The 69,956-nt window shown below is 39.3% G+C and overlaps 2 protein-coding genes across 3 annotated transcripts; one reads left to right on the top strand and one right to left on the bottom strand.

Annotated features, from left to right (window-relative positions):
* Positions 1-6,882: 6,882 nt before the first annotated feature.
* mrps16 (mitochondrial ribosomal protein S16) lies at positions 6,883-9,621 on the bottom strand. The gene is made up of 4 exons (XM_041981730.1): positions 9,464-9,621; positions 9,218-9,248; positions 8,279-8,545; positions 6,883-7,346 (listed from the first exon to the last, which is right to left on the bottom strand). Exons 2-4 carry the CDS (start codon positions 9,228-9,230, stop codon positions 7,216-7,218), a joined length of 411 nt encoding a protein of 136 aa, XP_041837664.1. The 5' UTR covers positions 9,231-9,248; positions 9,464-9,621; the 3' UTR covers positions 6,883-7,215.
* Positions 9,622-25,936: 16,315 nt separating this feature from the next.
* Positions 25,937-69,618, top strand: pax7a (paired box 7a). Of its 2 annotated transcripts, none has more exons than XM_041981429.1 (9): positions 25,937-26,481; positions 27,633-27,868; positions 28,632-28,761; positions 29,170-29,298; positions 46,856-47,055; positions 53,901-54,066; positions 54,536-54,732; positions 65,498-65,747; positions 66,834-69,618. In XM_041981429.1, exons 1-9 carry the CDS (start codon positions 26,397-26,399, stop codon positions 66,947-66,949), a joined length of 1,509 nt encoding a protein of 502 aa, XP_041837363.1. In that variant the 5' UTR covers positions 25,937-26,396; the 3' UTR covers positions 66,950-69,618. The 2 variants fall into 2 exon arrangements, with proteins under 2 accessions (XP_041837363.1, XP_041837362.1); XM_041981428.1 differs by having other exon boundaries at positions 28,632-28,776.
* Positions 69,619-69,956: the final 338 nt, after the last annotated feature.

Here is a 69,956-nt window from a genome sequence, read left to right as displayed (position 1 = left end):
AGTGGTCTTTGGTTTAAGTCCTTTTGTTGTCAGTGATATATTTGATTCTGTAGATTCTGTTGGTCCTGTCAAGGTCTCTGATCTATGAGATGTAGATTGTGGCTGTGTGGCTGAGGACATTGTTGCAATTGATTGATCCTTAGTTGCGGAAGTACCAGTTGGTGTTGTTTTAGCTTTGTGTGCTGACAATGTTTGTAAAGATAGATTTGTTGTAGTAGGAAATCTTGAGGAAACATCTATATGTGGGGTGAAAATGTTTGTTGTGGAAACACTGATGCTAGCTGTAGGATTAAGTTTTTTTCTGATCATAGGTGAGACTGGTTCTGTTGACAGTGGTTTTCCTGTGTGTGTCACCACCATACCAGGTGAAGATCGTAGCTCTGAAGTATCTGTCATAGCTTCCTGGTTGGCTGATGAAAGCAGAGTTGTGCTTGTACTTGTTACACTTTTGTCTGTACTTTGTCTTTGAGATGTCTTCACTATGTGAATGGTTGTTGATGACATGGCTGTTTTAGAAGGACTTATATTGGTTGATGTTTTCAGAGTGACATTGGCCAATGTTGAAGTTGAATCTGTAGATTTTGTTGTTCTTGTCAACGTTTCTGTCTCATGAGCTGTAGGCTGTGTTTCTGTGGATGAAGTTACTGAAGATGTTTCCTTGTTGCTTTGCTGAGTTACTTTAAAAGTCACTGGAGGGAACATAGAAGGTGAGCTTGAGTTAATCCTTGTATTCGAGGTTAAAATGGTTGCACTAGAATTACTGGTGCTTGTTTTTGAAGCAAGTCCTTTTGTGGTCAGTGATGAAGTTGCCTCTGTTGATTTTGATGTTTCTTGGGTGGTTGAGTTCATCATTGTTATAGATGTTTCAGAATTGTGCATAGTAGATGGTAGAGTAAACTGGGGAGTTATTGGATGGAGTGGTGAGGATGACTGGGTGAAAACATCTGTATTTGTGCGGGTACCATATGTTGTTGATTGTTCCATGGCTGTAGTTGTCATTTCTCTATTTGTTGTGAGTGTTGAGGTCGACTCTGCAGTTTGTGGTCCTCCTTTAGATGCTGCCATTGTAACGAATGTAGATTGTTGAAACATAGAAGAGGTCGTTGCTGCAGATGTTTCCTTACTACTTGTTGGATTATGGGTTTTATTGGTACTTGTCTTGTTAATATTCTTTTGAGAAATTTGAGAAAGCTGAGTGGGTGTAGGAAAAAATATTGAAGTGAAAGGAGCATCTGTGTTTGAGGTGAGAATGGTTGTTTTGGTAAGACCAGTCCTTGGGTTATGGCCTTTTGTGCTCAAGGACAAAATTGGCTCTGCCACGAGTGCTGTTCCTCTGTGTGCCTCCGTCATAACAGGTGAAGACAAGGGTTTTGAAGTTGCTCTTGTAGTTTTTAGGCCAGGTGAGGAAAGTAGAGTTATGCTTGCACTTATCCCTGTGTTGTGTGTAGGCGATATCTTCACTAAGTGTTTGGTTATTGAGGACGTTATTGTTTTAGAAGGATTCGTACTAGTTGGTGTTTTCAAATCAGTACGGCTTGTCAATGAAATTCTTGCTTTTGATCTGAGCATTGATGTTGACTCTTCTGATTGTGTAGCTCCTGTGGGTGTTACAATCAAAGCAGCTGTAAGCTGTGTCTCTGTAGATAAGGGCATTGTTGTAAAAGAGGCTGCTTCACTCGCTGGTGTGTCACGGGTTGAGCTTCTATCTTGTACTAATGTGCCAACATGGTTTGCAGAAGATGTTTGGGTGACAGCTGGAGGGAATTTTGATGGTGAACTGGAGGAAAGTTCTGCATTTGTGGGGAAAAGGGTTGCTGTGTGGGCCATTGTAGTTTGTCCATTTGTGCTGAGTTCTGAGGTTGATGGTAATTTTTCTGCCTGAAGAGATACAGTTTGCCATTCATTTTGTTGATATGTGCTGTTGATTATTTCTTTATTTTTCAATCTCTCTAATAGGTCATGTCTGGTTGTGTTTATATTTGACATAATTTCCCCTTGCTGACTGTTTATTATCTGTGGTTTCTGCCTTGTTTCTTCCAGTTGATATTGTTTTGCATTTTGGGTTCCTGTTAAACAAGAAAAAAAATCTGTTAAAATTCAGGTTTAACCTCAAAATATAAAACTTAATCTTAACACCTTTTTTTCACATTTTGCCCAATATTTCTTCAAACTGTCTAAAAGATGTTGTCAGTGGCAAAATGTTAAGTTCAAACTGGAAACTCTCAATTGTGAGCTGTGCTCATTTACCTTGGTTCAACTTGAATATGCACTTTCAGGAACACCTATGTGTGTCTCTCTGAATAATCTGTATTTTAAGTGATTAATATTGATTATCTTATTTTCACAAGACCTGCTGGCAATGTTCTGCTGCAAAACATCCTTTAGATGCCTGTGTCCATGCCCACATGGGTCAGAGCTTCTTAGACAGCCTGTTAGAGACCTAAACAATGCCATGCTGTTGTAATTAATGATTGTATTTGAATGTTTTATAGAATTTTGTAAAATTTCCAACTCCAAAATGATTGGAAAAGTCTTCAAAAGTTGTTTGAAACTGACCAAGATAGAATCTACGAATATGTTTGAACAGAAATTCATACATTTTAACATGTGGTTAAATATGAACTTATTTAAAGCATCTGTCGATACCAACCACACCTTGTGGAAAAAAGTGACCTCAGAAGACTTCATAGACTAAGGCTGGTCAGCCCCTAGACAAACTTCCTGCAAGCTAAAACAATTTGGAATGAAGACAACAAGCTACGCTGACTACCAAAGCATTAGATGCAGTTTTCAGTGAAGTATAAAAGAATGACAAAGCAAAAAAAAAAAAAAAAAAAAAAAGCCAAAGAGCATTAAGTCACTAAAAATATCTTTTGGGGACTGGTGAAATTTTGGTTGAAAAAAAAGAAAAAGAAATAGCAATAACATGACAATCCTGTTTTGGGATGTTTTGCCTATTTTAACATTTATATATTGAGGGATAAGTATTTCCCCAAATTAACAAAATTGTCTTAACAATGATACACCAGTGCAAACTCAGCAGAAGCTGTGTAATGCAGCAGGACAGACACCCTAAAAGTAAATCTACTACAGAGTGAATGAAAACAGTAAAAATCTGCTGTGTGCAGCAGTTAATATCAAGACCGAAACTTAGTTCATTCTGTTCACACTGCACAATCACAGGAAATGACAGTGAAAAAAACATTTATTTCTTTAGAGAATAATATTTCCAAAGCCTCTTTGATGTTATGATCCACCAGAAGCATTTGTTTGGGTTTTATGCTGCCAAAGAGGTTCAATCCTGTTAAATTCTGTTACTTTTCCAGCATCACTCTAACATTACGATGTTGTTCACACATTTTCACTTTTTTATGTTTTAATGAAAATCAGACTTTGCAAGAGCTACAGAGATTTTTCTTTTCACAACAACAAACACAGAAAATGGAAATCCCTTCCTCTTACTTATCTCTGGGACTTGCCTAGTGCCTGTGGAATATTTGTATTCATTCACGTCTATAAATTATTAACAGATTATTCCAATCATTTAAAACTCTTTATTGGTTATTTCTGCCCTTTTTAAATGTATTAAATATGAAGTTTATGGTTTAGAAATTAAATTAAATAAAATTTTAAAAATATAGTGCAGATATTTTTTAAAAAAGGACAGAGCTCAAATTATTATTATTATTATTATTATTATTATTATTCATTCATTCATTCATTCATTCTCTGTACCGCTTGGTCCATTACGGGTCGTGGGTAAGCTGGAGCCTATCCCAGCATTAACAGGTGAGAGGCAGGATACACACTGGACAGGTCACCAGTCCATCGCAGGACCAACACATAGGGGGACAAACAACCATTCACACTCACACTTACTCCTAGGGAGAATTTAGTCATCAATTAACCTAACAAGCATGTCTTTGGATGGTGGGAGGAAGCCGGAGTACCCGGAGAGAACCCACGTATACACGGGGAGAACATGCAAACTCCACACAGAAAGGCCACCACCCTCAAGGTTCGAACCTCCCCCCAGCTGAGATTCAAACCAGCAACCTTCTTGCCGTGAGGCTGCGGTGCTAACCACCACACCAGCCCCTATTATTATTATTATTATTATTATTATTATTATTATTAATATATTAATTTATTTTTAGCAATAACTTTAATTGTTTGGATTTTTACACAGACCTTTACCAAAATGCATTCATGTTTAGTTTAAACTTCTTCTTCAAATATATCACATACATTTAGAAAAAAATTGATCGCAAGAAGAAAAGCAGAACGAATTGTTAACAGCTAAGTTAACAATTAAGTTTTTAATTGTTTTAAGTTTTAAGTTTTTGAGTATTAATTGCAGCTGTTGGATGGTCAAATATAAAAGGCAAATAAGCCACTGCGTAATCATCCAAGTGTTGCAGAGTAATTCTTTTTAGTCAAGCACCTGATGGGCAACAGAGAGACAAAAAAAAATCATCAACTTACCTCTTTTTTGTGTAAGGAACAAGGACAATGTGATAAGCAGGATAACAACTAAAGTTAGGATGAAAACTAGGAAAGGCCTTTTCCAACTAGAGGCTTCCAGGTAAGTCCACTTTTCCCTTTTCTTCTCCATTCAGATAATGATCCAGAAGAAACAAAGCTGAATCAGATGAAACTGTCTGTAACGTCTTCTACTCTAAGAATATGCTCTACATTAAACTGAAGGTAAACAAATGTTCTGTAATTTTCAGTGTATCTGAAACCTCTAGCTAAGTGTCTGTGTCATCAATGACCAGCTGGTAAACTGAAGTTAATACTGATGTAGCACCCACCCTAAGCAAACTTTTCTTTACCCTGTTTTTGGAGTGATTGTATTGAAAGAATGCTCACTTTTTACTCGCACTTGACCTTTTATGAAGTTCCAAATGACAGTGACGCTGCAGTGGAAGGATTAGGGTGTGAATAAGGTGGGGTGAGGGTGGGTGGGATTAAAACAATGAAAGTGCTGTTACTCACAGTCTGTTTTTGTCTCAAAGAATGCACAAAAATATGTAAACAATGTAAAATCATTGATACAAAAACAGATTACTGACTTTACTGAGGGAGTAAATATACAAACGGATGCTGTTTATCCCATCAGTGCTTATTTTTAATGTAAATTAAAACAAGGACTGTTCCAATTAAGAATGTATTGGCAATTTAATTTCTTTAATAGAGATCCCATACACTGAGTGCTGATTACACAGCATGGTAATATAATAAGATTAATAAGTTTTCTAAATATAAATATTTATTTTGATGTTCACACAAGGATTGAGTCAAGTCCTCCACACCTCTGTTTGCTTTGTAGAAAATCATTAGTGAAATGCCGCTCACCCAAAAGTGGAATATTTCCTGTTAACTTCATCATTCTTGTTTGTCAAAGTTTCAGAACAATGCTGAAAAAATTGGCAACCACACTGATTTAAACTGCAGATAAATTTTCACCAGCACTGAAAAATTCTCAAGAATCAGATCGATATTTCTCAGTTAAGTAAAATACTTTTTGGCATTTGTTGTCTGTGGGGGGGCTATTGCTTGGGGCTCACTGTCCTCTGGTCTGCTTGGGGTGTCCCCCACGGGGCATGATGGGTGGGTTATGTAAGATGTGACTGTGTGATAGTGAGTGCTTGTGGGTAAGGCACAGGGGACGGTGTGAGTGTGGGGTTATATTGGGTGCAGATTGGAGTAGGTGGAGGGTGGGGAGGGGGGTCGATGGCGCCCTGGTTCCCGGGGTGTGCGGCTGGAACATCGGGGTGTGTGCTGGCCTACACCATGTGGTTGTCTGGGGGGGCCTGGTCCTCCTAGGCATGGTGCGGGCCCTCTGCCTTTGGGGGGTGGGGCAGCCGCCTCTGGGCTCCTGGGCCCTTTGCTTGGGTTGCCCTGGGTGGCCGGCAGCTGCCAATCTTGGCCCACTGGGAACTGTGCCCCAAGACTGTGGGGGGCTCTTGCTGGGGCTCTCCTCTGCCGCCCTTCGGGTGGGGCTGGAGTTGTCTTCGTGGTGGGGTTAGTTTGGGGGCTGCCCTGGTCTGCCTCTGACCTCCGTAGAGGCGTGATCGCATTTGCATGATCTCACTCACCACTCTTCATCACTGATCGCTCTTTATTCCTCGTGCTCTGCATGCTGACACAGTCACTGAGTTGTCCAGTGGGTTTTTATACTAAGAGATCCTTTATTTTCCCTGTGAGTTAGTATCTGATCGCTGTTATGCTACTTTCATGATAAGTCTTTTTGATTTGGTTATTATTTAAAAACTCTTAATGACTAGCAGCTTTGTTTTTTGTTTTTGGTTTGTTTTTGTTTTTTGTAAAAGTTGTAGGAAATTTTCTGGTGTGTTCATGTACAGGTTTAACAGTTTGTTGTCTTGTGATGGTGTGGATTGAAGGGTCGTTACCTTCTGTCTGTGATGTTTTTGTCTCCTTTCTTCTTTTTGCTATTTTCCATCTTTTCTGTCCCCTCTGGTCAAGTCCAGCAAGATTACATAGATTCAAAGTAAATAAATAAATGGATCTGATTATCAAGAGAGCCTTACCCACAGGCCTCCCCTTGGCAGAACAAATTTGTTCAGCGCGATACAGCAACCAGATTATCATTTTGCTTGCTATGATGCTGGACAGGACAGGTTAAAAAAAAAAGGCTGTTACTATGAACATTACATTTCCAGTTTACAAAGGTTGCCATAGCTCCCACTGCTGTGTAAAGGTGGGGAATTTTCTATTAAATCTATTATCTATTATAAAGCTTGCTGGCAATCCTATTAACAGACCCAAACACTTCTGATTTCTTTATTGTCTTGTTTGGCATTGCTGAAGTTTGCTGCTGTCTCTAACACGAAGGCCCAAATAATAAGACTGACAAAAGAAGGTGGGGTTATTTTATAGGTCATGAGCCAGTTTCAAAGGAAACAAAACATAGTTTATTTCATTTAATAAAAATAAAAAAAGTACTGTTGGTGCTGGTCTTCCATAAAGATCTTAGAAGGTATTAAACAACTTACAATTTAAACCCAAACAAATGCAATAACATGGTGCTGTGTATAAGCATCAGAATGCTAATAGGCATTCTTCAAAAAACTAAAACTTAAGATGGTATGAGAAGTCTACCCACAAAGTAAATAGACATGGATCAATCAGATCATTCTCCAAGTAACTATTTAACTGTCCAGTTCAAGGAAGTGTCACAGTCCTCAGCTTTTAACTCTCTTCAGGCTGCTTCTCCCCTTCCTGGGAATCATCTGCCCCGGTTTCTGCCTGCTCCATCTGGGCTCGTCGACGCTCTGCTTCGGTTATCATCATGGGATGCAGAGGGAAAAATCCTGCCAACCCTGTTGACAGTGTGAAAGGAGAACATTTTTTGGACCTTAGGCTGCATACAACATAATCCCAAGACAATTTCTTTCTAAGATGATAATAATTAGTTTATGTAGTTGTCATGGAAACATCTAATGAAAGCAACATTTGTCTGAAGCAGCAATACATTAGATGCTTGTAATCATTTTAAAAGAAAATCTTAATCTGTAACACCAATACACATCCTGTATATACAAGAAGTGTATTGGTGTTACAGATTCAATAATGCAACTGACGCAACAACTGTCTTCAGCCAGAGGCTTCTTCAGAAAAGTCATTCCTGCACTTTTTTTCTATATTTGTATAAACAGCTGAATTAACATCCTCCATGAGGTGAGCCCATATTTTTGGCCTTGAATTGATCTGTAAATGGATGACAGTTGAAACATGACAGCAAAAAACTAACATAAAGACAACTTCGTTTAAAACCCAACAAAATATATATTTTTGACAACGTTATATTTTTGCTACACCAAAGGCTCCTGGCCTACATCTGGTAGGTAGGCAGACTGAGCTGAGCTGTAAATGTCACTTTCAGTTTCCATTTATAGACAGTAAGAAAAACAAGTTTATGATTCATCAACATTCATTGGGATTTTTTAAATATTTAATTTTATGAAAACTATAAACTATAGGGCATGGACAAAGTGTTAATGAATGCAATGTGAAAGCACAATAGAACAAGACAATACTCATTTATGATCAATTATATGACAAGCACATCAAAGAAAAAGAGGTGTCAGTTTAAAAGTATATTTATAAAGGCATAGGCCCTAATAAAAGTTAAAGACTGACCTCCTTGATTAAACAAATCTTTATGAGTGACAAATTTCTCTGAACAGGCTGTCAATAAAATTATATCATGTTAGTCTATGTAACAGTACATGCTTACAAAATTAATACAAACCTAGAAGTTTGGCCACTGGTTTTGTAGTGTGTGCACCACAACCGATCCAGTACTTGATCCGGTCAAAGTTGAAACTGACAAGTTTCTCATTGTAGGCATTAGGAAGCGGGTCGTAGGTACCCAGCTGCTCTATGTATTTACTATCTCTTGCTCTTTTATTGTAAGCTGCCACAATGCGATAAAAGGGTCTGTTAGCTTGTTTGTGGCCCGCGAGTGCCAGTCGGATGACAACAAAACCCCCATGGTACGTCTTCAAGAGGAGTGATGCTGCAGAAGGAAATCAAAACAATAAGCATTATTAGAGGTAACATCAGTTTCTTATTACTGTTACAATATTTACTGCATCAGTGAGATCTTGTGCTTGCACCACAAATTCAGGATTATTTTAATGAGATAACTCCAGGTTTAACTCTGGGTTTACTTTCTTACTACCACACTGCCCTGAAGATAAGTTTGAGAAAAAACATTTCTGCATGTAATAGCAATGCCTCCACCAATATTAAATGTACTGGATTACAACAAATATCCTTGATGTTTATTTGAGTTTTCCATTTTCTTATACAGTGTAATACCTGTCCAACTGCATCGAATTCATGAAAATATGCTTAAACACGTTTTTAAAATTATTTAAAAGCTAATTCAAACTTAAAAGTTAGATACAGTACACATTTTTCTTGGCTTATTTGGAAACTTGGTCCACAGTTTACATTTACATTGAAGCACTGTGGAACTTTGGGATTAGGTCTTATCTCATCGGTACAAGATGAAAAACGTTACATTGGGAGGTAAAGTGGCTTAAATAACCTTTTCGTGTAATTGATGGTAAAGGGGAAAATAAATGCATTATGTGTATGACTCAATAAATAAAGTATTTTTATTTTGTCTTTCTCAAGCCGCAGTACCAGTTCAAGTCACAAGACTGCTGAGATTAATACTCACATAAATGCACCATGCTGTCCGCTGATGTGTCCTGCAACAAACAAGTAACATTTTAGCCAGTGTGTGTGTGTGAGTGTGTTTGTAACTGTTTATAAATAGCACGAAAAGCGAATCTAATGCTCAAAGCAACTCACTTCAAATAATCTTTCAAATGTCATTACATGTTAAGAATACAGCATATGCTAACTGCTAATTTCGGCATTACTGTGAATCAAGAGTAGAAATCAGCAAAACGAGGTGAAATACCTCAGAGAAAGTGCACCGAAGTAACTTAAAATGTCACTGATGTCCGCTGTTATTGATTCTCAGCACAGCGACGGTGTATTGAGCCTGTATTTTCAGCAGAAGAGAGAATAATGTGACATTTCTCAGGGCGCAGCCATTTTTAAACAGGAAATGACGTAGGGCGGCGGGGTTTCCTCTTTTTGACGCCAGATGGCGCTATTGACACGCTGTCCTTTTCGGTTCTCACAGTTTGTAGAGGTTGAATGTTTTGTAATGTGGTAGGTCAGTGTTTATGTTTCATTTTGAAGCATGAGCATGAACAAAACAGATTTAAGGACCAGCTATTCTAGTAATTAGACACAAATATTTCAACAAGCCTATCATATCATCTTTCTTTCTTTCTTTCTTTCTTTCTTTCTTTCTTTCTTTCTTTCTTTCTTTCTTTCTTTCTTTCTTTCTTTCTTTTAAATTCAGAAGATTATTCTCTATGTTATATTCTTGTATGTGTCTTTTTTTCTTTTTTTTTCTTTTTTTTCTGACAAAAAATACCACCATGCTAACAATAATTTCGTGTTCATCGATGACAAAATCTAGTTGCTTGTCTTTCTAAACTGTCTTGGAGAAATAGTTGAAAATACTCTTGAATTGAATACTTGAATTTCTGAGTTTCTCAAATGTTGCTTTTGCTCTTTTATTATCTTAAAGTTTAAATAAAACACATTTTGCGCATGAGCATTTACAGGTTATTGACTCACGTTACTAATACAAAAATATCACAGCCACAAAGTACAGGTGTACTGTGTGTACTCTATAACATGTCACGTGTTTGCTTTTGTCTGTTTGTTTTTTGCCTTTTGTTTTTTTGTGATTTAAAAATAAATGTAATCTGCTACTATCCAACCCTTAGTCTTTTTAAATATAATAAAATAAAAACAAAAAGTGCAATAAAGTTAAACTCCACCTAAGTGGAAAACTAGCATGCTCCTATTCACATGTGGGAAATAAAAAGAAAGAGTTTCAGTGTGGCAGTACTCACACAGTGGATGGGCAAATGAACTTTAAAGATTCTCAAGTTAAAATAATATTTCACATTTCTTGTTTTATTTCAAATAACAGACCTGATACGAGTACTGCATATTGAACATTAAACAAAATGACAAAATCATGTTTTATTTGCAGTGATGCATTTGAAAATATGTTATCTATCCCTAGCAGTAAGGTTAAAACAGTATTATCAGTCATGCTCTCCTTGTCTTTGTCCTGTCTATAATCACACTCTACATGTGTTGTGTGTCTTGGACAAAAACAAGGATTGTCTTATATCAACAAAGCATTGAGTTTCAATCAGATTCCACCACTGACCCCAGCAGAGATAAAACACTGATTTCCTCAGACTGATCATGAATTCAGGGGTCATTACTTTGCCTGTTGTTGTCCAAGCTCACAGATATTTCAGCCCACTGGGAGACCGAGCTCCCAGCCACCACTTCCAGTCTTGGAACATGGTGATTTCACACTCCTGTTGTGTAAAGCTTGTTTTTCTGTGTGTGTGTGACCAACACATGGTTTTCTGTGAGGAGAGGTCACTGAAGACACAAAAGAGACAGACCCCTGTTTGTAATTCTGAAAATGCCCCAACATCCTTGTTTTATCCCTTAAATACAAAACCAGTAATTATTTATTATCCATTACAAACAGATTAGAGATTTTGCATTGCATGCCTCTAGAACGCTTAGTTTGTAACACCTTACAATACAGGATATAGTTATTGAGAAATCTTTTGATTTTGCCATGGAACCAGCTATGAATGCATGACAACCTCATTTATTAGCAAATGATTAGTTTAATGATCAGTTCATTTATAAATAAGAATCAACTCAGGAATGCCTTATGAAAAGCTTCTCTAATGATAAATCACTAGAGGACAGAGTGGAAGATCATGTGTTAATGAATTACATTACATTATTGATTGAATTTCTACATTCAATCAATAATACCACAACATTTTACTAAAATATTTTAGTAACTTCCTGGTTGGGTTCACTTAATAACATTACAGTTAGAATAAGCAATCAAAACTACTACTACTGTATAGGGACAAAATGAATTATCTTTACAATCAATCATCACCTGGAATGGATGCCATCTGTTTAGGTGTTACATGTTACAAAATTGCATTACAATACAATGCAGTATCTTTCATTTCTCATCCTGAACAGACTTTATGATGATGATCAAAGAGCAACCTCTAGAAACGGCACATGAGGTGTCAGATTGGTGCAGGTAATGCCACATGGTGACTGTGGAAGTGCAGGGGATTCATTTTAGTATTACCTGCAAAAATCTGACACCTCACGTGCAGTTTCTAGAGGTTGCGCTTTGATCATCAGTATAAAGTTAATTGCTATTGCCTACATTTGTAAATTTTCTGTGGGGTTGTTTTTGGAAGGGCAGTCGCAAAATATCTAAATGTACAGTTTAGAGTGGCACAGTGGTGTGATGCTGAAAGGAATGTTTCTGGTTCATGTACTGGTCTGTCTCACTGACTTTCTTCTCTAACACATTTGGTCAATTGGTGTTTCTAAACTTTTCATGCGTAACTATGAGGGTGCATGGTTGTTTGTCTTGTTTGTCTCTGTGACAGCCTCTAGTCCTACTGGGACCTTAAATAGTTGAGATGCACTTATTTGTTGGCCTAACATCAGCAATGGATCCTTTTCAACTTGTTCTCTGTGATCAGGTTGTTGGAAAGTAGGAGATGACATCAACCAATGGCAGTTGTCAATATATATCTGGTCTGTTTGTGTTGCATTGACTTTGCCTTAACCCATCAAGGCCCGTCTGAGAAAAAATGGTAAGAAAAGTCCAATTTTTTAATATGAGGTCTTTATTTGGCCCTTTAACAAAATGTAAAAAAAAATTAACATTTTTTTGGAAGGGATATCTACCATTTATTACCATGTGATACATTAAAAGTATTATAATGTGATTTTCCGCTTCTGGGTATCTATTAGGGGACAAAAAACAAGTATTAGGTTGGGTTCAACAGGATTTTGAGCAAAGTTTATACCATAAATTGGAGCAAAATTTCTCAGAAACTGTATGTAACATATATGTCACGTTGGACTCTTATGGGTTACAATAATAGAATTAATTGAAAGATCATTTTGATGGGCACAAAAAAGTAAAAAGAAAAAAAAAAAACACTAAAACAATCAGTATCATCTACTGGCCACTAGATAAATTATTATGGGCAAATTCAAATCATTAGTGGTGAAACAAACATTAGAGATGCTTTGTTACAAGCAGCAGCTGCAGGCTTTCAGGGTCACAGGTGTTTTGACCCTTAACCTGTACGCCTCACCTGAGTTAGCCTGATTAGCCTTAACCTGAAGAAGGGTTCCAACTGTGAGATCTCTACAGCCACAGCCATTTTGAGCTGGACTCAGCTGCAGCGGCTACTGTATATCTTTGGTGGCTTTCTTTAGTTGTTTCGGCCTCAGCCCGACCTGCTGGAGGAGGTAGCACACTGATATTGCTGGAAACTCACGGCAGCCAAATTCAGTGGGATAGATGGTTGCGTTTGTCAGTGAAAATGATGCACCAATTCCAATCAGAGAGCTACTGGGTAACAAATGAATAAATACTCATGAGATATTGATTCAAAACGTACGTGCTGTCCACCAGTTTGTAAAGTAATAAGTTAAAATTTAGCAAATACTCTGTTCATGGAACATTACTAGTAAAAAACAACAACATTAATGTTTAATAATGAATATTTATCTAGTTGTTAACAATTAAAGAATGAGTGGGTTGTTTATTAATACAATGATCAGTTTTAAAGATTCACAGATATCCATTAATTAGTCATTACCTAACAATTTAACATGACAGGCCTTCTGCTCTATTCTATTCTAAAGTAGATAATTATTCTTTATAAATAACATAATTAGCTTTAATAATTATCAACACATTAACTTGCAGCAATTATTTCTTCATTTGTTAACATTTTTTATGTGGCAATGTGTCAAAGCTACATGGTTTACCACATTTATTTGGAAAAATAAAGGGGAAATAGTCACTTTATGCATAACAACTTCTCTCTAACTTATTTGACCAAATTGTGGATCATTAATTTAGCCTTGCAGATGTGTCGACTGCAAATTATTTTAACATTTTACATGGTAAACATGAAACACTGTAAAGACTAAGTGCTTAATTTTCAAGAATGAGAATTACTTAATGGTATTTCAAACAAATCTAATTGACTCTCACACGTCTTTAATAGGAAAGAATAACAAGATTACAAGCACATTAGTTTAAAAAGATTTGAAAATTTTGTCAGTCTGGTTTGTCACAGGAATAATTTCAGCAACCAGATGAAGAAAGGCAGCACAGAACACTTTCTTCTCAACAACCAGGCCTGGAATTTCAAGAGGAAAGCATCATTACTGAGCTGACCACGTTTTTTCTGTGGAAAAATCTGAAAATGAATAGAGGCTTTACACAGTTAGGCAGCAAACAAAATGCATCTTACATGGTAAATCGGCGATGCATGATTATCTGAACGGTGACATTGATTCTAGTTGTGGCTCAGTCTCTCGTGAGGACCTCATGCTCTTTGGGATACCAAGACGAGTTGTTCCTCCTCTAATCATCTGTGACAGTTCAGTTAGAGACGCTCAGATGACCAGATATTTTACTTGGAAAAAAAGCAAGAGGAGTCTGCTTTAAATGACAAAGGCTGCTGTAAACAGTTTAGTCAAACATGTCTGAATTTAATTTGATTATGTGGAAGATGCTTCTAGTACTTTCTAAATACTGAGCTCCCTCTGATATTTTTTGCTGTCATATGTAGTATTGAGCTTTATTATAGTTTTCCTTTCAAGGGTTTTGATATTGATTTTTAAGATAATTTTAGGTTAATTCATGCTTTTTTTTCTATGTGATTAAAATAATCACAAAATCCCATTTTTGTAAACTCACCTGTGAAGAGAAGTTCATATTTATTCTGGTTTGTGTCAGTTTTGTGGGATGAGAGAGCTTCTGAGATATGTGCTCACTTCATTATAAAACAGGATCAATGCAGAGTTGCAATGACTTTGTTCAAGGTGTGAAGGAAAAGACAACTTGCTAAAGATATCTGACATGAAGTTGCTGCAAAAATCCATTTCTATTACAATTAATCTGCAACACACTGCTGAAAATCAAGCCAATATGTGACACATTTCACATGTATTAATCACTTATTTATTGCCAGTGTGTATATCTATGAGGCTTTCTCCAACTTTCTTCTTCTTGAGAAGTGGAGGATTCTGGAAATTGTCCAGGAAATGTAAATGGTGTGAAGTTTATGGTTTGCTAATATGTCACTCCAGTTCCTCACTCCTGCAAGTCAACAGCGCAAACGTAAACAAATGGGGTCGTTCCACTGCTCAGTCTACTGACTGGTTCTATGGATTTTATTCCTAAAGCCTCTTTACGGTGCAATTCAACAGTTTTGGAAATATACTTATTTTAATATTTTCAAAAACCTGGATGGCAATGGTAACACTGCTCTTTTATTTACCCTTAAGACAAAATCTAAGATTGTTTCTAAGAATAATTTGGGAAATCTAGCATAGAAACCATTTTTAAAGGCCAAATTCTTTTAAAAGATGTTAGCATGTGACTGAATGAAGTCTATCATGATGCATCATGAACAAATCTCAACTAATCTTTTCAGTGAAGTTCCACAACTGGAACCAGCCTCTGTAGATGGTTGTCACATGCAAAGCTTGCCCACAGCTGCCAGTACAGGAAGCTGATTTCTCTAAACTTTTGTGTTTCCAGTATAGAACCCAGTATTGCCCAGCACTGGCCAAACCTGTGGCCAAACGTTTAAATTTTAAAGCACACATACTAATGTATAATGAGGCTTTAGATATTGAACAGAAATAAGCTGGTAGTCTATTACAGTAACCATGGTCTAGCTGGCTGATGGCTGTATCATTCTTTAATTAATAAATTATTATGTAAATCATTGCAAGAATTGTTTAAAATTGTAAATACTGTTTGAATGTTTCACTGGGTCCAGAGTAGCATCATGCAATTTTAAACTCCATCATGTAATGTGGGATTAACACGTCACACTTGTTTCACAGTATTCTGCAAGACCAGTCTGGTCTGGGTTTTTATGAGAAAAAAAATATTTAAAAAAAAGTTTATGTGTTGTTTTCTTGGTAAAAGCAAACTGTGCTCCCCTTGAAAAGAAAAGTGCATGTTAGTCTCTGAAAGAGGGGAACATGCTTCTGTCTATTTAACACAGATGTGAACTGTCAGTACCATTTCACTGCAGTTACTGAAGCACAGATTAATCTAATGATGAAGAAAACTGGTGCATTATATTTGAACAAATATTAGATATAAAAAAATGTCATAGCTATGGATTATTTATTTTCTTTTCAACTTACATTAAACAGAACTTTTTAAACACCATTATATGGCTTTCATAAGTAAGAAAACCAAGCATTTTCAGGCCTATCTGTGTTATTTAATTAATTTTTGTAGTTTTCTTTTGGAAAACATAACCTTAACTTACCAGCAATGACATAATTAACTCTGGTTTAGACTGTAGAACACTCATCTCCCTCTGATGAACAAGGTCCTGGTGGGATAAAATCATGTTTTTTCTGTTATTTATTTTTAAACAGGAGAAATTGTTATAGTGTAGAATAGTCATTTACTTTTATGGACAACTCTTAACCAACAAAGAGCACTCTGATGGGAATTACACTACTACTTCACATTTATCGGAAAACAAAATTAGACCCATTTCATCCCACCTTACTGAGTCAATAATTCTGTGGCTTATGCTTGCTTAACTTTTTAGTCCAATTATGTTTGCACCAAGATGAGCAACAGAGTCACTTTAACCATTAAATTAGGTACCCTGATTCTGGGCTGAAATTGTGGTTGGGTGTTCATTTTTAAGTGTATTTTGTTCAAATCTAAAAATGTTAAGCTAAAATATTAAAAATGAAGTGGAAAAAGTTATAAATTAACTTTTTTCTCTGTTTCTCTGTTTAAATATTTTGAGGCTTGTGGGCATGGAAGGAAATAGAGAAGGTAAGGAGTCACCTTAGACAGGACTTGCCAGCTCATAATACTAAATAAATGTTCACTTTTTACAATTTGAGCACTGTTCTCTTCCACTTTAGTTGCATGTCTTTAAAATGTGGGATGAAGTCATATGAGTGCTCATAAGAAACCCTCAAGCTCACTGGCAGAGCATTCAAATACGACCATGAGATATTTGTCCCCAATATTGCATTTTATTTAAACAAAAAAAAAAAAAAGCAAGAAAGAAAAAGTCCATTTAAATGGTTATACTTTTCATGTTGTAAACTTTAGATTCTCTCTTGATAGGCAACCTAAAGAAAGAGTGCATGTAAATTCACATCAAGGATGGTATTTTAGACTTGGGAACTGCTTGACCACATAGCAGCATATGTTGTTTTAAGTTTGTTTTTGAAAGCAGCAGCATATTCATAAGATTCTTCAGCTCGGTTAGTCAGAATAATGGACCTTTTCAATCACAGGCACCGTGTGACTTCTAGACTGTCAGCTCTTTGTGATGCCCTCTTCTTTTTTAAGCATCTGTGTCCAGCATGAGTAGAGATAGATGTTATGGTTGCAGAGAGCACCTAATGGGAAGATGGGATTTGGTCACAGATGGATGGTCAAGTGATCTCCTTTTTCTGGAAGGATCTTTCAGATGGCTGTGGTGAGACTAATTGTGATAGCATGCAAAATGGAGCCATTACTTTTATCTGCATTAACAAAGAGACTTTTTCTTTTTCTGTTTCTTTTTTTTCTAAGATTTGTCAACTCTTGCAGCCATTGATTAGGGCAAAGATGCTCTGTGTTCTTTGGAATTGAGAGGCATGTGCTTGCTTGCCTCAGTTGACAACATAGTGGTTATTACGGGCAAAACACAACCCAATGTATGAAAAAATAGTCAGTGATTCAGATATTTTGTTGTGACTTTCATTGTACAATTCATAATTCAACAGTAAGTCATTAAAGCTCGACTTTCCATTCTTCACAAGTTGCACAAAGCAGCTTCACCAATAACGTCAGATGTCATGGATGAACCATTTCTGGTTGGAGTTAAACATATTTTACACCATGAAAGAAAAAAAGCTTTATAAATAGATTATTGACTAGTTCCATATGTCTGCATGTTCAGCTTATTATACTGAAGATGTAAATTGTACTTTCACCCTTTTTCACTCACTTGTTTTCTCCATTGACATAGGGAGTTGGAGCTCATGAAAAAAAAACTACTCTTTATCTTGTGACTGTAGAAAAAAAAAGAGAAAGGTCATACAAGGGAAAGATATTAATTATATATCACAGTGAGAAAATTAGTATTTTATGGCCATAACAGTCCATTTAGACTGTGTTAAAATGCAGTGAGCAGCTGTATCAGAGTGGTAAGACAAAACTTAGTCTGAGTATTTTGTGAAGGATTGTCACAGAATGTATTTTAGAGTAGCTTCAGTCCAGGCAGATTATTCTTTCTCGTAAAGACACTGTCCAACATGTGCTAAAGTTTGCAGGAATCCACTATGCTCCTTTAATTCTGACTTGTCTTTTTCCTATTCTTTCTGCATACGATTATTGTGGTTTGTTGTGTCTCCTTAAAAAAATGACCAGGCCAAATCGACTTGATGTAGAGAAGGAGCATGGACAAATTTGCAAATTGGGGTGGTTATGTGGTCAGAACAGGGGGATAAAATGACATGCATGTCTTTGTCAGAGTGCTTTAGTAGTTAAATAATATATCAGAGAACACAAGAAAAGAAAAAAAAAAAAAAAATTTCTGTGAGTTACAAAGGTGGTTGATTTTAATAAATTAGACTAAATTAGAAAAATAAGACAGATTTAAATAGCTCTAAGAGCCAGAGCAGTTCTCCACCGAGGCCATTTTTAAAGCCAGAAATTCAGACCTGAACCAGAATATTTTTTTTTTATGCATAATCTGGCTCTTAGATGAACCAACTGCTGCAAAAACAGACATACTCCTCCCTGCTGTGCACTCGGTTTTACAGAGGAACCAGAAAGGGCATTTAGGCAGCGCAGGCTACCTCCGACAGAGTCAACTAGTGCACCAATCTCTGATGTGTTTGTTCTTCCTGTTTGTTTTTCTTCTTTTTTAGTTTTCTTTTTGAGGTTTTTGAGGCATTTGAGGTAAGAAAACAATTTAAGTCAATGTAACTAGACATGACAGATGTCTAGGTTGTAGGTAATATTTTGCTAAATTCATCCAGCACACCTCACTGTAATTTCTGCAACAAGAGGTCGTGACCTTCTTCCTGTGCTGCTGCTCCAGCCAGACCTCTGTTGGCAGAGCTGAAGCGGCAGAGCCACACCAGTAGGTTGTGTGAGAGGACAAGTGGATTTGGCATGCACATCAGAGCGTGATACCCAAGCATTTTGGTCCCATCACATGCCACACACACACACACACAAGTATAACACATACGCAGAGCATTTCTGGTTGTGTAAAATGGATTGTAACACTGGCCACAGTAATAAGCGTCCTTCGGTATTCCTTTACAGGCAATTCTCTAAAGAAATAAGGGAACTTTAAATGTCCGGTGTTGTTAAAAAGAAGCAGTTTTACTTAACTGCTGTTATTATCTTTACGTTTTTAAATATCTGCCTGTTGGGACTGCATTTCTTCATTTTCCTTATGTGGACAGAGTACAAATGAGTTTATATTTGACAAATGTGTTTAGTTTAATTAGCTCAGTAAACATTTTAATCACTAGAAAAACCCTTCTGGTTGTGTTCTAGTCAAAGCTTTGAAGGGATTTTCAGGCTAGTAACGGATATCATCAAGGAGAAATTCTTCCAAAATGCTAGTTGACTGATTTAGTCTCATGCTTGAGGGAAATCTGTTCATCTGTGATCTTTCACATTTAGGTGTTCATGTAACCTGCTTGTTCAACAGCCAGTAGCAACACACAGATTTCTTAGTGCGTAACTGTAAAAATGCCCTTCTGAGAGGATACTGACACTAAACCTAGAGCAGCCTTATCTCTGGGACGTTGTAGGCGGCCATGACAAGTTATACACCATTTAAAATGTTGTATTATCCTCATGCGTATGTGTTGGTCTGAGGCAAATCATCAAAGACATGAAATCAGCAGTTGGCTATGATATGGTACCTTGTTTATGCACAACTAAGGCAAGCAGGCATCGCATTAAACTCTCACGTCATCCTTATGTAAACAAATGTGCAACAAACTGGTGCATTTGCAGTAGAAGTGTGATTCCATGTGACAGTGGAGCAGAAAGAAGAGCTTTTTGGTGTTGTGTTGCATTAAACAGTAGAGGGCAAGTGAGTCCTGCTCTAGGGTGATAAGAGCTTCAGGATATCCAGACAACAGGTTTCTCAACATTTTGTTTAAGAGGGATAAAAAAAAAAAGTACTTCCTGAGACACAGAGTAGACAACAGTCTTTATCATGTGCCTTGTGTTTTCCACTTTTTCGCTCCCTGGCCTTAAAGTGTGAGATCGCTCTCATTTGCAGACATAAGAGTGTCTGTCTCTACTCAGTGGAGAGCCCACCATCTCCACCCATTCCTCAGTGATCAAACTAGTTTAGGAATCTCTCTCTTTCCTTTCCAATCTTCTATCTACAGTATCATGTCACGGGTTTGCACTGCTTCTGCCAAGAGAAGGTGTTGCTTAGGATAAATAGAATTCACACTATAATGAGCAGTGACAGGATGTCACCCATTCTGACACAGATCAACTCCCAGCTACCACCGTGCTTCCACCCTTGTACCCACCTGCATCCATCCAGCTGAGTCTGTCTGTTTGCGTGATGTCACCCTCAAACCTTATTTTTGTTGATGCTAGAGCAAAAAAAAGACAATTCACAATTTACATCTGTAGAGCTTGGCCAAATATGACTGTTCTGTCTTTCCACTTCTACCAAAGTTTAATCTTTAGTATTTCACGTGTTCCTGTCCAGCTTTACGTTCCCTTTGGAAATACAGGGAGAGCTACCCTCCCTAAATGGCTTGTTGCTGTGTTTGATCACTGGTTGAGTTATAGATTTCTCCATGACTTGTAAATCAGACGCCAGACTCAGATGTCAACTTAACATATGTTGTTTTTCCTATCCTCTACCACACATTGTGTGTGAGCAGCGCGCATGATGGTGGAATGATCAAGTTCGTTTGCTTTGAAGCCTTGGCTCACAAACGTTTTGGCTTTGAATGCTGATTTGTGAGTTGTGGGTAGATCAGACAGTGATTTCCTGCAGCAAAGTGCAGAGCAAAATATAGCTATTTAACATTTTGTGGAAATCAGATATGCATGACATCAATATTTCTTTGTAAAAAGTAAGCAGCGTCACACTGACCCTGTCAAGTGATGCTTTGTGAGGAGCATAATATATGGGCTTATTTACAGGTTGGTAAGACACACACTTTTGCATGTTTGCAGATAATGATGGAGCTGGTCCTCTGGCTGCAGAGGACATCCAGCCTGCTGCACTAAGGACCAGAACAAGGGGTCATTGCTGCCCACTGCTGTAGATTTATAAAATGATTCTCACCAATCTGTGTTTGATTTGACTTTTTTCTTTTAACCCATTATAACATACTGAAGCAATCAAATTTTCCTTTTGGATTAATCAAGTTTCATATAATTCAGTTAAATTTGAAAGTGTCACAAAGTGACTTGTGTTCTGAGACACAACATGCCATACGTTTTTATTTCTTTCTTTCTTTTATATATATACATATATATATATATATATATATATGTATGTGTGTGTGTGTGTGTGTGTGTGTGTGTGTGTGTGTGTGTGTGTGTGTGTGTGTGTGTGTGTGTGTGTGTGTGTGTGAACAAAAAAAATTGAACACAGGAACACCGTCATTTTGTTTTTCTGTTTGTTAAACTCTCACTAAAAAAGCATATTCCAGTTCTAAGGTGCAAAACAGGCATGCTACTGTTGTGCACATGACTGAGTTCTTCTGCTGTCCCACTGTGAGCTTTATTTTTTCATTTAAAATGTATGTTTCCTTTCACTTGCTGTTTCTTATTGTATTTTGGAGCAATAAAAACTGCTCTAGGGTTAAGAAAAGGTCATGGCTTCATTGGGTGCAAGTCCAGACCCATCTGCCAGTCACACAAAAATTGTGCAGACACGAAGGAAACCTCCCCCCACTACTTAAAAAAATCACGTCGAGTGTCATGAAAAATAATATCATTTTGTGTTGCGGTGCAAAAATACAATTGTATTTGTTACTTGTTTGTTTGACAACTTAGAGATCAGAATTGATTTTAGTTTATTTAAGGTTTCTAGAAATATAAAATCAGGGTGTTGCTCTTTAGTGAGCAGCTTGTTTCATCTAATTTCGTTGGTTTTTAATTTCAGGGAATTTTTTTGTGGCTTGAGGAGGTGAAAGTGTTTAGTTTTTAATGCAACAAAAACACTTTTTTTTTATTAATTTTGCTTGAATCCTATTGATGTCCGAGTTGAAAGCTGTGTTTTTTTTTTTTTGTTTTGTTTTGTTGGAAGGATCATTTAAAAAAAACAGTCTGCAATCCTGAGAGGCTTTTTTGAATCTTTATGAAGATTCTTTATGGATGTATGAAATGGGTTTCTCTGTTGTTCTTTTGAGAATTTATAACATTTTCCAAACTAACTGCCTTCACCTGTCTTCATTTTACTTTGCCTCCGTGTTTCCTATATATGTATAAAACCAGCTAGGTGGAGACTGAACAGTGAGATGTCAGATAAGGTTCACATGTCGGCTAACTTGTTCCAAATGAGTTTGAGGAATTTCTGCCTCCTCGCTTTCCCTATTAACCAAACATTACCTTGTCAGACCCTACATGCCTGTTCAGAGCTCCTCCTCTACCACACATAATGTGATGAGTATCTCCAATCAGCTTTCTTTAATTACAGTTACAACACATAGTAAGCTTTTCAGCAGTCGCCTCATAAGAGCACATTTTATACGCTCGCTCTCTATCGTGATAAAAATAATTCCCATAAGGAGGTGATTATACATTTGGGTAATTCTGAGCAGATGTGAAAACGTCTCAACATGTTAACAAGGCGTTGGCGGAAGTGCAGACTTTGTCACTGTTGGAGCAGCATGAAACATCCTCCACAGTTTGAAGCAGCGCAGTGGAGGTAAAAAATGAATAGATGCAGGATGAAAGAAGAAATATGGTCACTATTTTTTTTTTTTTTTTTTTTTTTGTCTTCAAGCACTAAACAACTTCCTTCTAGAAATCTTTGCATTTCAGTTTATCATAGTGACATCTGTTTTATATGCATGCAGATTTAGCATGAAATACTTTAAAGTGCAACACCGGGGAGACAAGCCATCGGTGCAAATAAAGGGAGCTGATTGATCTACTGACTACTTTCACAGAGTTAAGTTTTTTTTTTTTACAAACATCTGCCCTCAGTATTAAAATGTCCACGAAACAGGAAAAAAAGCTTCAGGAAATAATCAGTTCATATGAATTTTGCAGTTCGGTCCCGCAGGGCTCAGGAGATGGAGTCTTTGTTCGAATGTTTACTGTATTTTGGGGTTTGTTCAGGATCTAAACTATGGATAAAAATACTAGTTAAATTCCAGTTTTTGACTATTGAGTTTTATGGATTTCACTCTCTATCCTATATTTACAAAATAAATCTAAAGTTAAAAATGTTATTTCTCTTGAGAATGGAGTGTATTTTTAGTGCAAATACTTAATATCTTTGACAGACATGTCACAGGCAGTAAATTGATCTTTATAGTCTGTGCAATAGAAATTAATAAAACACACACACACACACACACACACACACACACATGCAAGATTCCACTTTGGTTGCAGTCAACACCTACCTTCATTCTTTCAAGCAATTGAAAGAATGGTCAAATCCTTTAAAAAATATGTTCCTTATATGCATTAATACCTTCAATTCTTGTTATTGTGGATCTGAAAAGAATAAAAATAAATAAATAGAAATAGTCTGAACTGGTGATGCATCTTCTCAGGGACTTTGCGTTTTTCTTTTGTCTTCAAGAACGTGAATAACTAAAAACTGTGCTTAAAAAAAATACATGGTGATATGAGGGGCTAGAAGGAAGAAAAATGTTCACCTACAAGCAAAAAAGAAACTTTGGTAATTGCCGTAACACAAATAATGAGAGGCTATGTAGGAAAGTGTTTGAAGAGTGGTCCTGATCAAGATAAGATTGGAGACAGTATCATAAGAGAGAGGAAGTGTTTTTCTGTCTGCTGCAGCTGAGAGGAAACTTCAGTGACACAGTTACTTATATGAGCCAGACGCTGAGCTGAACCCTGCAGAAACAAGCAGGCTAAATGGGGTTCAGGGTGTGACGAGGATGAGCGTGAGTCAGATGCTAAATGTATACATAGGATAAGAAAACTCTTGTTTAAATGACATAAAACCCACAGTATAAATGACTTTTAATTCCTTTTAAGGTGCTGTAAAGCAGTTACTGACAACTAGTGGACGTTTTATCTCTAACAATTTTTACACACACACACACACACACACACACACACACACACACACACACACACATATATTTATATATATATATATATATATATATATAACTGTTTTCAGCCTGTTTCAGTGTGTTATTGGATGAAGAAAAATGTAAACCTGAACATGCAAATAAACTGAGAACCATTAACTTTATAATATGTGCTGTATTTGTATGTCTTTCTTATTTTTCATTCAGTTCTCTACAGTTTTGTTTTTGTTGAGTTGTTGTGTCCCTTGCAAAAAAAAAAGCAAAATCCTCTTTTGATCTACATTTTAACCAAGATTTATGTTTATGTGGGTGAAACTGCAGAAAAGAGAAGGAAAAATTGTGTCATGTTTACAAAAATATTACAAACCGCACACTAAAATTAAGTTGAATTAATTCTCTGCACACTGCTGAGGCTTTCCTTTTTGGTATAATTATAAACAGCTGCATGGAAAATGAATATCAGGCTTCTAATGATTAGGATAACAGAGGCAAGACCTGGTGGTGCTGAACCAATGATATTTGCAGGAAAGCGGGGTTATTAGCTTTATTTTAAAACTAAAAAATAAAAATAAGAACTGTTGTGGCTTCAGAGAGTGAAAAAGAAACAGAAAGGTGGAATATTTGTGTTTTCTTGAACATAAATTTGCTGTTGTTTGGATTCCACATGACTGACGCTTGACTTAATCCAGTGCTCTTTGCGCCTTCCCGGGAGGGTGAGGCGGTCTCTTTGTGCTTCTCTGTCCCACGTGAAGCAAACCAAAGCGGGAGAGTGAGGGTCATAGCTATTCGGCAGGGTACCAGATCCTTCCCACCGGCACATCTGCATGTGAAATCGCCATTTCACCCCTCCACACTCCCTAATTGTTGCTAAAATTATTTGTGAAATTGCCTTCCACCAGGAGTGTTTTCCACGGCAATTGTCACACAATTTTATATGCACGGTGGGCCCACAGAGTTAACACATGCACCTCTTCTCTTCTGCCATATGTGCTCTTTCTATTTGACTTTAATAGTGACGCATTATTTTTTTTAACAATTACCTTTAAGCAATTACTCCAGGGCGAGCCAACCTGTTGTCATCAACATCGGGTCGATCCAAATGTTGTAGCCTAATTATCTCAAAAGCTATAGGAGCGATTTAGCTCTTCATGCTGCGCACATTTACTTAATTGAAAGGTTAACAAGCTAAACGCATCTTATAGTGTAACCTTCGCCTTGCAGGGCTGCTTTAGCGCAGTTTCGCTCAGTAGACTCGGTGCTTTTGGGATTATTGTAAAAGCTACAAATGAGGAGCTGCGTGTTCCACCAAATATGAAGGAATCATTTTGGATATGAAGCCTCTCAAGTTTTCTTCGAAAAAAGAATGATTTTGGTAATTAATTTATATGTTGTTATTTATTTTAATTTCTTTAAAAAAAACACATATTTCAACCAGTATTGAATTATTTAATTGTCATACAGTTTTAATATTTTAATAACTTTCTTATTAAAGAAGCTTTTTTTTCTTATTTTTTGTCCGCTCTAAGTAATTTTTGTGTGCTTTATATATTTTAAGGAAAGAAAGAAAGAAAGAAAGAAAGAAAGAAAGAAAGAAAGAAAGAAAGAAAGAAAGAAAGATTATTTTTAAAACATTACTATTCCACAGGTTTGATCTGCTGAATGTTATTAAGACATTCATTTTGCAGAAACCTTCAGGATTTAGGATAACATTCAGATATATTAACATTTTGAGCTGGTTTCGGTGTATGGGGGTTATGAGAGAGACAGCAATGAATTAAAAATGTAATGTGTTGATCTGATTGGTCGGTCGGTTCCTGGCTAAACCCACTCTCTTTCATCCATAAAAGAATAGGCAGGGAGCCTATGGGAGCGCTCGGCTGTCTCCTCCTACGACATGCACGAAAGTTGGCCACTTAAACTACTTCCAGCCAGCCAGCAGACATTATACTAAACCCAAACTACACCAAGGGAAAAGAATAACATCGCATTCTCCCCCTGCAATTTAGGTGCTGCTCCTCCATTCCACAAACTTGCCTCTGTAGAGGTTTATTTATTAATTTACTTTTTTATTTCTGTTTTTGCTGCTTTTCTCTTTTGTTTTGTGGCATCTTCATCGCGCCAGAGGAGAGCATCATTTTTATTTTTCCCCCCCCGGTGGAAGAAGGGCTTCTCCGCCTGGAATTGGGATTTGACAACAGCAGCGCATCTTTCTGAGCATTTTGAACTCATTCCTTGACCTTTTTTTTTTTTTTTTTTTTTTTTTTTTTGTGTGTGTGTGTGTGTGTGTATGTGTGTGTGTGTGTGGACTTGGACTTTCTGAGAGTAGCAGATTCGAGCAGTGTCCGGTTTTGTGTTGTTTTCGTCTGAGTAGCTACAGGATGGCTACTTTACCAGGAACAGTGCCTCGAATGGTGCGTCCTGCACCAGGCCAGAACTATCCCCGAACCGGCTTTCCATTGGAAGGTAAGACAAAGGCAACTTGAGTTTTATGTTTGAACTTTTGTTGATAAAACTCGCCACTTGTCCGCTCTGTCAGCTTTTGACATAGCACAGTTTGTCATCGGCGACATGCAGGGAAATGAAAGAAAAGACGGGTGAAAAATACAGTTGCAGTCAGAGCTGATTAAAGTTAACCTCAAGTCATGGTCAGAGGGGAGTTATAGTTGTAGAGACACAGTTAAGCTGATTTATTTACTGATATACTGAACACAATTCAAACTCTATTACCTGCGTGTATTTAGGCAGAATGGGAGACTGACTTGAGTCTGTCATGCAACTTTGCCTTAAAATATTTCTGCTTTAGATCTTTTATTTTAAATAGGCCTGTTTGTTTTTATAGGAATATTCACTTTCATTGCACACGTTTTTAAACGTTTCGTTACACCACAAAATGCTGCATTATTAATTATACTAAATAAGACTTTTCTGTGGGGAGTAAATAAATAAAAGGTTTTTAGTTCATTTTGTGATTCAACTTTGATTGTTAGCGATTTAATCTAAGATTTTTTCCCCCCCAGCGTCGTTGCCCATTATTTTCAAGTTGTCTGAACATATGGGCGGAAAAAAAGATCATTTTGTATTTGCATGCATTTGTGGAAACAGTTTTCCCATTACACCCGCTTCGTGCTCAAGTGCTCTGGACTGAAATGTACAAAAACCACGTAGCTCGCAAGTTACTCGAGCTCCGGGATTTGTTCAAGTGTCCTGCTGCTGGAAATGGCAATAATACACACAGCAAAGAGATGGCTCAAAGGATCACATCAATATTTGTACAGCATGACTAGGAATAATCAAGGTGGGGAGTGTCACCCTCTTTAGTGTCTCTTGAATGAGAAATTGCATCCTGAAGTGGACTTGGATGCATCCTGCCAGCCAGACTCAGGCTGGCTGAATTTGGCACGAAATGAAAAATGTATAATATGATAATCTGCGTGCAATTAAAAATCCCTGACAGATATGCTGCTGTTTGAACAAATTGCAGCCTCACACTATGAAGTAAATAAATCTTTTAAGAACACTTGCTGGGTTGTGTGTGTGTGGGTTTTTTTTTTTTTTTTTTTTTTTTTTTTTTTTTTGTATTGTTTTTGAGACTGTTACTGTTTATTGTGGCGCAGTGTCCACCCCTCTGGGCCAGGGTAGGGTGAACCAGCTTGGCGGAGTGTTCATCAACGGGAGGCCCCTGCCAAACCACATCCGCCACAAGATAGTGGAGATGGCTCACCATGGCATCCGACCCTGCGTGATCTCGCGACAGCTACGAGTTTCTCACGGTTGTGTCTCCAAGATCCTCTGCCGGTACCAAGAGACCGGTTCAATCCGTCCAGGAGCCATAGGAGGCAGCAAGCCCAGGGTGAGTGGCGGTCCGTGGTCATTAAACAGTGTCACAGCAGCACGAGGACGGCAACAGTTTAGGTTGCACGACACATAGGCCAAACCATTGACTAAACTTAAATGTAATGCTTGTGATAATTACAGATAATAATAATAATAATAATAACTATTATTATTATTATTATTATTATTATTATTAGTATTATTATTATTATCATTATTATTGTTAACAATAATAATATTAACAAAACGAGCACTTCACTTTTCTTTATAATTTTAATACATTTACTGTATGTTACAGCCTGTAACATCAGCTGTGAATGTTGGTTAAAATAAACTTCATATTTGATGTCATCATTTTACAGAAATATTAACATAAATACACAATTTTTCATTCTTTAAAATACTTCCAAAGCATCCAGTTTATAATTATATTGAAAGTAATACATTCATAATCATAGGATTTATATTATTATTTTATAATGATTCTGTTGGCAAAACCCTTAAAATCTTGCAGGTATATGTTGAACAAATTTTATTTAAATTTCGAATAATCGATTGGAAAACAGTTTGGGCTGTTTATTTGTTTCGTTTTGAAGTCACAAGCCCATACTCCAATTAAAATTATTATTAATATTATTACTTTTATTTCGTTTCTTTTCCCCCTCTTAAATCCTATTTTTGATCATTTTCCAAACGAATCCCTGTTAAAATTAAAATACCTTCTCTCTCTTCGCTTGTCTTTGTTTTCCTCTTCCTTCAACACCATTTCAAACATAAAGCAGGTGGCAACTCCTGACGTGGAGAAGCGGATCGAAGAGTACAAGAGAGAAAACCCGGGTATGTTCAGCTGGGAGATCCGGGATAAGCTGCTGAAGGACGGGGTGTGCGACAGAAGCACAGTTCCTTCAGGTGAGGCTTCATCTGGTAAGCTGCACTTTTTTTTCCCCCTTACTACCAGCGAATACTGCAGCATCACTTCTGAATCAACACCACTGTGAATCCGACCTGTTTTAAGCCCCAGTTACTGATAATAAAACGCCTCAGTAAGCATACCTGCAGCTGTTTGACCCAGAAAAAATATCCTGTTGAAATGTGGCTTCAGTGCTCCATAGTCACTTCATATTACCATGTTGATACTGTAATTTTTGAATGAGCCTATATAATTTTATCATTTGAGATATTTTCTCAGCGTTGTTGCTTCATGTAAAACTTTTCCTGTGCCACTTCTATATCCTTCTAAAAATGTATGATAGGATTACTATGGTTCTTTTATGGGTTTTAGGGCTAATCACCCATTTACCTTTTTGTTGCCATTAGTGAGCTCCATCAGCCGCGTTTTGAGGGCCCGATTTGGCAAAAAAGATGACGAGGATGACTGTGATAAGAAGGATGAAGATGGAGAAAAGAAAACAAAGCATAGCATCGATGGCATCCTCGGTGATAAATGTAAGTTAACTACAGAAAATATTTGTCTGAAATAACAAACAATTATTATTATTATTATTATTATTATTATTATTTAGAGAAAACTGAAGATTTGTAAACGGAAAGCAAATGTTTGGAGTAGACTTCCTTCTTGACGTCCTCTTGGGAAATTGTCCCACATCCGAGCTGCGGCTAAACGCAGAGAATTTATTCTTGCTTTTAACTCCGAGCCAGCAGTTGTTCATTCCCTCAATTATTTATGAGAGCCTTGGCAGAAGGTATTTAACTGCTGAAAATTAATTTGTGTAGCGATTTCCTCCTCATTCATTCACTCATTTAACGACCTCTAAACGACAGCTGACAGTTGACCCGTTTCACAATTGATGTCAGTTCACTGACATTTCACCACTTGTCAGTTAAAGTGGAAATCAATGTTCAGAATATTATTTGCTCTGTTAGTAATGCTGCTATAGGAAGAATAAAGCGATGCAGGTATATGCTCTCAGTGTTCGACAAATATCTATCAGCCTACAATGAATTTAAAATATCGTCTCTCTTGTGGCTGCCTGTTTTTTTTTTTTTTTTTTTTTTTTTTTTCTCTGTATGTATATTCAAATTTTTAAATATAAATAATGTGACATAACCCACGTGGATAATTCCATTTCAAATGAGAAGACTTAGAGATTTTCTTATCCTGGGTGAATAAAAATTTTAAGTGCAGTAAAGTGACATTTTACAAGAGCACCTGAGTTTTATTGTCGTATTTTATTGGTTTGAAACCTGACTGTTAACCACGAAGAATTGAACCACGTCCCAAATCTTCCCCCTTTTGCCAGCCATATATAGGCTATATGGTCCTTTTAATAATCGATATAAACACATTAAAATAAATAAATGAATACAAGAAGAAGAAAAAACAACAGCCACCTCCCTCCTCCCAACCCCACCCCCCAAAAAAGAGGGACACTGCCAATTTTTTTCAAACTTGAAGATGAACTTCACGAGCAAAACCTCCCCTCTTTTGAGGCTTTTCTTAAGTGAAGAGTCCGGGGTACAAAAGCAAATCCTGGAAAGCAGGGGCGACAAAAAAAGGGCGAGTATGGGCCCGTCCATTCCTATTCAAAAATGTGGAAAAAGAGAGAAAAGTTTGGACAAAGGGCAAGAGGAGACATAAAAGGAGATGAATTATTCAGTACGCCCCGCTGCTAGATAGTTTTGTAATTTTGTATAATGGCCAGTTGGAGAAGAATCGGTTGATGGCGTGAAAACGCTCTCCTTTTTCTGTTGCACCACGCATTAATGTAAAGAGAAAAATGTCACAATTTTGTTGCAAATATCTCCAGTGTTCAAACTGATGAGTTGTAAACCCTGCTGGCAAAAAAAAAAAAAAAAAAAAAAAAAAAGCACCGACATGTTGTGGTACAGTTTGGTCCTTATGCGCAACCACGGACGCAATTTATGGATGATGTGATTGTTTGGCATCTTAAGTGTTAACTACGTTATCTCTGGGTTATTACAGACTTTCTATTGTTTGTGCAAAATATTGACATAATTGTCGACTTCGATTTTTTTTTTCTTAGCATTGCTCGTGTTTAAATTAGGATTGAATTACGATTCTATAAAAAGAGACGCGCCCCGCGCGTAATGCAGTTTAGTCTACCAACATCCGGATGGCATTTAATAATGTTAATACTTATTAGAGTAAGCAGTGGAAACGATGGTTGCTGAATAGGTGGCTGTGTTCGTGCCGGGTGTAATAGCTTGAAGGCATGGTAAGAAATGTATTTATCCCCAATCAGCCCCTCACTCTCCGAGTTTGAAGCACAGCCCTTATGTGGAGAGGGGTTTTAAAGCAGATTAAATAGAGCCTTTTATTTCTTTTCACTTTCATCTCAGAGCGGAGCTCACAGTGGCTCGCCCTGGGCATAAAATTCATGAGATTTTTTTTTTTTTTCGTTTACTTATCCAGATTTTAAGACTTTATTTATTTATCTGTTTGTTTATTAGGTCTATGTATTTGATTTTCTAAGAGGTTACATCACGGATTTATCCAAACCCTAATCTAGATCTATAAAACGTGTATTTTGACTCATACGAATATTACAATAATGTATATTTTATTTAGCTGCACAGTCGACTGATGTTTTAGAAGGATGTGGAAAGTATACAAGAGCGGAACTCAACGGGTGCGCTTAAAAATCAGCGTTTCTTATCAAATGTCTCGGGATCTCTGGTCGGATGCGCATATGTTCATCCAAAATACGCAGTAGCAGATAAAAAAAAAGGCAAATGTGGGCATTCGTTTGTTTTGTGTCGCACCGGTGCGGAACAATAATTTGTCTGCCGCCTATCTGATGTATTTTGCCTGACCACCAGATGAGGTGAAGACAGGAGATGGACACTTCAGCAAATTGCAGGATTACCTGTCGTCCTTAGGCTAATTAAACAGATGTCAGGTGGGATTATTTCAGAGCATCAATGAGGGAAAATGACAGAGCAGCGGAGAGGTGTGATGAGGAGAGAGAGCTCCCAGGTTGTGACTTATGGGGAGCTAGAAGAGACCACCATTCGGTGAAACGTAATTTATAAGGCAGAGAATTAGACGTCCTGTTTTTAAGATTTGGACAAAAACAAATGTCTCCACATTTTTATTTTTGGATTTTTGGTCTTTTTTTCTGTGCTGGTTGTTAAATTGGAAAATGTTTAATGTGCCTCCAAGGCCAACCACTAACACACAAAGAGACAAAAAGAAAGAAAGAAAATCCCAAAAATGTTTTCTCGAGAAACGAAGAAACGCTAAACATTTTTAATTTCTGCCTACAGTGATGAAAGTGTGAAAACGGTCCCTCCATGTTTCTACACGTCACATTCACAAGCGCGCTCGCGCTCAGGAGCACACATTCGCGTGCACACCCAGTCTCTAAGTGTATGATAATCAAATGTAGCTATATTTCGGGTCTAAAGCCGCGCTGAATGAGAAGGACAGGGGAATGAAGCGAGAGACCACTTCAAACAAATCCATCTGGAACAGTGTGTGAGAGAGATTCACTGAAAGTATGGGGAAGTTATTTAGCTATTAATAACGTTTTTTCCTCAGGCATTGAGAGTGACTCCATCTGCACTTTCTCGCAGCTATTTGGCTGGGTGGAAATTGAGGGAGACCCAAATGTTGGGCAGAGATAACATACCCATCATAGCCCAGACCCTGCGCTGTGCTTCACTGCATTAAACTCGGATTAACCTCCCCTGTCCCCGCAGCCACTCAAGCCACATTTCACTGGAATTTACATCGGTAGGCCTACATTTCATATAAAAGGGGCAGGAGCTAGAAAGACATGACATGATCGACTTTATTATTATTATTATTATTATTATTATTATTATTATTATTATTATTGACCTACTTAGTTATTTTCACGGCCAGAAATTAGTTAAAAAAAGATAGTTTTTTTTTTTAAATAAGACCATGGCCTTTTACATTATTAATGAAAATAAATTCATAGAATATCTTTTCAATGGCTGAAATCTGACATAGAAAAAGCTAATTAGTCCACTTAATCACAGGTCTCTCTCTCTCTCTCTCTCTCTCTCTCATATATATATATATATATATATATATATATATATATATATACACGTACACACACACACACACACACACACACATACCTGTGGCCTCAAAACTATTTGAACACTTGGCTACTGCATTGTTTTCCCTGAATTTTAAGGTCTCTTTTCGTTTTTGTTAGTTTTTCCTGATTTTTTGTGTTTGTTAATTCTTTTAATTGTTCATTTGGCACAGGTCAAAATTGCTAACCTACTGTCAACCTATTTGTTAAGATATATTAACATATGACTTCATCAATCGTTCAGTAACACTAAACCTTTATCAGTAACATCATATGGGTAAATGTATCCCTTGGGGTTAGCTTAAATTTCTGTTAGCTTGGTCAAGTTATCCCATTTAGAAGTAAAGTGTTGCTTAGCAAACACCAGGCTACTGTTGGAGTATTTTAATGGTCATTTGATTGGTGGTTCAATAATTTGCAACTAATTAAAATTTTTACTTTTAGTACTCTTGAAAGTACATTTACAGCTGTAATAGAAAATATGTAAGCACCTTTTAATTTACCTTTTTTAATGCAAAGGTTATGATGTGATTTATTGTTGAAATATCGCGAGACTTGAGGACGCGCTTCCACCAGCGTTGCAAATTGGCCTTGTGGTTCCACGAAAGTAACTGGAGCAAACGTGCTACACAATAACACGAAACCCCCATTTTACAAGTAATGAACATCGGTTTTTAAAAGCACAGTTTAAGCTTGTAGGCCTACAAACCCTGCGAGACATTTCAGTGTCAGAGGCCTGAAGAGTCGACAGCATTAAGGAAAGAAAAAAAATGGAGTAGGCTTAAATTCACTCTGTACTGGCTTTTGACTTTGATCGCATGAGAAATATTCATGGAAGCACAAACACTAGCTCTGTCACTATTATCCAGGCTGACAGTGATACCTCTCAAGGCTGTCTATTAATTAAAGTGGCGCTTACCATGTGGGACGACTTCCTATCTGGGCACAAAAATGGTTTTTCCATCTCTTGTGGGGCTCTTGAAAAGGGGCAATCTTTCCTCTCCAGCTTCTTGTGGGAAATTTAAAAGTGTACAGAGGAAGACATGGGGATTTCTAGCTCATTTATAAAGACTAGTTTATAATCCTTTCCTGCTTAATAACTTAAAAGGATTCAATTTCTCCCCTCATTTATGGGGTTATGATCACACATTGTTAAACACAGATAGCAGCATTTCAAGGTTAACGTTTCCTGCTTGAAAATAGCAGAATATAAGCTGTAAGCCCATAGGTGCCCTTTGTTTAGCCTGCAATTTCCCCCACAAATGCTGATAGGCCAATTTTAGATGTTGTTACTATTAACGTGATAACAACGACGACGCCGAGGAAGACCAAGTCGATAAGATGCCTCTATGCCACCGAGCGTTTTTAAAATGATGTGATATTTAATTATAGCATATAATTTCACCATCGAGAATTAAATTCAGTAGGCTTACGCAGGCTCTGAGGATTGAATGACTGGTTGGGGGTCTCAAGCCATACGAGACAAATTAAAGAGGAAGCACTGCCCTCCAGGTATCCTGTCACAACAGTAGGGTGCTTCAGCGTGTCTCTCATTTCTGTCTGTGTTTTATTCCGCCAATTTTCACTATGGGGCTCAGGGATCCTGCGCCGTGCCTGCAGGGCTGTAGTCCAAAAGAAACAGAAAATCTCAATTTTTCATCTTCTTCCTTTGCTTAAGTTTGACTTCTCTCACGCTTCCCTATCCCTCCTTTCTTCCGCTTTCCGCTCATGAACGTGCGTCACACATTTCTGTCAACAGGTGTGGGTTTTTTAAAAATGTGTAGGCTTCTTAAATTGTTGTGATTTAATTTTTATTTTGTTTGAAATTTTATATGTTTTATGTAATTATAAATGGTAAGTATGGATTTTAAAGAAAGAAACATTTTTACACATTTTTTATGTTAAGTTTTAGTTCGGTGACATTGGACGCAGTTTTTTTTTTAAATTATCAAGTTAATTTTTTGCATAAACTTTTTTATTGGAGTTAATAAAACAAAATTATTATTATTATTATTATTATTATTATTATTATTATTGGTCATTATTTACTGTTAGCAGCCCTGCTGACATCCCTTCAAACATTTACATTTCCACTTCAGGCGTTTAATGTATTCCCAATTTGCCAGTGCTTTGTTAGCATTAATGTTTAATTGGCTGGAAGAAGATGAATGAGGCTGACAGGAATCAGCTGTCCAGAGATTCCCCTGTGAGCCTGACTTGGAAATCATAACCTGACCAGCTTTTCCTCCTCTGAAACCAGCTCGTTGAACTTGTCACATCCAATTAGGGTGTTAAAAAGCACTGAGTGCATCGGTGGGAAACAGTAGGTGGTTGGTCCGGGGCAACCAATAAGGCCTTTTTGGGTCAAATGATGGAGGAGGAGGGAGAGAGGGGAGGGAGAAGAGCTGTGTAGTTGGATAGTGATGTCGCTGAATTGGACCGCTGCTGGCTTTTTATTTCTAAGTAGCCCTCTTTTTTTCCGCTATTACTTCAATTATGGCCATCCAACAGGCTAAACAGGCCAGCATCCGTGGACTATGGCCTTGTTTTAATTAGGTATGAAATTAATTAGAGTTGACATCTATTAATGACTTTTAAGTTTGGCTAAAAAAAATTCCTGACAGAGTTTAAAGGTATAACAGTGGATTAATGGCTTACACCCAAAATTACATTTCATTGCATCCCGTCACTTCAGTGCTGTCTAACAGGTGTCAGACCATCTGTGAATTCATAGAGGGGAAAAAAAGGTTTTAATAGCATTTTGTTATGTTTAGTCACTTCTTTCTAGATTTAGGTCTAGAATGGCCAATGCAAGTTTTTGAAATTTAAATCAAAATATTCAAACTAGAATTTCTGCTTTTCTATTTTTCTGTGGCTTTTACATTTTAACTTTGTTGATATTTTAACTTGTGCTGCTTGATAACCAGTATCGGTTTTTTGAAAATGAGCAAATACTATTGTGTTCTATTCATATTTCAAGAAGCTTTCTCTCTTTTTTAGAATACTTTTTTTCTTGTATTGCGCTTAAAAAAAAAAAAAAATCTCTGTGATGTCTGACAGCCTACTCTCACCATTGTTAGGTGAACAGCCGCTAGAAAAGGAAGAGAAAAAGAAGAGGGAGGAGAAAAGGCCCTTCTGTTATTTTCTGTCTTGGGACTTGCTGCATAGGCTATTCAGGCAAGTTGATGAACTCCTCCAAAAAGTTTATTAAGGGGACGAAAACAATAAGAACTAAAGCCTTTGGGTGCCTGGGCAGACAGTTTATAAACTAGCTGCTATTGTGCCTCAAAGGCAGATGCATGAATACTTTTGAATAGGGCCTTCAAACTGACACGATCAGGCTGGACAGCAGCAGTTTTTAAAGGGAGACAGGGTGCTTCTGCTGCAGCTCAGATCTCTGCCTTTTTTGCATTAATGTACATCTGCAAAAGAAGGGAGGAGGAGGAGGAGCTGGGCACTGTCTGTCATAGCCACTGGTTTTCTCTTTGGCTTTGTACTTTTATCTGTTTAGAAAATGAAAAGAAAATAAAAGATTTATGAGTCAAAATAGCCAATAGATGGGCAAATTCTTAAATTCCCTCAATGCAGTTTTAATAGGACAAGTGACTTGCGTAAGCTCTATTTTAATTTTTATTTACTGACAAAGAAACCAAATCATTTTCAAGTGGGTCTGTCCAGCAAATCAGTATGAAAGAAGATGGTTTGCTTTGCTCCACCGTACTGTTTCCTTAATGCAAGATTTTTATTTTTGATGTAGACAATGCACAAGTTGTAATTGAGATTTTTTTTTTTAAAGTGACAATTTCTGGTCAAAGTTGAATCTCAACCAAAAACTTATCAAATCATATGTGCATCCACAAATCTGTTCTGTGCTTAATCAGAGCACCTTACATTCACTGTTGGTGTTTTTTTTTTTTTTTTTTTTTTGTAATGGAGCACACTGGTTGCGAACACTCAAGAAGATACATTATTCCTCTCCTTTTCAGTAGACAATAGACTGTCACTCTTTATCCTTCTTCCCTCCTCTGTCCCTCCCTCTCCAGCTTTCCCTTTTAGTCTTCTCAGTCTCTGGCTCTGTGCCTCACAACATCAGAGGGAGTCCAGTGATTTGTGACCCCAGCAGCCCACACTTAATCTTGCTAAAGAGGGGGAGCATCCAGTTTACAGCTTGGCGGGCCCCAAATAGGCCAAGCCTGCTCTGGCAGGTGTCAACATTAGCAAACAATTGGTCCCCAGTTCCATTCCCCATACCCCAGTGCGACACTGAACCTAAACTATTTGAGGCTTGCTGAAAAGAGCCACATAATAGAGAATGTTGAAGGGAGAAGAGGAGGGGGAGGACAAGGGAGAGATTACACTCTCAGACAGCTATTAGCAGGGATGAGGCTTTTCTAAACAAACAAACAAAAAAAGAAGAAGAAGATCAATACTGTGTTAGTTTACCAAGTGGAGTCATCATAGTGGCTTTGGTGTATTTATTTTCTGCTCCATTGTTTTTTCTTGACTTCTCAAACGTCTTTGGGCTGTATTGGCAATCCAATTAAGTTTTTAGGGGGTCCCTGGGAGGCCTACGTCTTCTCCCAGCCAGTTGTGTGTTTGCACTTGCAGTGGGCAGCTCATTCACAGATTCGGTGTTGTAATGAATCCTGATTGGCGAGTATTACCTTCGGTAGTGGACAATGACCGAGCTGTCTGAAGGGAAAACAACATTCAGAGATGACAGGGTTCTGCTTAGTCCTGTGGGATTGCAATCCCTCTACTTCATTAGACAGAAGTGTCTTTGCACAGAGAGCTGAGGAAATGGGAAGAGAATGAGTTGACACGTGGACTGTTGCTGCTGTTGAGTGGGTATGTGTCCTGACAAGAGGGCCAATGTTTTTTAAAGGCTATTTATTTATCTTTCACTGCTGATTCCTAGCCATGCCATGAGGAGAGACAAGTGTTCCCAGCAGAAGAGATCAGTTATAAGGGTTTTAATGGGGAAACCTATGGCACTCGTTATTGGACAGGAATCTTATTTAATTGCTTTGAGTTGTTTTCTTATTGTGTTTCCTCCTCACATCCAGGAAAAGAAAAAAAAGACTAAAAACAAAACTCACTTACTCTACACACATCACCGAGTAGCCGTTTATTTTCTCACACTAAATAATTGTAATTACCTGACCTCAGCTTCTCTTCAAACAATGGTGCTTTTTGTCAAACACCAATAACAACATGCAATGAAGTCAGTCTGAGTATTCTGGCATCTGAACAGCATGAGAAGTACAGAAGCAGACCTAAAAGACTGTAGATAAAATGAAACATTAAATCTTGTGACTTGTCCCTCCTTAATGTACGTAAACTGTGAAAGAGGGTGCACAGTTTATAGCAAATCCAGCTCTAAGTAGTATGAAATTAAGCATGTAATTTCATAAATTGTAGTCATTTTGCCTAATAAGTTATCTACCAGACAACTTAAATGTTGTTGCCAGCTCGTAGATAATGTCTCGGATTTGCAAAAGCTTCATCAGTAATTATGCACCATGTTTGTGGAAGAAATATTAGTCAAAAGATGGAAGTCTGGACTTGCTTTTTGATTACAGCAAAATAAAACTGTGCCACCCTGTATCTTTGGCTGAATTATCCATGTGTTTCCTCTTTTGTGTTGAATTTGACATCATGGATGTCAAGATCTACACTGTAACATATGGAGTCATGTTTCCATATTTGCATTTTCCCTTTTGTAGTCTTGAAATATTAATAATGACTCAATTCAATTGAATGTGTGAAAATGCTAAAAAAAAAAAAAAAAAATCATTTTTACTCTCTTTATTCCCACCATTATGAAGTTCCCTCTCTCTGTGAGGAATATGGAATATTATCGCTCATTCAATTGAATTTTCTGCCTGTCTGAGTAAAAAATTTAAGATGAACATTGCAATTATAAGCAAGACATTTGCAAGAAATAGATCTTTGTCTTTGCGATAAAGCCATTCTGATCGTGCTAAACAATAAAGAATCACAAAATGAGGAGTACAGTAGATCAGGACATCTCAGGCTTTGTTATGTCCATGTTAAATTGTGCGACGGATGAGCGGGTCAGAGCCACATAATTTATTGAAAGAAATGTAGTTTCCTCCAATTCGCCTTGCCAGCTAAGGTTGTCAAACTCTGACAGCTGGCACTGATCGGGACAGTGTGTTGCATTATGACCGTCCGCTGGTTACCATGGAGCTGCATTAGAAAAGACAAAAAGCATTTCTGGCTAATTTTATTACAATACAGGAATAGCCCACATAATGTGCAACAGTAATTATGTTTAGCACAGTGCACCCGCGCTCTCCCTCAGTGATGAATGAGGAACATTGACCATGGTCTGCTAGTTTAAAAATCGCCATTAGTCTATGCTACTTAGGGCCAGAACATTTCATATTTTATGCTCTTGATGTGCTGCACCGCTGAAATATTCATTTGTTTTTAATTGTGTGCTTGTTTTTTTTTTTTTTTTTTCATAACCACAAAGACAATAAACATGTTCCCTAAGTGTTGCAAATCAGAAATGTGTTTTTCTCCTACCAAGTTAAAATGTGAAAGCACTTGTCCAAACAGTGGGGTGGAGCTCCTGTCCTAGCCGGCAAAATAACAACTTCAAATGTTGTCCCCTCTTTTCAACTAATGGGCTTATTTCTGCATCGTCAGTCATTCTCTCCTTGGGGAATATGTAGTCTCAGTATAAAAAGCTTTTCTACTGTGCACATTACAAGCCCTCAATGTGGAGGACTCACAGAAATTAATGCCAAGTACTGTAAGCTTGACTGTGCCCAGAAAAAAGCCCTTTACAGGAAATTTTCATTAGATTGTTATACATAAAAGAGTACTTTGGTAGCAGTTTGTTTACTTACAGTCTACTAAGTGTCTGTGAAATATTAAAGGGTGTTCCATTCTTACTGAAAACATGAGGTTTTCACATGTTTCTTGAGGATTAACAACATTTGAAGTTTAAAAACATTTTTAGAGTTCATGATGCAGTGATTCAGTGTTAGGATGTGAAAGAATAGCAAGAGGATTAGCTTATATTTAAACTTCTGAATCAATAGCAAAAAGGAAACTTTCATTCATATATATTACTCACTGGGGGACAAAAGAAACGTGAGATTTTCTTATTTATTACTAAAATATTTTGAGCTCTGTTCACATCCGTTCTTGTTTTTTGTCAAAGTTTCCACCATTCTCTCTTTCTCTTTCACCAACTCTTCTTTCCCTTCTAGTGTTCTTGATATCTCAAGCTTTTCCACAATATTTGCTGCCCAACCTTGTCCAGAAAATTAGAAAACTTCCCTTGGGCGAATAAAAATGTCCACTGTGCATTCCTATATGCTGGCCAGTAATCTCTGCTTGGCTTTGTTGAGAAAATGATTTGTTCCTCCAGGAGACCTCGGCTCACAGCCCTGAGACGTAGCTGTTTGATTTCCTGCGTAGGTTTTTAGAGCTTTTTGCTGGGGGACCGGGGCTCTGGCTCCAGTGCCATTTGGCAGAGACCCCATGGGCTCCTCTTTACTTTCTTGTGCTCTCTTAATTTCATTACTTTCACTGTGACCTCAATTAGCAAAAACTTGGGCTCAGGCAGTGACATTATGTTTAACAGAAGAGGAAACCTGGTGTGAAGTGGGGACGTAAGAGGTGGCAACAAGGTTCACATTTTGTATCCTCTGAAGTCTTAAAAGGTTCACGTGATGCTTTTAGGTCCCCTTTAATCTGGCTTTGTTCTTAAATACTGACATTATTGGAAAAGTCTCTGTAATTTAGCAGATAAATTCACAGTTGAATGATGACAACTGATATATTTGCAGTGTTTGAAGCATATTCCTCTATACATTGAAGGACGTAATACAAAATAATAGTTTACAAGCACTAAATGGAAACAGCGTGCTGGAGACACACAACATTTGCCTTATCCACAGTGTATGTCTCAAAGTCAAAAGCAAACACTTATATCGTTACTAATGTCCCAGTTTTAACCAGTAGTATATTAAAGAATAAGAATCCCACCCTTCAAGCCCTTCACGCTTTCAAACTCAGGCAGCGAAGAGGCATGGGGAGTCAATATGTCAGCGTTTATGGATGCCCTGCAGAGCTGCACAGGGCTGTCAGGGCCCTATTCATGCTCTAATGGCCCCCTGAGGAGCTCGTCTCTTCGGGCTGAAAAGGCCGGGAGGCCCAATGGACACCCTGTTGTTGAAGGTGAGCGTGCGCTCTCATGGACGCGCTGTGCCTTCATCCACATGTCAAGAGCCATAAAAGAGCATCGCTCTCGCTGCATCTCCCTCTCTGTCTTCTCTGCTTTCTCTTGCGCACCCCTCCCACCTCTCCCCTCTCTCCACTTTCTCCCCACCTCAGACAGAGAGAAGGGGGCTAATTGTTTGTTGTGAGAGCCAAAGATTATAGAGCCTCCCATCTTTCTTCCTCCCTTGCCTTTTTCTCCTTCTTTTTTTCAATCCCCCTACTCCTTTTTCTAAAGACCGTGATTCTGTCAGAGAGACAAGGGAAGAAAAGTGTTGGAATTTTCCTGAGGAATGTTGATGTAAGATAGCATAAAGCTCCCACTCTGGTAGTGAGAGGTTGTGTTTTGAGTCGCAAAAACAAGACGCTCTTTTCGTGTTTTTATCAGGCTGTTGTTGAGAACGACTGACGTTAGCAGAAAGTTATAAAATACGTGTAAATTCCGCAAAAAAAAGTTGCAAACAAAATCTCATCATGCTTACTTTTTTTTCTCACTTTCTTAACCTGAAATGAATTTTTGCACAAGTGCCCTTGGTCCTCTGCCGCCTGCTATAAACCCATAATTGACATGATAAGCATGAGATAAAACTAAAACTACTGACATCTGTCCATAAAGGTGAGCTGAGAATGATTTTATTTTAGATAAGCTGTGGATTTTTTAATGTACTTATGTACACTTACACATCTCATCCAGATTCAATTTTATCTAAATGTCAAATTACAACCCAGAGAAGGTCACTGACAACCTGAGGAAAAATGATGATGCATTTTGGCTTGTTACCAGACCAAGTAAACAGTTAATTTGATTTTACCACATTTAGTATGTTGATCCGAATATTTTAATCTAATATTCACAAATAAATTCTAACTGTGCTGACGCTATGCTCACTTTTAGAGTTTTAAATTTATTTTCCACTTACATGGAGATATCCACAGGAAAAGATTATTCAGAGACAATCAGTCTTTAAACTGCTTTGATTATCACTGTCGTCTATCTTGTATTCACAAGAGGGTCCTATCTCATACATTCTTTGGTAAATGCCTTGAATCAAATGCCTCCTTTAACTTGGCAACCTCTTTAGGATGAACAGGCAAGTGCATTAAACAGAGATGCCACACCATTCTCAGAAAAATGCAAATTGGGAAGTTGTTAGTTATTTGATGTTGCTGCACGATCCCCCCCGCCCCCGAAACATCCCTCCACTCCAGTGTTGGTGGTTGAATTGCATGCAGTCCTGAGGACAGGCAAGGCTGTTTATATGCAGGCCTGGAGCAGAGAAGACAGCACAGAGACAGATGCATGTCAGAGATAGCAGATCCCATCTGAGGCAGATGCCTCTTATCACAGGCCTGTTTGCATAATTAGGCCTTTTGATATTCACCCCCTCTGACTGACAAAAAGTATAATTGCAGTATCAAGTACGACAAAAGGTAGGCACAAAATAAACAAGTCAACATAAATAGGGAGAAAAGATGCGGTGTTATTTTTGTCCTGTGGGAAAAAAAGAGGGAGGAAAAAACAGCATTTTTAACTAAATCTGCTGTCAGTCACAGTCAACTGGTGTGACTCGGTGCTCAGAGGCTGGTCCTGTGAATGCCTGCAAAACACAGAGCGTGAGGCCTGATTGTAATTATGCTGGAACTAATATGCTTTTCAAAATGAGCCATTATGAGCTAATGCTGCACTGCCAAAGCCCTGTCTGTTTTTGTCCCTCTGTCTTGGATAGTTTGCAAAGGTATTGCTGATATTGAGGCCATGGGTTATGAATATGATATCTCAGAGAAAGACTAGGATAAATGCTTTTTTACTTCAGGCTTGTGCTGCTTGCAGGTGATTTAGAAATGAGGGATTTAAAGCTTATTTAATGTTGCAACCATGATTTTATTTGACTTTCCTAATAGTAAAGATTGCATTTAACTATCTTCCTTTACATTTTTATTTTCTTGTACATGCGTTACATAGTCGAGTTAAATTTGATTCGGTATTTTAAACTACTTTTAAACATTTTTAGTATTCTTTCATCAACAATGTATATTAAGACATGTTAAAGACACAGATTTTTGGGATTTTAGGTGTAATGACAATGCTTCATTAAGCACACTTGAGTATCTGATGCATAAACATATTTCAACAGCCTGGTCAACATGAAGTTTATTGGTGATGTTACGTTTCATAAACCTGTAACCATACAGATGACTTGCTTAATTGCCACATTGAGTGGACAGCTGTCCATTTAATTAGCATTACCTCATCATCTCAGGGGTAAAGGTGGAAGGAGGGCTGGAGGAGTCTGAGGGTATGGAGGGAGAAGGTGAGGAGCCCCGAAGGAGCATAGTGGGAAGGTGGACCAGGAGGGGGTTGATGTGAGGGCTGGTTTTGAGGAAACAGGGTGATGAGGATCCCATCTGCCTGTGGTCTGTCTGCAAGGTCAGTATAGGAGCATCAGGGGGAGAGCAGGCTTTAAACCTCTGAGTAACCTTAAAACTATTAACTAGCAGCTCAGGTCTTTCAAGAGCAGGAGCTGTGTTTTATCTAAAAGGTCTGGTCAGAATTAAAGCATCATTAAAGCAATGTCACAGCAGGGTGAAAAGAACGAAAGTGCCTCTTCACATCTGCAGAGTTCATTTGTAGTATGGAGTTCTCCCACACTAATTAAACACGATCAACCGGCTGTTGTCAGTGCAACATAATACTTGTGGATAGTAGTCATTATGTAATTCCTGATATAATAACTGATTGTGTTCAGTTTGTTTTTTATTTGTTTGTTGTCGTTTTGTTGACGGTTAAAATAATATCTGTAACTGATCTCTCTCTGACAGCCCAGTCCTTCTCATATACCCAAGACCAGTGGTTTACTTTGCTATTTTAAAGAATTTTATCTGGATGTTTCAACTAATTGTAATTGTGTTTTCTTTTAGCCATGATAAACTACTCATTAAAGTTTCATGAAATCTAGGTTAGCAGTTTCTTGTAATCAGATGGACAAACGGGCAGGTGTATTTTTATATAACGCTTAATTGCACTGAAGAAATGGGAAAGTAAAGGAAAAAAATCATTAATCTGGAAGATAAAGATTTGAATTTACCTTTGCCTTTGCTTTCTTGGAGTTATCAATCGCTTAGATTATTAATTGCATAAAATGCTTTACTATTGATCAGCTAAATCCTTTGGCGCTTCTGTATTGTAAGCATCTCTGTCAGAAGGCGTAAAAGGTATTAAAATGGGGTTTAAGGTAGCTTTTACTTAAATTGCCCCTGGTGTTATTTTAATCTTAATCAAGCATTTACCTTGACAAAGCTGAGTGTAAACCTCATTAATTCCTATTTATAATGGGTACAATCTTAAATCAATATTGAGGTAAAAACCTTTGAGGGGCCCTGGAGGAGAGTACACAGCACTAATCGTGCCCACTGGATTGCACATAATGAGATTCTAATTGGGCAATAACTAATGAGACAAGGCATGAGTGGTTTATCAATATCCCATGAACCTCTGAATGGAAATTACAGCAATGGTATAATATAAAGGTCTAATCGGAGAGTACATTTTGTGCCTGGTAAGCCATTTAAGAATTGACCTTAACAGCCCTGCAGGGATTTTATTCAGTCTTACTTTATCTTTCTTTATTTAGGCTTTATTTAGCAGGAAACAGCTTGAAAGGTGGTTGTTTCTCTCCATATTCAGTTCACTGATGTGTATTCAGACCCTGTCTCACATTCTGTATTAGATCAGCAAGGAGAGCAGCCATGTGTTTCAAGACATTTTCTTTCCTCAACTACATCAATATAGTCTGCATATAGATGAGTTTAACATCCAGCTTCAGTCCCATTTGGTCCCATAAAGCATGTGCCGTGTTCCATTTTCCCTTACTCATTACAGGCAGGGCTGTTGACCTTGCTTCTAGTTCATGTACAAGAGCAGATGTGTTGGCTCTGCGGGCTTAATGATGAGCAGCACTGCATGCCATTGTCTGTTGAGGTTTATCAGTCATTAGCCTGGTAGCATGCTAAATTTGACACAGATTGTCACAGAGGTTTACTCGCAACATAAAGTCTGTGCAAGCGCCTCAAACAAAGGAAAGGACAAGAAAAAAAAATTAAGGAGGAGAAGAGTTTGGTGTCTCTCAGAAGCCCTTTGAGCATGCGCCAACTGTGACCCCAACATCTCCCTGTAGGGACAGGGAGGTGACTTTGGAAAGTGATCTGCAGACTGCTGGGCTGGTCTCAAGTGTTGTCATGGCGAGTTACTGGGCAAATGGATATACGCATCCTCATGAAAACCAACAAAGGGATATGTAGTGTATGTACATATTCAACTTTGTATGTTCAAGGGTGTTCTGCAGCAGAGTGAGCTTGTGCTTCAAGAATCAATCTTTATTAAAAAGGATAAGACTGAAGAATTGATTTAATGAATGCGGCCTCATGTCCTGCGGCCACATGTAATCCGCAGAGAATCATTGAGCATGAGCTCAGGGGGACAAAAAATGTTCGTAGAAGACACACAGAGTGGTCTGTAATGATAGTCTCCATATAATCCCATAATTCCTTGTTTAATTAAACTCTGGAGCTGGCCTTGAGATTTTGCCAGCTCTGTTGCTCTTTTGTTCTCACAGTTGTTATTTGGAGGCAAGGTTTGAGTATTCTTTTGTCCACTTGTTCTAAAAGATTTGTCTGGAGTGAGTTACAAACAAATCAGAGCTATTAAACAAAGAATTAGACTCGGGTGAGACACTCAGGTGAGCATTTTCATTCGAGCTGGATGGCAAAGGGTCTCTGTCAGTAGCAGAAATCTCTTCATGCACCCTTTTCTACAATATCTGCCTTTATTTTCCTTCTCCCACACTTTCTGGACTGTGCATGATGCAATCCAACAAGGCCTGAAGCAACACTGGCACATCACTCCGCCTTGTCAATGTCTCAATGAGGAAATTATGAAAATAAGAATTTTATGACATGAAATGAAAAGGGCCATGTAGTTTGAATAGACATGCAGAGGAGGTGAAATGATGCAATTTTCTAAATTCAGTTATAATGGTAATGTGCAATGGTAATACGTATTTGCTGTCAAAAATTTCCCTGTCGGCCTGGATTGTACAGCTTTGTGCTGTATCTATGTTCCTCGAGCAAAAATTCAGCTTAGTTGAATGCCTAAAAAGTAATGTAAAATATGCTCTAATTCATTAAATGACAGCAGGTGGAAACACATGGGTCTGAATGGTTTTGGTGAGATATTGTGCTCTATTTTATACACTTTGGCTGAGCTGTGTATGAGCAGTGTGCCCTGGGCCAATGACAGAAAAAAGCAGGGTGAGGAGCAGCAAGGTGGCCTGTGCAGATTAACCCCTCTACCCACCAGCACCACACTCCCCCTCAGCTCTCAGCCTTCACAGCCTCTGGGGCCCCTCTCACAGGCAGGATTGCATATCAGGGCCTCTTCTATATTAAATAAATATCCACAGATTAAGATAATATTCTCCCAGTTGTATATTGAGAGAAGAGTAGTTGTCATTTGAATCCCCTCTGATGCCAACCCTCCTCTCTTGAGCAACAAAAGAGGCCCTTTTAAGATGCAGATAATGTTGTTATTTTCCACAAACACCCCTCAGTTAATTCACACAAAAGATCTCCTTAACTGAATTTTTGTTACATGATCACACAGATGGTCTTCTGTCCCTTTCTTTTCACCTCAGGTAACCGCACAGATGATGGTTCAGATGTAGATTCGGAGCCCGACTTGCCGCTGAAGAGAAAGCAGAGGCGCAGCCGCACCACTTTCACCGCTGAGCAGCTGGAAGAACTGGAGAAGGCTTTCGAAAGGACACATTACCCTGACATCTACACCAGAGAGGAGCTGGCTCAGAGGACAAAACTGACAGAGGCGAGAGTGCAGGTTAGATAAGCAGTAGTAAAACTCAAATTAATAAGTGCATACATGGTGCTTAGTGAGCCTGTGTGAAAGCACAGGCTTATCTCTGGGTGTAGCAAGTCAGGTGTTACTGATTTCTTTTGTGACAACCATGGCAGAGAAATAAGCAACCAGCAGTTGCTTTTTCTGAAGGGAATGAACCTGCTATTGTGGCAAACACCCATAAAATGCTGTGCTGTTCTTATAGGGAATATTGTAAAAGACAGAAGTAGTTGCAGGAACATAACTATTACAAAAACAAAAGATAATGAGCAGATTTTTTTTTTTTTCTTTAAAACTGGTGTGCACTAACCATTCAGTTGTTTTCCTAAATGAAAAAGCTTCATCTTTCAGCATCAGTGTGCAGCCCTGAAAGAGAAGCAAAAATCACAATTCTGAGGCAAAAGGCAACATCTTTCTCTGAAAACGTTTTCCTTCTTTTAACCATGGCAACGATGAATTCATCCATCAGGGCCATGTTTCCCTTTTTTTTTATCATGTTTCACAGTGAAATGTAAGGGAGTTTGCTGGCCACTATTATCCTTCATGTTCAAGTACTTTGACAGAAATACTTCCTTCCTTTACACCCAGACCAGGGGAGTCTGCTCTGACAGCCTGAGTGCCCTACAGTTGTAGATCGTAAGATTGAAAGAAGATGTGTACAGTAGAGTTACAGCAACAGCTGTTCTTCCAAAGATGGAGCGGGAGAGAAAAAAGAGGAGAGGAGAGAAAGGGAATGCATTCCTGGTGGATTTCTCATTTCGGCCTTTGGCCAGACTCTCATCCCATCACTTTCAAGCTTGCCGCTGCTTGTAAAACCCTCCACATATCACACAGGGTTCTTCATCCTCTCTAGGGACCCCATGCCCCGACAACAACATTAATCAATCAACTGCTTGTAAAAAAAAAAAAAAGGGAAGAAAGAAAGAAAGAAAGTCTGGGGCACCCCTCTCTTCTTACCACAGTCCTTCACACCGACTCTGAAACCGCCCCCAAACTCCTCACCGCATGCTAACTGTTCATCACACTACAAACACGTACTTTTGGGAACTGATTCCACACATGTCTTTGTCCATCTTGAAACCCCCCAACACGCAAGGGTGTCCAATATGTCTGAGTGTTTAATGCCTCACTCAGGGAAGGAGAAATTTATCTCACAGCTGTTTGTTTTCTCTTTGGTGTAAGTCCACAAGATTTAAATGGAGACTAGAGGAGGAAAACTGAAAGTCTCATTAGTGATTTTTATTGAAAGTGCGCTCTAACACATTTTGATAATATTGATTTAGAAGTTAAATCAAATTTAACATTTTGTAGATTGAGTTAAAAACAGCCATCATATCGTAAAATTAGGCGCAGAGGTGACCAAACTAAATATTTGCCTCATAGTTAAAATTATAATAAATGTCAGGAAAACAAATATTGGTTTTGTCCTCCATGGAGTCATCACGAAGGGCAGCGACACCTCATTTGAAGAAATAATTTATACCCATATTAAAGCCTGAGTATTTATGGAGCAGCATGCCAAATGTTTATGGACTAGCATGCCAGAAGTGGCTAAACAAGAGAGCAAGAGAAGAAAGACAACTGAGTGACTGCTGTCTCTTTGCAGTTAGATAATAGACTTAAATGATGTCATGTGAAAACCTGAGGAATTTGAGTCATGGCTATAATTTGTTAATGCTGTTTTCCTCATAATCTAATTCTTTGAGGCTTTGAAAGTCTCTAAAGGTCAAGTAAAACTTAATTTTCTGAGAAGGTTACGAAGAAAAGAGTTCTGGCAGCCAAAATAAATAATACCCAAAGTGGTGCCACAGTTTGTATGCTTCATGGAATACGTAGTTTTGTAACTGCAGCTTTAGTCTTATTGTTTTTATCTTTGTATTTCTACAAATGTGCTACATGTTTAAAGACAGTTTTTTGATATATACTGGGTAACATTATGAACACATTTACTGTCTTTTGTGAACACCTGTACAACTAATATAAAACCAAATGTGGAAGAATGTCCCTGTAATTTGCTGGTGTGTACATGAGAAGCTGTCCACCAGCTGGGCTTCCACATAGGTGCCCAAATGGCCCATCACAGGCCAGGAGAGAAGAGACCCTTTGGCCCTAGCGCAAAGCTTCTCCAGCACAGCTGCAATGACGCATCTTCCAGATGTCTTTCACATACTAACCACAGTTTGAGGCAGAGAGGGGGCTGTAGAGGGGTCTCACACACACTCGTATTTTAAATTGAATATGTGCAAGCTGTCATGGTTCACTGTTATCTGTTTGTCATTAAACATGGTGATAATGTGAAAAGCAGTTTTTAGGTCGAGTGCAGAGGTAAACCATGTAGGGAGCGCCTCTGTAAACATGGCGCTCAAAGCTGTCGAGTGACAAGTGTTTGGCTATGCACTAACTCACAACCTAAACTCATAAACAGAGCTAACTCCTCTGTGTCTGCCCTTGCCTGCCATTTTAAGACCCTCTCACCATCTATCTTGATCAACCCTGCAGCCCCCTTTCAGCGGAGCTACCGGAGCTCCTTTACCACCAGCAGCCCTGCAATGGTTTTATCACCCTGGCTGACAAATTGTGGGATGTGATCCATATCTCTCACCAATTAGTTCCAGGCTGTCTCAGTTGGAGGGGATGCTGCCAAGTCTACCTTCACTATATCCTCTGCTGATGCAGTGTGCTCTGCCACTTTCCATCTGATAACCCCTCAGTTTTAACAGGAGCAGGCAGCAAAGCCGTTTCATGAGAGCATTGTTCACGTTCGCTCTGTCTGAGAGGTGGACCAGGTTGGGGAGATGTACAGGCAATAGGCAGCAGGTTGCTGTAAATCAACTCTTACAGATGAAGCAAATTACATTCACCTCCTATTTAGACTGAAGTTTTTAAGAGACTGGCTCCTGAGTCTTGGCAGAAGCGCTTCAACTCAACATGCCGCTGCCGGCTCGCTTTACCAAATCTGTCACATAGGTCCTCTTTCATTACCAATAAACATTCTGCATGTAGCTATTATAGTAAGTGGAATCTAATAAGGCATAAGCATCGCTTTTTATGAAGCGTGTAAATCAATTTTATAAAAAGTTTCTTTCTTTATCTGTGGCTTGTGCTGGCCTGAATGAGAATGCAAGAAAAAGGGCTATATGGAGCCTATGTGTATGGTACAGAGGTAAGTTCAACCTCATCCAGATGTTTAAGCAGGTTTTCCACACAGCCTGTGAAAATATAATGTCATAAGGATCCTTCCTGATTGTCTTAGCATCAGTTGTGCTTCAGTGAGAAGAGAGAAATTCATAATAGCGCCATGTGGTAGCAACCAAACCCAACAGGCAACTGTATTCCCGCCAGTGCGGGTTTACTTTTCATAAAAGAATAAATAGGATTTGTGTAGATTGTAGAGGACAAATTGTTGCAATGCATCAGTGTGAATGTTCTAACACTTTCTTATTATTAGAATTTAAATGACTTTGGTACAGTGCTTCTGTACTCCTGATACTTATCAAGCTAATCCCACTCCCCTCACAAATTCACACTCCTAGCTACTTTAATTAGCATAGTGCCAGACTGGAAGGCAAGCAGGGAGGGAATCAGAGGGGAAAGAAGAGGGGAAGGAGAGAGGAGGAGGTGTGAGGCAAGGGAGGAAGAGAAGGAGGAGGAGGAGGAGTGGGGTATTGCGTGGTATGAGACAGAAAAGGATTTGTATGTTGAAGCTGGTTGCATCACCCCTCTGCGTTTATATCGGTATGAAGTCAGCAGCACATTTTGTTTTGTCATTATCTCTCGGCTCTCAGTATTCATCTACCGAATGTTGCAAATTGGCTCCTGAAAGGCGTCACACATTCAGGACTTGTCTTTGGCAAAATAATTCATGGAGGATTGGATAAATGGGCAATTCTGCAATGTGAGTGATCCTATTTAAGAGAAACAACACAGAAGGCGCCTTTACAATGTTGGTATGAGTGTGTATTATCACTGATCAGCAAAAAGAAAAAGGCACTTTATTGCAAGGAATCGATTCTTTTGACTGACAGTGAATAGAAGATTAAGAAAGATAAGCCATGCATGCAACCAAACATGAATCAGGGACTATTTCAGGTTTGTTATACAGTTCCACCTTTGAGGTTTGCATCTACAGCCCATGCTCTGGATGTGCTCTAAAGATAATTCTCCTCCTTTCTTCTCCCTTCCTCAGGGTTAGGCTTGACTTTCAATGGGTTGCAGCTCCTCTTTCCTTCCCTTCTCTTCAAAACTTTCCCAAACATGATCCAGAGAGGCAAACCTGTCTAAGCTCATGAGATGCAGGGAAACCTTGTAGTCTGTGCAAACGAGACAAAGAGAGCCATATGAATTCAGCCACACACTTGTAGGTAGATAGTGAGACACGGGAGAAGCTCTCTACTGCACAGAATTAAACCGGATTGGGGAGAGCAGAGAAGAATCTCTGGTCCAAGGTGACTTTGTGATCAGGTTCCAGAGCACAGCCTCAAATCCTCAGCTCCAGGCTGTGTGTTAGTCAGTATGAGAGTGGATGTGTGCATGTACAAGACTGTGCAAGTAATGTATGCATGCGCGTGATAGCATATGGGCACATGTGAATCGCCACTTGAGTGCGTGTTTATCCCTGTCTGTGCTGAGAGCCTGATGACTGCTGGAGTAAGCCACTCAGTCTGTGCCACATGATTCTCTTCTTTCCCATATATTAGGGGGGATGCACTTCATCCACTGTTTATACATGCTTACTTGACAGAGCCGCTCCCTGTTTGGTAGATTAGTTTATTTTGTAAAAGTAATGTTGCATTATGCTAATTCAAAACTAAAGATTCAAATAGTTTATGAATATACTGTAGACTTTCATTTCTTGATGTCCCTTATTTAAGGTTGTCTGGCAGCTGGAATGAGATGAAGTGACCTTACACACACAAGCATCGACTCAACAGGAAATATATTTAAAATAAAACATTATCTTAAACATTTATTTACCTCTTCTGGTTAATTGTCCCTTCAATATCCTCTCTTTCATCACAAAATCCTCTTAGCACAGCAGCAAAAGTATGTTTAAAACTTTGGTTAGACACAGTAAATGGTAAAACCTTGCTTTCATGTTTAAAACCTACATGTTATAGTTAAAATCTAAAGTTGGAGGTTAGAGAGATGGGAACTCAAACACAACGCTGGAAAAGGAAACTCATAAAAGCTGAAAGTTGCTTCAATATTTAAGAGTTTTTTTTGTTTTTTTTTTGTCAACCATGATGGAGTGCCTCCTTCCTAAGATTGGATGACAAAAGGAGAAGGAAGTTAAAGTGAGCATGAAAGAGGGGGGTGGGGTGAGTGGATGAGGTCGGAGGTGAAGTGGCACTGCGGGGTGGGGTGATTGGGAGTGTGTGGAAGGAAGGGGTGTACCCTCACCCCACACTCTCCATTCCCTCCACTGGTGCCTCCCCTTCCCCTGGGCCAGGCAGCTGTTTGTCTGGCCCAGTTGGAGCTTAGTTCAGACCTCGGACCACGCTCCACTACATCCCAATAGCAGAAATTTCACTGGAGCCACACACCACATTTGTTTTGTAATTGTTGATTGAGGGATTCAGACGTGGTCTTTAGGAGCAATCGGGCTTGAGATAAAGATTTCCTGTTGGTTTTCTGCTTGTACAACTGGGGTTTGGCTTCTCTCAGGGATCGACACAGTCATCGCCTGTTGCATCTCATTTTTCTTCTTCGTAAATTGAACTACAGGGAAAAATAGTGTCTGGTCTTTGTGGAGGCAGTGAATGTGTGAAAAAAGAACCACATTCGAATTAAGATCTCATAGAACCAAGATCCCTTGTAGGTCTATACGAGTTTATATGTATGTTTGTGTGTTAAAAAAAAAAGAGGAAAAGAAAAGGAGGCAGTACCCAAAAAGCAGAGGACGTCGCTGTAAGTCCCCTTGAAAGTGTCCCTCTTTAAGACCTGTTTAAAAGGGACGCCTCCTCTTTGTGTCCACTGTTCTCTGTGGCGTATGGAGGGGCTTTTGTCCCCCTCTTTCATGTGCTCTCACAATAGCCCTGGCCGTTTGAAACACAACAGTAGATGAACTGCGCTGACAGTGTATTAAACTCTGATGAATTGCCTGTGCGAGGCATAGATCAATGTCCTTCAACCCCAAGCACACAGTGAAGCCCGGGCGTTGTCTTGGTTAAATGGAACAGGTTGCTGGCTCTTTTCAAAAGAGCCTGATTATATTCATGTTTTGTTGAAGCAGAATCCTTTTTAAAAAGTGTAAATCTTTGCCATTCTGAAGAGTCCTATTTTGTTCCCTTTCATTCAGGGAATTGACGTTCTGTCTCTGCGCTTTTGCTGCTGCTTGTTTTGTGAGCTTTTCTATTAGAACTTGTTTCTGCTCTGAAGTTGAAACACTTTTTCCTTCTTGAAAATGACTTTTAGACCTTTAAAACAAGCTACTTAAAACAACACAGCAGTAGTATAACATACACTGTTTCTCTGTATCTCTGGAAAAACAATGTCCTCTCTTAAAGCCTCAGGTAGCTTTACAAACATAAAGGGTGTGATGCACAGGCTAATGGTCTGTCTCTGACCTTTAAGTGACTGCTTCCCTCTGAAGGGGGTTTAAAGTAGCCTGTTTACACAGATCACAGCTTCAACCAAGAACAACAGGGACGAATGTCTGGACTCCCACAGGGGCTGCAGACTCTCAGCTTGCAGCTAGCAACACCTACCAGCAGATTATTCATAGGTGGCAAGACTCTTCTGAGATTCTAGAGTCAAACAAGTATGAACAAAGCTTAAAAAAATGGACAAGTGCTTTGTTTTGAAATGTGTTTTAATTTATTCCATAGGTGTGGTTTAGCAACAGGCGTGCTCGGTGGCGTAAGCAGGCCGGCGCCAATCAGCTAGCAGCCTTCAACCACCTTCTTCCTGGAGGATTCCCACCAACAGGGATGCCAACTTTACCTACATACCAGCTCCCGGAGTCCAGCTACCCAAGCACCACGCTATCACAGGGTAAAACGGACATATCCTGCAGTCTGACTTCCAAAACATACAGTGTGCTGTGTTCTGAGTTTAATCTAATTTTGGTAAAGATTACATTAGTCCTGTTTATTTGTGGTATGCCATCCATATTTTATGTACATGTTAATAAAGTTGTATGAATCATGTGCTGCATATAAGAACCACACAGCAAGTAGTTATCTTTACAATCACATCTTTGTCGCAGTGGGGAAAAAAACAAGTCTTACATTATGAGTAGGGGTCGTGTCAGTTCTTTATGCAGTTTCATGAATAAACATATTTGTACTTTCTAAACAATTTTCAGGGAGGACATTTAATGTATGACTTATGACTCTCTGAGTTTAAATTTTGAGGCCTGTGTCCTAAGGAGTATTGTTGTGCCCCAGTGTGGATTTTTATAAATACCAATTTTAATGTTGAGTAAGTTTTTGTTGTTGTTGTTTTCTTTTCTTTTTTTTAGAGGGCAGTAGCACATTGCACAGACCCCAGCCTCTGCCTCCATCTTCAATGCACCAGGGAGGTCTAAGCGCTGACAGCGGCTCCGCTTACGGTCTGTCGTCCAATCGCCACAGCTTTTCCAGCTACTCCGATACATTCATGAGCCCTTCAGCATCCAGCAACCACATGAACCCTGTCGGCAACGGGCTCTCCCCACAGGTTAGTTCACCTGATGTGTGTGTACGTGCAGTATGTAATGCTCCCTCAAAGGTGAAGTAAACATTCTTTGGTCTGCTACCACCCTCTTCCACCTCCTCTTCCTCCTCTCACTGTTCTGAATATCTAATTGTATTTAACTGAAATTAAAATTCAGAAACCGCATGTTCAGCAAACTAACTGCCAGTGTGGGCTTTTATGTTCGCCTTTCCAAAGCCCTGGATTTATTTTAGCTATTCCAAATTGCTACATTTGTAAAACAATTGGATTAACATCAACAAATTAAAATTCATCTTGATAGCACTGCAAGTACTCAAGCTGCTCCAAACAGCAGTTTCGACTTTCCTGGGACATGTAAATCCTGCACTGCGCGGTGAGAACACATGCAGATGAAATAATTAGCTAAAGCTTATAAATGTAGACCCATAATCTTCTTCATGTAATTGTCTGCAGCTGGAAGACTCTAGTGCTATGTATGATTTTACTCATGTCATTTACTGCACGATTGCCAGGCAGCTTTTCGTGCACAGTGACAGAAGCTCTCTGTATGAGAGGTTTATCCTGCTGGTCACTTCACCTGCTCTTGTGCTCTCTTGACATAATGATAGGCCTCTAGATTTCTTCCTTACCCGCTATTCTCTTTGCCATCTCATTGCATGGAACTGTATGAACAGGTTTCTTCCCTAACAAAAGCGATGGATTTCAGTTGTTAACCTCTTTTGGACACCTTCATCAATGAGTGCTTTAATGTGACTCCATGGTAAGGGTTGAGCTTTAAGTAGCGCAGAATGAAAAATGATTTGTATTGATGCAAATCGTGTGTACGGAGTGAATTATACACAATTACCCATCAATACTGGCCAGTCTTGCCCACCCTCACCAACAAGATATGGTTAACAGGCAGAAAATAAGATTGAAATGGTGTGTAAAGAGTTGAAAATGAATTTCAATGCTGCATTTGTCCACAATTACCCCGTCGTTCACACGTGTTTTATTGGGAGTTTTTTTTTTTTCTTCAAATATTTCTCAAAGCAGATTGGAAACATTCTTGGTATTACCCTCTTTCTTCACAGAAGAAAGAATTAAGGATTTTGTGACAAAAAAGAGATTTTCTCTCCTGCTGGAGCGACGGAGGATAACATGGAGGCTCACAGCGTGTTTGATTGTTAATCATGGCACAGGGGTTTAAACTGCTAATGCTCTCACTGCAAACCTGCAGAAAAACACCAGGAACATGGAGTAATTTTTTTCTCTTTTTTTTTTCTTTTTTCATTAATGGGTCTTTCTAATACTGGCATGGGGTGCACTGTTGCTTTCTCTCCTTCTCTTCACAGGCATTTAGGAATGTGTTGGGATATTAAACATTTCCTGTCATACTGAGGATTAGGACTAGAGCCTTTGGGGAACTGTACAGCATGAATTCCAGTATTCAATTACTCTATCAAGAGTGATTGATAGAAACCTTTTTAAAGATCAACCTAACAAGCACTTAATTTGTTTATTGTTTGTCTAAGTTTTTGGCTATTTTGAAGTAAAAATGTTTTACCATGTGCCATTGGTGTTTTAGCTGCACAGTTACTCATGCTGCACTGAAATGAAATGCTTTGAATGCATATAGAATGCTGTGTGGCATTCCTATCAGCCTCTCAGCGTGGAGATGGATGTTCCCACTGACAGCAGAATCTGAGTTCTCTCTTTGCTGCAGCATCCTGCTGTGTTGGGCAGACCTTCTCCTTTCACAAGCACATGGCTATAAACCTCATAGCACAGAAAACTCACAACAAACACACATGTTAACTTCAGACCTCACTTTGTTTTTTTTCTTAAATTTAACCTAGTGCATGTCAATCAAATATAAAATCTAGCTGTAGTTGTTAAAATGACTAATGACATTCTACACCTCATTTCATGATTTTTCTTCCTTCCCTGTAATGGAAAAAACCAACACAAAGAGACTATCGAGATGGAAATGAGAATTTGATATTCTAAGTTACAGATGGCATCTGTTTGCAGGAGATATGCTTGTGCATTGGTATGTGCAAGCTATTTTTTCAAGTGTCTGGCATCGATGGCTTTGCAGTTGCTATAAAGATTCACAAAATTTTGTGATTTGTAGTAAATGGACTGCGGTGGTGAGGTGCCAAGTCTGTAATGGAATCCTGCAGCGTTCAGCAGTCCCTACAGGAGCTTGTGTCCACCCCAATCCCATAACCTATCCCAACAGCACACATTTTCCCATTACAGGCTGTGGAAAAGCCATCCGCACTTCATACTGCTTGCTATCATTGTGGGGTATACAACATGTTTGAATGGTTAAAGGGAGGCAGTATATTAAGGGGTCATGAGAGTGAAGCTGTGGCTGGCTGGGAGAAAGGTATGAAACCAGAAGTGTGTTTTGTTGTTCGTCTTGTTTCATTTAGCGGCACAGCAGGTGTTGGAAAAAGGGAAAGGCAAGAGCATGAAGGACAGGCTTCCAGTATTTTTTAGCCATCCTTAGCTAAAGATTTAAGGTCAACCTCTCTCAGCCTGTCAGTTCACCCCCATAATACCTGGATTTTGAGTTTTGCAGAATCAAAAACAAAGCTTTCTTCCAGCTTTCTTCTCACTCATCCTTGAACAGGCAATACTCAGTCATTTCTCAAGGAAAATAGTTTACTTCCAACAAAGCCCAAGTAATATAAGGCTGCAGGAAGACCTTTGGATACTTTTTAATGATTTTCTGAAGCAGGCTTTATGGGCACTGCATTTGTGTGAAAACATTATTGCATGACAGGGACACCTGCTGGGAGAGGAAAGAAAACAACTGCACTGGCTGGAAAGCTGCAAGACGAGATGAGTGGCATGGCTTGGATTTCATTCCTCTATATCAGGAAGTACAAAGAGCAAGAAGTGTTTGCAGAACAAAAATTGCATGATAAAGAGGTATGATAGGGCAAGTGTGATATCTGTGAGGTGGATAAGTATGTTGATTTTGCTGTTTTGTTGAGTTCACGAAGTTTTACGAGGAACTTCTTTTTCTGTTTTGCAGTTTTTTGAAAGTCTTATGTGTTTTGGAATGACAAGGAAATGTGTGTATGGATCTGAGGAGGGCCTTTGGGCTGTGTGAGTAGGCTGGGCCTACAGACACACACACACGCACACGTGTAATAGTGTATGTGTGTATATATATATATATATATATATATATATATATATATATACACCCATACACACACACACTCACATACACTCACATACACACGTACACGGGATCAGAGGCAGAGCGGCTCTCACCCCTGCCTCCCTTTGATCTGTGTCCCCAGGCCTGCCTGCCCGCGCGGCGCTGCACCGTACCACGCACACTGACACCATGCTCACCAGCGACTCCCCACAACTGTCTGAGAGAGATAAGCCAGGGGAGACTCCAAACTGTGCTGCTGCTCTTCCATTAGCTAGCGCAGACGCTTCTTTTAAAAATGGGATGAATTATTTTTAAGAAGCAAGCTCTGCCATTGCCAAAAGAGAGAGAGAGAGAGAGAGAGAGAGAGAGAGAGAGAGAGAGAGAGAGAGAGAAAATGGAAAGGGGGAAAATGTTCGGAACAATCTGGAGCTCTGGCTTCATTCCGCCTCCCTCCCTGACTTCTAACAAGACATCCTGCACCTGAATACCAATGAGAGGGGGAGATTCATGTAGTCCCCCACATTATTAAAACTTGGGCATTAAGCCTCTCACCGGGCACTGTGTCAGCTGGCAGGCTCCACTGACAACAAATCAAAGGGGATGAGCACATAGCCTGCATTCATAGCTCAGCCACTCGCAGAGCAAGTGGGGGAATACATACTGGTTAATTAGAACTCCCATTAAAACAAATACTGTTTCAATTTGGCAAGTATAAAAAAAGATGTAAGAGGCTTTCAGAAAAAAGAGACCTGCTGTTGGCAGTTGCCAAGAAAATCCAGGGACTGTAAATCATATCCACTGGCTATACTGTTTCTGAACAGATTATTAGTGTTTTCTGTTGTTTTGCAACACTCTCCAACTCTATGGAAATATTTTCTCCTCATATGTGCATGTGCCGTAGGTGTCTTGGATTGGCCTTTATGCGTGTTGGTTTACTTTAGCAGCTTGCAGACGCATCAGCATGTGCTATAGCTGTTACCGATTATGACTAATAATTTGGTTCTCAGTCTAAAGTGGAAGCTACAGGACACTTTTAAACATAAAAAGCACCACTCATGTGGCATGTCATGATCAGAACCATAGCTTTAAATGCAGGCCTCCTTCTCTCAAGGTGCTAAAGCTTTATAGCATCTTCACACCTGAGCCATTTGTTGCTCGCTCCATTTCGAGCAGCACAGTACTGCCATTTTCTTTTTCATTCCAAAATATTTCTGTTTGGCACTCTGTGTATTCATAATCTATTTTTCACCTACCAACCTTGCTTCCCTCCACTTGGCTTTTTGTCATTCAATGATGCCTTGCCAATAGTGCTTTTGCGTTCTCTCCCTCTCCCCACCTTCTTCTGCTGCTCCAGCTCTCTCCCCTGGAGAGGCAGCTCTTCTCCCTACGCCCAGATGAAAGGCTATGGCGGACAATAAAAATGCTATTTAAATGCAAGGGTGTTTGTGTGCGGGTGAGAGATATTTCCTGCTGAAAGTGAGCTGCTGCATCCTGATAAATAGTAAATATAAGGGAATGTGATTTACATTTATCTTGCAGAGGCAGCCAATATGAATTTCAGTAAATCCTAGAAGATGGGGATTTAAGGAGGAAAATGACTGAGACTGATTCACATGCTGTGTGTCCCACGCAGCTGAAATGCCTATAAGGTGGAGAGTGGCACTGCCTTTATTAAAGTATAGTTGCAGACATCGATCCTATCTAAAACACTTATTACAAACAGGCATATGCACTTTCACAAGCTCATTGGTGGAGATTTCCTCCCTCACCCTACAATGTGAGGGTGACCTACTCAATAATAATAATAATAATAATAATTATTATTATTATTATTATTATTAATGATAATAATAATAATAATAATAGTGAAATGTGTCTGTGGGAATATGATGCTGGACAGGTGAAGTGTCTCTGTCACAAACCCTTGGTGACTCATCTCCTCAGGGACTTGGGTCAGGGTGCAGGGGCTTATGGGATGGCTGGGGAAGATCGAGAGTTTGTCTGCTGTGAACCTGCCCTGCTAGCCTGAGGTTTGGGATGTTGTCTAGCTGCATGTGGTTCCTGTTAGTTCCAGATGCCACTCTGACAGGTGCATAGCTGTGATTAATACTCCCTGACTGCTTCCCTCACCCATTCTGTCCCTCCTTCCTTCTGTTTCTTTCTGCATGTCCTTCATTGGGTTTTTTTGTTACTCTGTCTACTTACCTTCTCAGTCACATGCACTTCCTCAAAGTTTATTCAATACAAAAACAGATTTATTTATTTATTTGTTTATTTATTTATTTATTTATTTATTTATTTATTTATTTATTTATTTATTTTATTTTATTTTAAAAAAGTCCAGCGACTTGATTATTACCAGCAAGCTTCATTGCTCTTGTCTCCTCCTTGACAATAAGGGAGGTTGTTGGGTCCTCAGCTGGTTGTCTTATGCAGCAGCTCTCTCCTCTCAGTCTCCAGCTGAGAGCTATTTCACTATTTATTTACATGCAATTATGGCTATGAGGTGCAGATATTAACACTGTCAAGAACAATTTGACCTGACATTTTTCACTAGACCTGGCCCCTGCTGTTTGCAGCCTCCACCTCCTTCTCATCTTCCTCCCTCCCTTCTTTTCTCCCTCACTCCCTCAATCCGCCTCGCCTTCCTCCTGGAGCTGTTCTCTCGCGCACACACAGTCCGTGCCTCGCTGAAACCACTCTCCTGGAATCAGAAAATCTGCCGTTTAATTTAGAAAAGGCGTCTGTGTGAGGTGCAAAGAGTTGAAGTCTGCGTGTTTGTGCATGTATGTGTGTGTGTGTGCACTGAGAGGGGCTCTCTTGTTCCCAGTGGCTGAATCCATCCCATAGTTACTCAAGCATATCACTAGCAGAGAATAGAGGATTGCTCCCCACACGTTCTTCAATTGCAGTCCAATAGACGGCATATTAACCTCTGGTTAGTGCAGGGCCAAGTTTATAGCTTGGGGGGGGGCAGCTTCCTTCAGCTTGAACAGCTGTGCTTTCCTTGACACTAGCATGAGAAAAAGTGGACTAGAAGAAAGATTTAGCTTAATGAAAATTTGTAAGGAGACACAAGGAGAGGTGTGGACAGGCCTAACATAAATATGAATTCTGCTCCACTTCCACTTGTTTAAGCCTCTTTTGTATGCATGAACAACCTCATGGAGCTCAGACAGAGGCGCAGAGTGGATAACGTGTTGTGAGGAGTGACAGCTTGTTCCACTGCCCGCTAATCGTCCTCATCTGTGCCTGACTTGTCAATGCCCAGAGTCTGTCAGTGCCAATCAGCCACTTAATTGAACACAATTAGCACCCCACCTCAACCCCCTACTTGCATTACATTCTTCAAAGGCCGAGCTCCAGCATCTTCTCCCCCACGCCCCACCCATTTCACCTCTTACTCTGCCTCCGTCTCTTCATCCTGTGGCTCTAGTTGAGGACACTTTTCAGTTTTTATTAATGTGCCGCGGCCAATTAACGCAGTGGCATGCAAGCTAGAGTCCGTCATCTGCTGCCTGCCACCATCCCAGCCGTCTGCTGCGGCCCCACGCCACCCCTCGCGCCACCTCCACCGTGACCAAAACGCTTTAATTCAATTTATGCAATCACTGTTATTTTTAAATAGTCATTTTGTCTGCTCAGATGAGGGGCCTTACTGCCCGCTGGGCCGGCCCTCTCATGTGAGGGCTGGGGGAAGGGCGGGATGCTGTGGGAGTAAGAATTGACTGACTTGGGGGTGATGTTGGTGATGGTGGGGAGGGTCCCTGATATTTTCATTTATTATTTGCGTCATTCATTTCAATCTTCTTTCAGGTCATTAAGTTTGATTGAGATTTTACAAAAGATTTGAGGAAATGAAAAATATGCTCTACATTTTCAATATATGATTGTGAGCCATCATTTAAAATTTTGGTGTCTCCAAAGTCAGACAGTTTCCAGACTCTGGATCTGTGTCACTTGTGGGTCAAAGAATTAACCAAGATTCTATTGCTGTAATCACACCCTCAGGACTGGCCTTCAAATATTGATCTGAAATTCAGCGTCATCACTACGGATCTTTAATCGTTCCCTGCCAGTATGAGTATCAGCCAGACAGATCTGCTAAGGTGCACAATGCTATTCTGCAATACTCAGATAACTTACGGACGTTTGGAGTGCTCATTTTTCCCTGTCTGCCCCGGTGACCTCTGCCTAACTTAAAGGTACATCTTGAGGGCATTTTGATTTGGGCAAAGCGGGGAGGTATCAGTGACAGAGGAACTAATCCAGTATTGCGCAGATTAAGAGTATTTGTGGAGTGGGGTGTGTTGGCGCTGGCGCTGGGAATGGAACAGAAGGGGTTCCTATCAGCTCTCCAGGCAGGCTGGCCCTCAGGCCAACGCAGTCCTACAGGAGTCTTTGTACTTACTAAAGCCTCTACTTTCCTCTCACTCACTCTATATCACTCTCTCCTCTGCCTTCTTTCTATAGTCTATAGCTAATATATCCTTAGCGCTCCATTTCCTGTCTTTGCACTTGTGAATTTGTGTTGTTTTAATTCAGTATATGACTGCACACATACTATGATGGGGTGCAACCATCACATCTGTGATACATGTAATAGAGGCATAAATGCAATATGTTTTTTATTGTAGATTTATATAAGATGTAAGCAGCTGAAGTTGATTAATATTAAATGTGTTGAGAGGCACATTTGCAGTCTTTCTATACTGACTTTTTCTTTCTCTCTTTCTGCTTTCATATCTCTTGTATAACTCACATTGCTTCTTTCAGCTGTCTGTGTCACGTTGTTTTAGTCTAGGGAGAAATCCAACAAAGAACGAGTCAAACATTCACGCAAACAAAAAAAAACAAAAAAAAAATGTAATTTGACTGTTGAAGAAATTAGGGAGGTATGAAAGGGCCTCTTTTTGTCTCAAGTGTGCTATTTATTTATCTGAAAGGATGCACATTGTATCAATTTACACTTCCCCACTCACTTTGCCACAGGCTGCAGGGCTCAGAAGTTGAGAGAATTAATTACTTTTTTATTATTATTTATAAAGTAATCTATCTGTAGAGAGTGTGAGCAGAAAAAGGAGAAGAAGAGGGTGAGGGGAGGGGAGGAAAGGGGGTTTGAGAGAGAGGCAGGGAACGCCCTGGAGCATTGTCCTTTAAACTAGGTCCTGGCTCACATTATCTCCCAAACCAGCACTCACACAACGTCAAACAACAAACGAACTCCGGGCTGTTGAGGACGCTTCATGCAAGGAGGGAAAGGGAGGTGGGGGGAGAGAAGGAGGAGGTGGAGGGAGAGAGAGAGAGAGAAGCAGAAAGAAACTGCACTACAAGGAAATGCTGCACTTATATATCGAATGATGTTTTCTTTACTCCAAAGTTTTATATTAACTTAAACTTCATAATTCTTGTGTAAGCTCCACCTGTCTAATGCCTCAGTTAATGTGACATTGATACCTGCTTGGAGTTTGTAACTTTTGAGGCAAATTCAGTTGGAATAAAATACACTGTGCCAATATTTTAGATCTTTAGTGGTGGTTTTATGTAGCATTGCAGTAACAGAAATATGTAAACGTATCCAGTAACAAATGTATTTTTTGACCTTATGTGGTAAACTTTAGTAGAAAAAGCCTTTATTGGAACATGAAAGCAGCTAAAACCAATTTAAACTAATCTCACTGACTGCAACAATAGTAGATACTGGTGAAAGGAAACAACTTGGACAGATAAGTTCACCACTATCTCTGCCTTTATCAGACTGAGTCCAGTGGTGAAACTATTGATTTTTATTTAGCAGTGTGAACACAATACATATGAGAATCTGACTGCTCCAGCAAAATGTTACTTTTCCCCTCAAGCAAAACATAAATTATTAACACCAAGTTTTTTTTTTCTCCTGAGGACGTCTGAAGGATACCCTGACACACGTCAACACTTGTCACACTCTGAAAGTGGCCAACCCATCCTAATGTGCTAAAATAGCAAAACTGCAATATGTCCATGATAAGAAGTCATCTTCTTTTGAAGAACTTTTACGAGCATTAAAAATAATAGAGCCAGTTGTTGGCTATTCTGTTTCAATAAGGAAGCGATGTAATCAAGCTTTAATTAACCAATGACTAAAATGGACTTCTACCCTCCAGCTGTCTCTCTCAGGACACTTTAATTCCTCCCCCTTCACTTTAAGCGAACCATCAGAACATTCACTCCTCTTCCTCCGCTGTGTGTTCAGCTCAGCTCCATATGTGAGGGAGCATAACATGTGTCCAGCACTGAAGAGGACCATGAATCTCTCTCTTATGGATAAATGTCACATGCTCTGTCCACAGATTTGGAGGGGACGGTGGGGGTTTCCTCACTGATAGAATTAACATGTGGAAATGACTTACCAGCCTTTATGTTTCTGATGTTTCTGATGTGCCTGATGTGCGTCGAGTGCTTCATATTTCCAGGGAGGCCCTTCCAAAGATATGATTAATTTCCAGAATGTGGTAAATTTCCCCTCTGTGAATGCTGCTGGTTAGCGCATCATTTGCAGACCATTTGTCTTGCCTCTGCAAGAGTGTATGAGTATGCATGTGTATGTTTGTGCATGCATGCTTACAAACATATGTCTGTCTGTGTATCACCCTGTTTAACCACCACCATGATGGGCTAATTGGTTTAGCAGCCAAGGGGCCAAAGGCCAGTGTAGCATAGCAAAGCTCAACATGAACCTGATGTTGAAAGGCAGGCTTCTCTGCTATAGGTGGGAAGCATGTGTGGGACATTTCCCTTATTACCACACCCTCGCTTTCGCTCTCTCTCTCTCTCTCACACACACACACACACATACCACTTTGCATTTTTCACTTAAAGAAACTCACAGCATGAGAAAACAAAATTCTTCACAGCGTCCTGTGCTTCCGATTGCAGGAGTACTGAAATTAATCCCTCCTATTTTAATATATTTTAAGGCCTTCTTCTGACAAATGTCTCTTGCTATTACAATAATCTACTACACAGAATCGGCAGCTTTTATGTACTATGAATAATATACACACTGTAATGTTCAGACGAGCCTGGACCTAAAGTATCAGCAGCCCCCTCACTTTGGTTTGTGGAGTCTACTTTGTGTAGGGATCTAAGGGGATCATTTACCAGTTCCAATGGCATTACTATTCATGAGATGGGTAGGCTAGGGGCGAAGGATTAGGGACTCCCTTGGTGCTTGTTGTGCCGTAGACTGGGGCTCAGGCCTCAGGCTCTGGGACAGGGGCTGTCTGGCAAGGATGGTGGGTCTATTATCACCCTGGGACCCTTCTGTCCCACAGCAGAACACTTACTGGCAGTGCCAACTAATGGAAACAGTGTCTCTTGTTCCCTTTCTCCTTTTTTTTTTGACCTCCTGCCCTTGCGCTTTAAAAAAAAAAAAAAATGGGGGGGGGGGGGTTCCCTTTCCCCATTTCAAAGTTGAAATGGTACATTTCTACTGGCATCTTCACCGTGAAGAGCAAGGATGGACCTATACTTGCAGGAAAAAATAAGTACTTTCCCTCAACTCGGTCAGTGCTTTGATCCTCACTTTTCCAAGTTTCTAACATCTTTCTCTCCCCCTGCTCCCTCCAGGTGATGAGTATTCTGAGTAACCCCAGCGCGGTACCCTCTCAGCCCCAGCACGACTTTTCCATTTCCCCCCTGCACAGCAGCCTGGAGAGCTCCAACCCCATCTCAGCCAGCTGCAGCCAGCGCTCGGACACCATCAAGAGTGTAGACAGCCTGGCTTCTTCTCAGTCATACTGCCCTCCCACCTACAGCGCCACCAGCTACAGTGTGGACCCCGTCACTGCAGGCTACCAGTACAGCCAGTATGGCCAGAGTAAGTGAATACTCCATCATTTATTCTATTCTTGTGACAAGGGATACTCATTCTTCTCTATGCTCTAATCAAGTTGAATAAACTTCAAAAAGCCTGAAGTGATGCCCAACTCTCAGGCAAGAGAGCTTCCTAACCTTTGCACCCTGGATGGTAGACACGTGCTCTTGATAAAGACACCCCCTCCTTTGCTCCACCACCTCCATCCTGGTACAGAGCTGCCTTAGTCACACCCCACTCCACTTGGATGGGAAAGAGAAGAGGGCCACTTCAAAGAACGGCACACCCTCGGGGGCCACAGTGTCCTCTTGCCCACCTCTCTTTCTCTTGTTTCCATCACACACACCCTCAGGGCAGGAAAGAGTTTGCTTTATTAGATTAGCATAATTGACTGATGCTGTCACAGCCATTCATAAGAGGTAAAATGAAGCACACTTCCCCAGCAAACCAACCAGCACGAGCTAGCTGACATTTGTTTGTATTTATGAGTAAGTCCTAAAAATGGCTCGATTGTGCATCTGGTTATTCTCACTTTTCAAATGCATTTCAGTTGCACATGGATGCAAGTGAGCGCGTGCCAGTCTGCTCTGTTTCGGGTGTGTGCTCCAGCATTTTGTCAGCAGCAAGAAACTGATGGGAGTGCGGATGTGAGCTGATGTGAGGTTAATTAAGATGGTGATTGAGCACAGTAGATGGGTAATGAATGGAGGAGAGAGGAGAGAGCTGCTGTCTGAGGATGAAAATGATCGGCCATGTGGAGTGTGGAGGGCATGAAATCAGAGATGCCAGTAGTAATGAAGACTGGCACACAGAACACACACGGGGACCCGTGTGAGTGACAGCATGGAGACTTTACCAGGATGCACATGCTCTGTGCCAGCAGCATGCCAACCTCAGACAAGGGACAAGGGAGGGTTTTTATGTCTCTCTCCCACTGTGTGAATTGTTTTTATTTGATTCATTCTTTTCTGCCACAACTTATTTAAGCATTAATCAGAGGAATAAGATGAGAGTGATGAGGACATATGTCTCTGGAGTCTACCACCTGTCTCATGTGTGTTCGCTTGTTTCTGTCTTGTTTCCGTGCAGCTGCTGTAGACTACCTGGCTAAGAACGTGAGCTTGTCCACCCAGAGGAGGATGAAACTTGGGGACCACTCAGCAGTGCTGGGGCTGCTGCAGGTGGAGACAGGACAGGCCTACTAAAACAACCCCGCACCTCCTTCTCTACGTTTCACTCTCTGCCACCTTCCTCCACTCTCCATCAAGTCTGGATTCCAGCTCGCCACTCTGCTGCTCGCTCCACAGCTCGGCCATGACATCAGAGAAAGTGACACCAGTGGGTGTGATATGTCGCTCTGGGGAATGGAACTAAACTTTTTCAAATGCTTTCAGTCACCAGGCGGCTTTACATTGTTTCTTCTTAATTCATCAGGCACAATTGCCTGCAACACGTACTTCAGTCCATTCGCACAAAACGTTGTTTATTTTGTTTAGAGGGCCAGACAGAACTCCAAGGATGGTGGTCTGCATTGGTCCAGAGTCCTCGATGTCATGGCTGCAGTCCAGCACACATTTAGAGCCATCAACAACATGTACTTTAACCTTGCTGTTCATAGTAGTTAACAAAACCAATATCACTCAAATGACTCTTATTCTTGTTCCTTTTTGATATTGTTAAGATTATTGTTGCTGTTATATGATTATGGTTAATGTGATTTTTGTTGTTCTTTGATTCCATTCGTATCTCTTTTCTCTGTTAAATGTCAGTGTCTAAAAACACAGCAGATGACAGACGATCTGGGAGTGAGTGTCTGTTGTGTGTGCATGTTTGCGTGTCAGCACATTCACACAAGAGAGGTTGATTGTTTTTCAAGCTGCTGTTCCCCGAGCTCGAATGTTCATGAGCGATTTGACCTTCCCACTTTCATATTCCTCTTGACATTCCTAAAGAACTTGGCCACTCTGTGGGAAGTCTGGCTGGATGGATTCTGCAGGGAATTTAAGCAGCGTTTTGGCGACCAATAGCTCTCCCCTTGTAACCTCCATCCCATCCTTAGCCGTGGCCCGTAGGGAGGGGAGGGGGCATTGTTTGCAAAAACAGGATTGGGGAAATTAATGTATTTTGAAATATGGACCTTGCCAAGGAGGGCTAACTCAACCCCACCTCCCCTCCCCACTCCTTCCAAATCCCATCTGCCAGGGAATCCTGTTTGAGTTAAATAGTGTGTAAAGCAGATTAAATCACACAAATATAAAGCTAATTCACAGTGACCCTTTCCATCACTAGCCAGTATTTCAGTTATATAGCCTCCATGGCACATTTTGTAAATGCACCTTTTGATTTGTTTCCACTTTCTGACTAAATAAGCATTCCTTCATAACATTCCTCAGGCTCCATCTACAAATACTGTGTAAGCATTCCAGCATTTTCTGTTGTGAGATTAAAAAGTAGACAAGCTGTGCCATTCACATGAACTCTGGAAAATCCCATAATCCAGTCAGTTGTGAAAGGCCACAGGTAGGACCACTGATTGGCCCCCTAACTATGGTTTGGACCAGAGCCCCGTCAAATCTTTTACTTTGACAAATTCACCCAACTGTACAAAAAAGATTGTTTTGTTTTGGGTTTTTTTTTTTGTTTGTTTGTTTTGTTTTTTGTTTTAAATGAAAGTAATAGTGGATATGCGAATTTTGTGTAACAAGCATAGTTGACTTTTAACATAATCCAGGACCAGCTGTTCCCTTGAGGTGAATGTGACTTTTTTTTTTTTTTTTTTTTAAAAAAAAGGACATCCTTGTGATAATATTCACAGAATTGTTAACAGTCAAAATAGGATTTGGTCCTTTGGTGAGTTAAAAACTGAAAAACATGTACAGTAGCTGGAGCAGAATGTGTATTGTTTCTTTATAAAGAGTATGTTTTATACTATAACAAAACTACATTGAGTGGGAGGTATAAGCAGGGGATCTGTGGAAGTAAATGTTCATTTGAGTTTCTTTAACTGGCTTGTTTTCTATTGTTTTGGTTTCATTTTATTCAGTTGGTTTCTTTGTTGCAGATTAAAAGTTTTGTTTCTAGTTTTGGCCCACATGAGAACGAATTTGTATAAATTAGTCAAATATCAATTAAATTGGGAGCATTTAATTTAAAGCTGAGTGAAAGAGGATCAAAACTGAGCTCGAAGGAAAATGAGAGCTTGGTAATACGAATGAACTCCCTGGATCCACATGGTGTGTTTGAAAAGTGGCTGTAAGAGGCATCATCGGCTGTCAGAGAATTCTGGCCACCTGGTTTACAGACTGATTATTAGCGCAGACCAGCTCTGACCGGACCATGGACTTGTCAGCCATTCTGTTGTCGCACTGGCAATGGCTGGAGCATGGCTGGTGATCGGACAGTCACAGCATCCTCTCCCTGTGACAAAAACTGACCAGTCACGTTTGATTTGTGGACCAATAAGACTTGAGGAGAACAAAGTAATGCTGACTCCGCACTGAACCGCAGCCACTGCAGCTGCTCCACTCAGACGCCTCACTTGTGTATATTTTAAAAAGGAAGAATTTTAGAATTGTCTTTAGTGTATTGAACCCATTTCTAACACTTGCGTCAATAAACATTTGGATATTTAAGACATACAGCTCTTTCCCCCTCCTCCCGTCCTGTTAACCTGTTTAGTTGCTTTCTGACATCTGTGCTTTGATTTACTCCTTTTTCTGTTCCGCATGTGTGTATATTATCATGGTATAATTTATTCTGCTGTATGAAGTATTAGAGTAGTGGGAAACTTGTATTGGTATTTACTACCTTCAGCCTGTTGGTGTGTTTACTGTAACACTGGCGTAACTGTTATCAATTAAAGATCCAAAACTGACATTTGTCCCTTTTTTATTGTGTGCTTTCTTTTAAATTTGCTTTAGTTGTTATTGCTCTCCGTTTCTTCATATATGTGTAGTCATTAAATGGATTAATTCAGTGTGATCTTGCTACTGTATTTGTGGAGCATATGAAACATAGCAGTTTCACTCCAAAAAAAGAAAAAAAATAGATGACTACATTTTCTAAACTATATTATTGTTTTATACTCAATTCTAGTTTTTAAAACTCTTACATGCATTTTGGATCGATGGTAGTGTAACAGCTCAATCAGGCCATTTAAATGTACCACCGTCCTTGTGCCAGACTACATGCACAAGAAGCAAATTGAGTCTG

The sequence above is a fragment of the Melanotaenia boesemani genome, chromosome 3 (genome assembly GCF_017639745.1).
Source record: "Melanotaenia boesemani isolate fMelBoe1 chromosome 3, fMelBoe1.pri, whole genome shotgun sequence".
Lineage (NCBI taxonomy): Eukaryota > Metazoa > Chordata > Actinopteri > Atheriniformes > Melanotaeniidae > Melanotaenia > Melanotaenia boesemani.
Note: the sequence above shows the minus strand (reverse complement) of the source record. Positions and strands in the feature narration are given on the sequence as shown.

Excerpts from the sequence above, each read along its gene's own strand:
- pax7a (XM_041981428.1), top strand. The coding sequence starts at position 26,397 with ATGGCTACTTTACCAGGAACAGTGCCTCGAATGGTGCGTCCTGCACCA. Across the intron at positions 54,733-65,497 it reads GCAACGGGCTCTCCCCACAG|GTGATGAGTATTCTGAGTAA; the intron begins GTTAGTTCACCT and ends TGCTCCCTCCAG. Across the intron at positions 65,748-66,833 it reads GTACAGCCAGTATGGCCAGA|CTGCTGTAGACTACCTGGCT; the intron begins GTAAGTGAATAC and ends GTTTCCGTGCAG.
- mrps16 (XM_041981730.1), bottom strand. Across the intron at positions 7,347-8,278 it reads ACCAGTGGCCAAACTTCTAG|GGTTGGCAGGATTTTTCCCT; the intron begins GTTTGTATTAAT and ends CACTGTCAACAG.